At 40.1% G+C, this 72,089-nt stretch overlaps 2 protein-coding genes and 1 pseudogene across 3 annotated transcripts; 2 read left to right on the top strand and 1 right to left on the bottom strand.

Moving 5' to 3' along the window:
* The first annotated feature begins 4,218 nt into the window (after positions 1–4,218).
* Positions 4,219–11,750, top strand: LOC118938412 (annotated as a pseudogene).
* An 8,171-nt stretch (positions 11,751–19,921) lies between these two features.
* On the top strand, positions 19,922–69,280 carry LOC110513814 (zinc finger protein 721-like). Its single transcript, XM_036942547.1, has 11 exons — positions 19,922–20,397; positions 20,824–20,921; positions 21,055–21,232; positions 25,535–26,481; positions 36,087–36,306; positions 36,732–36,829; positions 36,963–37,128; positions 40,294–41,133; positions 64,508–64,638; positions 64,840–65,017; positions 67,580–69,280. The coding sequence occupies exons 1-11, from the start codon at positions 20,184–20,186 to the stop codon at positions 68,740–68,742; spliced, it is 4,233 nt and encodes a 1,410-aa protein (XP_036798442.1). The 5' UTR covers positions 19,922–20,183; the 3' UTR covers positions 68,743–69,280.
* Positions 49,568–57,448, bottom strand: LOC110512827 (piggyBac transposable element-derived protein 4). 2 transcript variants are annotated; one of them, XM_036942206.1, is made up of 3 exons: positions 56,910–57,448; positions 54,152–54,266; positions 49,568–51,694 (listed from the first exon to the last, which is right to left on the bottom strand). In XM_036942206.1, the coding sequence occupies exons 1-3, from the start codon at positions 57,145–57,147 to the stop codon at positions 49,954–49,956; spliced, it is 2,094 nt and encodes a 697-aa protein (XP_036798101.1). In that variant the 5' UTR covers positions 57,148–57,448; the 3' UTR covers positions 49,568–49,953. The 2 variants fall into 2 exon arrangements, 1 of the variants encoding a protein (XP_036798101.1); XR_005035694.1 differs by lacking the exons at positions 49,568–51,694; positions 54,152–54,266 and adding an exon at positions 55,904–55,964 and having other exon boundaries at positions 56,910–57,048.
* Positions 69,281–72,089: the final 2,809 nt, after the last annotated feature.

The following is a 72,089-nucleotide window of genomic DNA, read 5'->3' as shown; positions in this document are numbered from 1 at the left end:
AAGGTGACGATTAATATTGACTGCTATTGATGTAAAATGTTACTAGGTCTTTAAGAGTTTATTCGAAAGATAACTGCTCTATAAATATTATTTTGTGGTGCCCCGACTCTCTAGTTAATTACATTTACATGATTAGCTCAATCAGGTAATATTAATTACAGAGAAAGGATTTTATAGAATAGCATGTCATATCACTTAATCCGGCATAGCCAAATACACAACAGTTGATTTAGTTGCACTCTTACTGGCAGCAATATCCAATAAGCCCTTCTTGTGCAAAGTAATGATGACGGCACGTGTTTCCTTGCAGGTAACCATGGGTGACAGAGGAAGAACAATGATTCCAAGCACCACCCTCCTTTTGAAGCTTCCATTCTGTTATTCGAACTCAATCAGCATGACAGAGTGATCTCCAGCCTTGTCCTCGTCAACACACTGTGTTAACGAGAGAATCACTGACATGATGTCAGCTGGTCCTTTTGTGGCAGGGCTGAAATGCAGTGGAAATGGTTTTTGGGATTCAGTTCATTTGCATGGCAAAGAGGGACTTTGCAATTATTTGCAATTCATCTGAACACTCTTCTTAACATTCTGGAGTATATGCAAATAGCCATCATACAAACTGAGGCAGCAGACTTTGTGAAAATGTATATTTGTGTCATTCTCCAAACTTTTGGCCACAACTGTACAGTGTTGGTAGGCTACCTACACGATGAGATTATTATGGATAAGAGAGATATTATTTTATTTGTCAAATGACAACCAAGCATCGATCATCATGTCACCAGAATAAGACCATCAAAATGTATTGGAAAGGAGCATCAAGCTCATCACATGTAGTTTCACCACCCTGTGAAGTTCATAACTTATTTCATCTGTAGCCTAATAAACTGCATGGTTTCCCAAGTCATAGTGGGAGGACCAATCAACATTTCATCACATGACTCCAAGTTAACTTCGATATGATGGTTATTAAATAAATATTTGCGCATAAAGGAGTTTCCACCGCCATTTATCACCTATTCATTTTTACTGACACAAAAAGACCCCACCATGTAAAACAAACCAACAAATTGTCTGTCTTCATTTATAAAATTGTAAAAGCATATCCTGTTTCCATCAGCCTGGTCATTACTTTGGAAATGGTTGGATCAATATCCACCTTCATGATATGGATGAAGCCTGATTTGGAATGTCTGAGTAGTTCTATCTGATGTCATAATACACTCCTCTGATAATCAAGTGATATTTGGAATGTCTGAGCAGTTCTATCTGATGTCATAATACACACCTCTGATAGTGATACATTTGCTCTATTGTTTCCATGTCAGTTGGTTTCCCACTCTGATGATTTATATCTGACAGAGGGTCTTGAAATAAATAGTATGGTCACATTTTACAGATTGTGGCTCGGTATGTTGATGTAAACTATTTATTGATAATGTATTTTCCTATTCAGATTATACATCTGCATAGACTCAAACAGTATTTTAAAGTTGATTAAAAATATATATAAATTGTACACTTCTATTTTCACAATTTGAATTATTATGAATCAAAAACTCCTATAGCAACAATACACTGCAGCTTTGACATCAAGAAGAGAACTGGCTGATGGGTGGTGGTGCTACTCTATAGGTAAGGCTGTCCAATACGAATGTTCATAATGAGGGAGAAATAAAGGTGGGCTCTCCTGTCAACATGGGACTCCTGCTGCAGGTAGGCTAGCGGTTAATGGTGTTGGGCCAGTAACTGAAAGATCCCTGGTTTGAATCCCAGAGAGGACTAGGTGAAAAATCTGTCAATGTGCCCTTGAGGGCAGCAGGAGCCTCTCAATTAGTCTCTTCTGAGGGAATGTGTTGTGTTGTGTTGTGCAATTGAAGTCCAGAAACAAAGGGAGAAGGTGATAAGAGGAGAGCACATAGATGCAAGAAGGAATACAACGTGTCTGTAATGAAAGTGAACTGTGTTTATGCATGATCAGGGGCGTATTCATTCAGCCGATTCTGTTGACAAACGTTTCTTAAACAGAACACAACCAGGATAAACATACGTGAATTTGTCCAATAGAACCTCTATTTCAGCTAGATGCAGGCGAGAGTGTGCAAGGCGATATTGAATGTGTCACTGTCTGTCACCTCAACATTTTCTCTCGACCTGTGTGAACCTACATTCTAAACTTTCATTCATAAGCTAGGTTGCTACCTCATGATGAGTATACAGGAAATGTTAGTATCATGTTGTAGCCTAAACCTACCACTGTTACATTGAACAAGGTGAATGGAATATGAATGACAGTCATCCAACATGCTGTAGTAGAAATAAGGCCATGCCCATGAAAAACAAAATGGTCCTCCCTCATCTTAAACGGCACTGACCGCCACTGTTTGGATGGTGGACCATTCTTGGTACACATGGGAACTGTTGAGCTGAAAAACCCAGCAGCGTTGCAGTTCTTGACACAAACCGGTGCGCCTGGCACCTACTACCATACCCCGTTCAAAGTAACTTAAATATTTTGTCTTCCCCATTTACCCTCTGAATGGCACACATGCACAGTCCATGTCTCATGTCTCACGGCTTAAAAATCCTTATTTAACCTGACTCCCCCCTTCATCTACACTGACTGAGGTGGATTTAACTAGTGACATCAGTAAGGGATCATAGCTTTAGCCTGGATTCACCTAGTCTTTCTAAGTCATGGAAGGAGCAGGTGTTCTTAATGTTTTGTCTACCCAGTGTAAAGCACTACAGATAATCAAGTGCTATTTGCATGTGATGCATTTGTTCTGTTGTTTACAGGATGATTTGTATCTTATAGAGCGTGGCTTTAAGGGAATAGTATGGTCACATGTAGATAAAAACGAATGTGAAAAATGAACAGAGCAAATGTGTATTAACACACTACCTATTCATAGAAGTATTTATTAATCATCTACATATTCATATTAAGCTTCTACGTCTGTGTACAGGAACTTATTATTTGTAAGACGCAAGAGAAAATGTATCAGTTTATTGTTAAATTATTAAGACGTTCTTTCCAATACAACATGTCGTAACTAGTTTCCAAACTGCGTTACCCACTCCAGCCAGCAGATGGCGATGTGCCACTTTCAGGTGATGCTTCTTGCGTGACGTGTAATGGACTGGACGGGACGCTTCTTCAGGAACAACAAAACGGCTTCTCTTTCAACCACCTCGGTAGCCTGCTAGACAACATAAAACTGAAAGATTGATTCTTTAGACCATGTTATTGTACATTAGCCAATCTCAGTGTTTTAAACGCATTTCTGTTGACTTATCATCTGATGACCTTTAACCTAATGTTCTTGTTCAATTTGAAAACGTGTTAAAGATTGATACTGAGGTTAGCACTAGGCTAGTCGCTAATGCTAACTAGCTAGCTAACATCCCTGACCATGAGTTCACTAAACTACTCCTCCCCTGCTAAAGAAGAGGTGGTCTGCTGGACGGAAAAAGAAGATCTGGGACTGAACATTGTCGTGGAAGATGAGGCTGTTACAGTGAAAGAAGAGGAGGCTGTTATAGTGAAAGAAGAGGAGGCTGTTATAGTGAAAGAAGAGGAGGCTGTTATAGTGAAAGAAAAGGAGGCTGTTACAGTGAAAGAAGAGGAGTGTGTTACAGTGAAAGAAGAGGAGGCTGTTACAGTGAAAGAAGAGGAGGCTGTTACAGTGAAAGAAGAGGAGGCTGTTACAGTGAAAGAAGAGGAGGCTGTTACAGTGAAAGAAGAGATAGAACCTTTTAGAGAGGAAGAGGATGCTATCTCAGTAAAGGTGAAGGAGGAAGACGTTTTGGGAGTGAAAGAGGAGGAGACAGAATATCAGATTAACACTAGTGAGTACTGTCTTAAACAGGGGCACAAACTATGCCGTTGTTTAACTAATGTGGGGTTTTTAAGGGCATTCTACTGAAGTTCTACACTTTAATAAGTTTCGTACTCTATAAATTGTTAAATGTAAAATCTGCATTTGGTACATATATTTTGGGGACTTAGATTTAGATGTATTGAATTCTCCATGTGGTCTACATTAAAGTGCACCTCATCTAATGTAACAGTCTTTTAAAATTCAATATTGGTGCAAATTTTCTACTTAAAAGATCAATGGGACGCAAAAGCCAACCAATTTGTGGAACAAACCTTTTACATTTGCATCACAAACAATATTTTCGGAAATCATGATGAAAGTGGCCATTTTAGGTCCTTTTAGACATATTAATGCCTCTTGTAAGTCCCTATGATTGCAATAGAAGATCATAAGTTTACAATCGGTTTCATGTTCTCGTCCACACAGGAGAGAGACATGACTATCCTGGATCCTCTGGGGAGCCTCAACAATATCCTGATGCTGACGAGGCAGAGAAGAGTCTCTCCAGATCAGAACACCAGATGGTACAGCTTGGTCTGGTCTAGCATACAGCTTGGTTTGGTCTAGCATACAGCTTGGTCTGGTCTAGCAAACAGCTTGGTCTGGTCTAGCATACAGCTTGCTCTATCGAGGGCTGGGCTGGGTTTCTGTAAAACACTTTATGACAACAGTGATATCAGCATCCATAAAGATATGTGTCTGTGTCCCCTCTTTATGGTTACCAGGACAACGCTAGCCCCTCCTCCCTCCCGGAGTCCCAGTGTCGAGCCTCTCCCGGTAGCAACTTACTGCTGGGTATGAAGAGGTTGTCTGTGCTGCTGGTGGACTGCAGGAAAACAACGGGGCTGAGTGGAACTGTGAGAGGAGGAGAAGAGAAGAAAGGATCAGATTTGACTCACCGAAGTAAGTGCTGTAGTTTAGTTTGTACAAATATAATAGATCTGCCCACTGGTATCTGTTACCAGGACAACCAGCAGAGTTCTGTTTGTTGACAGGAAGATAGACTGGTATCTGTTACCAGGACAACCAGCAGAGTTCTGTTAGTTGACAGGAAGATAGACTGGTGGATATGGATGTTATGAATATCATAACACTAAAAAAGGATTCTGCCAATGAAAAGAGAGAAACCAATAGACCATATAAAAAGTTAGCTTTAGACGGAAAGTCTCAAGATGATCTGATGTAAGGTGCAAATTTTACAAAACTTGTCCTAACAACATTATGGATGTGACATTGCCTGTCCCAGTGAACCCCCCCCCCCCCCCCCAAGACTTTTGAAGCGGCAGACAAAACTCCAGACACTTCAATGTGTTCTGCATTGCTTCATTAACGTCTGATCTACAGAACGTGTTAAACATGCAAATGTACAGTTGTAGTCGGACGTTTAGATACACCTTAGCCAAATACATTTATACTCAGTTTCACAATTCCTGACATTTAATCATAGTAAAATTTCCCTGTTTTAGGTTAGTTCACCATTTTATTTTAAGAATGTGAAATGTCAGAATAATAGTTGAGAGATTTATTTCAGCTTTTATTTCTTTCATCACATTTCCATTGGGTCAGAAGTTTACATACACTCAATTCGTATTTGGTAGCATTGCCTTTAAATGATTTAACTTGGGTCAATCTCTAGGAGACCGAACGCGTCTCCTTCCTGAGCGGTATGACAGCTGCGTGGTCCCATGGTGTTTATACTTGCGTACTTTTGTTTGTACAGATAAACATGGTACCTTCAGGCGTTTGGAAATTGCTCCCAAGGATAAACCAGACTTGTAGAGGTCTACATTTTCTTTTCTGATGTCTTGGCTGATTTCTTTTGATTTTCCCATAATGTCAAGCAAAGAGGCACTGAGTTTGAAGGTAGGCCTTTGAAATACATCCACAGGTACACCTCCAATTGGCTCAATTGATGTCAATTAGCCTATCAGAAGCTTCTAAAGCCATAACATAATAATTTTCGGGAATTTTCCAAGCTGTTTAAAGGCACAGTCAACTTAGTGTATGTAAACTCCTGACCCACTGGAGTTGTGATACAGTGAATTATAAGTGAAATATGACATTTGTGGAGTGGTTGAAAAACTAGTTTTGATGACTTAGTTTTGTTGCTTACAGTTTAGTTTCCTCCACTGTCCCCATACTGGACTCAAACTAGTGATCATCTGCTTCTCATCACATGTGACCGCTCTCCTTGACAATGAACCGCTGGAGCGATACAAAAGGTACCAGTTGGACAGCTCCATCTGTGACGTTTCAAGCTGTGGAGTGAGTTTAAAAGGTACCAGTTGGACAGCTCCATCTGTGACGTTTCAAGCTGTGGAGTGAGTTTAAAAGGTACCAGTTGGACAGCTCCATCTGTGACGTTTCAAGCTGTGGAGTGAGTTTACGGCACGTTCTCACCTCCGTTACACATGTTCAGGTTGACTTTCCCATGGAATCGACCATATACACTACCAGTCAACTACTCATTCAAGGGTTTTTCTTTATTTTTACTATTTTCTACATTGTAGAATAATAGTGAATATATCAAATCTATGAAATAACACTTATGGAATCATAGAGTAACCTAAAAAGTGTTCAACATTAGGCCACACCTGTCAGGTAAATGGATTATCTTGGCAAAGGAGAAATTTGAACTAACAGGGATATAAACACATTTTGCACCGAATTTGAGAGAAATAAGCTTTAGTGCGTATGGAAGAATTCTGGGATATTTCAGCTCATGAAACATGGGACCAACACTTTACATATTTATAGTTTTTGTAACATCTACCCCAAATATTTCACATTCTTTTTTACTTTTCCCAAAATATCATGAAATGAATGATAGTCCAAATGTGTGAACGTCTAAATTAGAAATTGGTTTTAACAGCAATGTGTCGAACCCTTTCAACAACGGGGAGATGTTACTGATGTGCTTTGTGTCTTCCACGTAAAAACAAGTTTTGGACTTCCACTTTAAATGACTTATTATATGTTTAAGGAAGTGTGTAGGTCACATTCTGTATCATACAGCTATGAAGGTTATATATTTACAACCACCTGCTTGATAGGAATCCAGCGATGTCTGTGTCTTGAGTGTCATAGGACTGTCTAGTGCAGGGGTGTCAAAGTCAAATGGACGGAGGGCCAAATAAAAAAATCAGCTACAAGACGAGGGCCGGACTGTTCGAATGTTCATTGAAAAATTTTTAAATGACGCATATAGTCTAGTGAACCTAATTGAACCTACTGAAAACCTAACAAATATATTACAATATGATCAGATAAATAAAGCAATATTTTCTTATGGCTCTGTCAGTAATCTTTAATTTTCAACAGACACAAAAGACAAATTTCCTTTATATAAATATCCCCATAACATGAACATTAAATGAAAGAAACCGGTATTCAAGGCACCATCAGTAGACTATATTTTCTATTTTAGCAAAAGTGGGCTAAATTTACTTGAAAGAAAAAACAATAATAGCAATTTTCTATCATCCACTCAACTGAAATATTTTTAAAATATAATTGGATTGAAATACAAAAAAATAAAGTGCAAAAATCTATTAATCAAAAACAACACTTTGTTTAAGGAGAAGTAACATGCAGTGAAAACAAATATTACATTTTAACTTTTAAACTTGAACTGAGTAAAAACTCTAAATATGTGATTGCACAGTAATGTTCACTTGTTTGAGGTTGAGGGTGATACTTGGTGGTGTCCCATCTTTTCCACAAGTTCATCAATGTTCGGGGTAAGGCTCTGAGCTGAAGAAATCCTCAGAATTGAGTGGAGGTGTTCAGCAGTAAGTCGACTTCTGTGTGATGTTTTGTTCAGGTTCATCAAAGAAAACAGTTGTTCACACAGGTATGTGCTGCCAAACATAGACAACGTTTGAGCAGCCTGGATGCGCAGCTGGGGCATTGTGCCGGGGAGGAAACGGGCAAACTCCGCAGCACCCACTGCCGCATATTTTTCCCTCAGTGCATCATTGCATTGGAGGTCAATCAACTCCATTTGGAGGTTTGGTGGTGAGCTTTCCACGTCAACAGCAAATGGGTTACCGAGCAGTTCCAACCTGCTTTTTTGTGCTTCAAAGTCAGCAAATCGGCGTCGAAAGTCAGTGGTAAGCATACCTATTTTATCAGCCAACTGTGTGCTCGGGAACGCACTGGTAGAGAGCTTCTCTTTCATGGTCTGGCAGCTGGGAAAGTGGCTCAAATTTTCTTTCCGCATCTGCGTCTCCCACAGAGTCAGTTTGGTTTTAAATGCCTTCACTGTACTGTACATATCAGAGATGACACGATCCCGACCCTGCAGCTGCAAGTTTATTGCATTCAGATGACTCGTAATGTCACACAGAAAAGCCATTTCACACAGAAACATTTCGTCTCGGAGTTGTGTTGTGTCTTTCCCTTTGCTGTCCAAGAATAGACAAATCTCCTCACGAAGCTCGAAACATCTTTGAAGCACCTTTCCCTGGCTTAGCCATCGCACCTCTGTGTGATAAGGCAAATCACCATGCTCCGTTTCTAACTCCGTCAGAAATGCCTTGAACTGGCGGTGATTCAAACCTTTGGCTCTGATAAAGTTAACTGTGCGCGTGATGATGCTCATTACATGCTCCATTTTCAAGGCTTTACCGCACAACGCTTCCTGGTGTATGATACAATGATAAGCTGTCAGCTCACCTGTCGCGTTTTCCTCTTGCATCTTTTCCCGTATCTTCGCCACCAGTCCGCTCCTGTGTCCACACATCGCAGGTGCTCCGTCGGTTGTCAAACCCACGAGTTTTTCCCAAGGCAGCTCCATCTCATTTACACATCTTGACACCTCTTCATACAAATCATGCCCCGTAGTTGTGCCATGCATAGGACGTAAAGCCAAAAACTCCTCTGTCACGCTTAGGCTGGAGTCCACTCCGCGGATGAAAATTGACAACTGGGCAATGTCAGAAATGTCGGTGCTCTCATCCACAGCCAAGGAATATGCAATAAAATCTTTTCCCTTTTTCACAAGCTGCTCTTTTAGATTGATGGACAACTGGTCTACTCTCTCGGCAATGGTGTTTCTGCTCAGACTCACATTTAAAAAGAGTTGCCTTTTTTCTGGGCAAACTTCGTCACAAACTTTAATCATGCAGTTTTTGATGAAATCCCCCTCCGTAAATGGCCGGGCTGATTTAGCGATCTCTTCTGCCAAAATAAAACTGGCCTTGACAGCAGCCTGACCTTGTGATTTGGCTTTTTTGAACAGAGCCTGTCGAGATTTGAGGCCTCGTTTTAATTCCTCTGCCTTTTGTAGCCTTTGTTCCATGTCCATATTCTTGTTTTTGTCCGCGTGTTTCGTTTCATAATGTCGTCTCAGATTATACTCTTTCAGTACCGCCACACTTTCTCCACACAGAAGACACACAGGTTTTCCAGCTACCTTCGTGAACATATACTCCGACTCCCACCTTGTTTGAAACCCCCGGTTCTCAGTATCCACCTTCCGTTTTGCCATTTTTGATGGGTATCTGAAAGTTAATTTTACTGTGATGCTGACGACTGCTGTGCCAATAAATATTGAAATGAAGCAGCCTACTGCTCGGTGCGTCACCTTTGCATTGTGGGAAATGTAGTATTGGTGCGTGTAAAAGATCTGCGGGCTGCCGGCTTGCTGCGGGCCGGTTCTAATAATAAATCAAGATCATCCCAGGGGCCGTAAAAAACCTTCTTGCGGGCCGGATGTGGCCCGCGGGCCTTGACTCTGACATATGTGGTCTAGTGTTTTGTGTTATGACTCGTAAAACAGAAATACAAATAAGTCTTGTAAACAGTAATTACCAGGATGCTCTACAACATTTGTTTTAAAATCACACAAAAATGGTTTTAAATGATGAAATGTTTGAAAGCTGGCCTCAGGTTATTGAGGGATCTGATTTGGTTTAAAGTTCATAGCAAGGCAGTTTTATCATGTGGAGATTTCATTCTGCTCTGTCTTAAAAATAAACTCTGTCTTTGGCAGGAGGAAAACCAAACTTGGACGAACCAAAGACGTCCAAACCAGCAAGTCAACACCTCTGCTCCCAGATTGGAAAGAGTTTTACCAAGTCAGGAAGCCTGAAAATATATGAGGGAATACACACAGGGCAGAAGCCCTTCCTTTGCTCCCAGTGTGGGAAGAGTTTTAAGCGGTTAGACACCCTCAAAGCTCATGAGCGTATATACACACAGTGGAGAAGCATTTCCATTGCTCCCAATGTGGGAAAAGTTTTAAGCGGTTAGACACCCTCAAAGCTCATGAGCGTATACACACAGGGGAGAAGCCTTACAAATGCTCAGACTGTGGGAAGATATATTACTCATCACACTCACTTAAAAGTCATATGAGAATTCACACAGGGGAGAAGCCTTACCTCTGCTCCCTATGTGGAAAGAGTTTTAGTCACTTTGGAAACATGAAAGCTCATGAGCGAATACACACAGGGGAGAAGCCTTACCACTGCTCCCAGTGCGGAAAGAGTTTTAACTATTCAGGAAACCTAAAAGAGCACATGAGACTGCACACAGGGGAGAAGCCTTACAAATGTTCAGACTGTGGGAAGACCTATTACTCTTCACAGTCACTTAAAATTCATGTGAGAATCCACACAGGGGAGAAGCCTTACCACTGTTCCCAGTGTGGAAATAGTTTTAGTCACTTAGGAACCCTGAAAGTTCACCAGCGACTACACACAGGGGAGAAGCCTTACCACTGCACCCAGTGTGGAAAGAGTTTTGGCCAAGTAGGAACCCTGAAAGCTCATGAGCGAATACACACAGGAGAGAAGCCTTACCACTGCTCCCAGTGTGGAAAGCGTTTTAACCATTCTGGAAAGCTGAAAAAGCACGTGAGAATTCACACAGGAGAGAATAATTACTTCTCCTTGACTTCTTAAAATGCATCAGAGAACATACACAGTGCTCCCAGTGTCTTTAATTGTTGACTGAGAATGTGTTTGCTTGTTTATACCATATGAATTTAAATTGTACAATGTATACTCAAAAATATATTTGTGTGTTTTTATTAGAAAACATGAATTGAATATGGAGTACAGTGGTTCGTCCTTTAAAAGTTGCAGCGTACTGCAGCACAGCTTGCATGGTGCCACAGAATTCTATGGCATGTTATTTACGTGTCGACCACTGTCACCAATAATGCTAGTAAGTGCTAGTTTGACCACCAGAGGGCATCTTTGAGAAGCATTTGATTGCCTTCAATAGTGGCTGTACTAGAGAATTTACAACTTGTTTTTGTAAGAACAATGTAAATGGGACTGATATCAAGAAATGTTTCTTTATTAATTTGATTAACCTGAACCCAGTTTCGCTAGCGGAACCCCTCGCCAACAGCCAATAAAATTTCAGCCAAATAAAAATCAACAGAAATCCCATAAATCAAAATTCTCAAGCATAGAAGTATTAGGCACCATTTTAAAGATATAATTCTCGTTAATCCAGCCACAGTGTCTGATTTCAAAAATGCTTCACAGCGAAAGCTCCACAAACGATTATGTTAGGTCACCACCAACTCACAGAAAAACCCAGCCATTTTTCCAGCCAAAGAGAGGAGCCACAAAAAGCACAGATAGAGATAAAAATGAATCACTAACCTTTGATGATTTTCATCAGATGACAATCATAGGACTTTATGTTACACAATATATGTGTGTTTTGTTTGATAAAGTTCATTTTTATTAAAAAAAATCTCATTTTACATTGGCGCGTTACGTTCAGTAGTTCCAACATGCGGTGATTGGGCAGAGAGACACATGAATTCACAGAAATACTCATTATAAATGTTGATGAAAATACAAGTGTTATGCATGGAACTTTAGATACACTTCTTCTTAATGCAACCGCTGTGTCAGATTTCAAAAAAACTTTACGGAAAAAGCATAATCTGAGAACGGCGCTCAGAGCCCAAACCAGCCAGAGAAATATCCGCCATGTTGGGTAGTCAACATTAGTCATAAATAGCATTATAAATATTCACTTACCTTTGATGATCAGTTCCACAATAAATGCTTGTTTTGTTCGATAATGTCCATCATTTATGTCCATTTATGTCCAAATAGCTTATTTTCTTGGGGGTTTGGTAAACAAATCCAGTCGGACGAAAAGTTCAAAAAGTTATATTACAGGTCGAAGAAACTTGTCAAACTAAGTACAGAATCAATCTTTAGGATGTTTTTATCATAAATGTTCAATAATGTTCCAACCGGAGAATTCCATTGTCTGTAGAAAAGCAATGGAAAACAAGCTAACTTTGTCATGAACGCGCGTGGTCAGCTCGTGGGACTCAGGCAGACCTCTGACTCATTCCCCTCTCATTCAGCCCCACTTCACAGTAGAAGCATCAAACAAGGTTCTAGAGACGGTTGACATCTAGTGGAAGCAACATGACCAATATCCCACTGTGTATTCGATAGGGGTGAGTTCAAAAACTACACACCTCAGATTTCCCACTTCCTGTTTGGATTTTCTCTCAGGTTTTTGCCTGCCATATGAGTTCTGTTATACTCACAGACATCATTCAAACAGTTTTAGAAACTTCAGAGTGTTTTCTATCCAATACTAATAATATGCATATATTAGCATCTGGGACTGAGTAGGAGGAGGCAGTTCACTCTGGGCACTCTATTCACTCTATTCATCCAAAAATGAAAATGCTGCCCCCTATCCCAAGAAGTTCATATTATGGTGTTTATATTACAAAGAAAACTAAAAACCCTTAGGATGGAAAATATGGCCCTGTACAACGTGACGGTCTGGAGTAGGCTACAGTACTGGGCTATTTAACTAAAGAATCCCTGTGTCGTGCTGGCACACCGGAGAACGAGGTTCAATTCCCAGACGGGGAGGAAGGAGTAGGCTGTTCTTGTAAATAAGAATTTGTTCTTAACTGACTTGCCTAGTTAAATAAAGGTTACACTAAGAACATAACATTTCTACACCATAATTGTATAATTGTAGTCTAACCAATACCCAAACGGAGAAAACAATCTAATTCATTTATCAAGACCAGTCCCCATGCTTGTCTCAGAGCAGCGCGAAACAGTGCTAAAATAGTTGGAGGCTTTTGCTTCAAATCCTATTGGTTCTAATCCTATTGCTTCTAGCTTCAATATGCTCTTTAAATAAATAAGACCTACACCACTTTAAACAGCACATTACTCAACACTAGTGAGACTCATGACACCTACAGTAAATTGAAAAATATGACCTGACTCTCCGCCAATAATTACATATAGAAGATTCTAAATTAAAACCAAAAGCCGCCGCATTGGTCTCCCAGTGACGGCCGGCGCGGGTATCGAACCTGCATCAGAGAGGTGTTGGTGAAGGTATATTGTCCTGATAGTAGCACATAATGGGCTATTAAAATACTGTACGTGGTGTCCAGCTCAGGATAACCAAACATTTCTTTATTAAAGACTATCAGAAAGAATGTTGGTACTTATTTATTTTGATCCAAAGCCATGGATGAGTGAGTCACTCTGCTATATGTAGGTGCCCGGCTATATGACTGTGCCATCAACTTGATAGGATATAACGATATTTTGGAGGTTATTTCGTTTTCCAAAAACGAAAGTGAGTGATTGTAATCTGAATAAAGGCCAAAATAATATTTATAAAGGCCAAAACATGTATTTCTGTTTTTAGAGGGAGAGAAACGCTGGGCCAGTTGTGCTCCGCCCTGTGGGACTCCCAATCACAGTCAGATGTGATACATAACAATACTTTTTGCTGTATTATTTGTTTGGTCTTTTCTGGTGGATTAAACTGAAATTTCAACCAATCACGGCCGGTTGTGATACAGCCAACCTAACTAAGAAATACATTTGATGATAGAATTCTCCCCCTATCCTCCTTCTAGGCAAGTCTATTGTCCAGCTTCTTGCTAATAGCCATAATGGCGCTGTACGACATGACCGTGTGTGTTTTGAAAGAGTGTTTTCCAGTTAGCAACAATTTGTTTACCTTCATTAGACAACTTTGTTCCAATATTTATGTCATTCATTGATATTTATTGCCATAGTAGTTCGTTATGGATCCATAACTAAATAAACATCTGCATTTTGAAAGAGGATTTGTATCATTATTAAAGAAAGCATAAAGATGTTGATGAAGATATACTGTACTGCTGTTTTGAGTTAGAAATGTAACACTTAAGAGTACTTAAGCATTGCAGGTAGGGGGATGTTCACACCTACAGGAGCCGGGATATAAAGAGTCTATTGTCCTACTAATCGGGCTACAAGTGTTTGAAAACCTGTTTTGAAAATGCCACCACTACTGTAATTTTCATTTTTTATTTTACCTTTATTTAACTAGGCAAGTCAGTTAAGAACAAATTCTTATTTTCAATGACGGCCTAGGAACAGTGGGTTAACTGCCTGTTCAGGGGCAGAACGACAGATTCAGATTGTCGACCTTGTCAGCTCGGGGGTTTGAACTTGCAACCTTCCAGTTACTAGTCCAACGCTCTAACCACTAGGCTACCCTGCCGCTCCAGCATCTTGTTTACATTCTTTATTTTAACCACGTCACAAATCATTTGTATCTACCTTTCCAATTGCTTTTAGAGTTTGGGATTTACAAATGTGCACTTTTCATATCATTTTTTGTTAAATCCAGTTCGAATTTAAGTATAACTTTTGACTGAGGCCTTTAATGAGAGGTCTACTGCTTTAATATTGAATAATATCTAAGGGGCATTTTTCACACCATTATTAGTTACATTGTTTTAGTTTGAACGTGCAGACAGGCTCTAAGAACAGCGGGAGCGTTTCCCTAGTCAGCGCCATTATGAATGCAATGCCCCTTAAAGTGTTGCTCTGTGCTACCCAGTGGAGTGGGGTGGGGTGTGGTGGGGGTCCAACCCCCCTTCCTCCTTCTCCCTTTCCCATACGGTGTTACAGTGAAAGACAAGAAAGAACCTTTCAGAATGGAAGAGGTGGCTGTTATCGTGAAAGAACCTTTTAGAGAGGAAGAGGATGCTGTCTCAATAAAAGTGAAGGAGGAAGACGTTTTGGGAGTGCAAGAGGAGGATACAGAATATCAGATTAACACCAGTGAGTACTGTCTTAAACAAGGGCACAAACTGTTGTTGAACTAATGTGGGGTTTTAAAGGGGCATTCTACTGAAGTTCTACACTTGAATATGTTGTTCAGTACTGTATAAATTGTTTAATTGTCAATCTGTCGTTGGTACATACATTAGATTTTTTGGATGCCTACAAATCTGGATCCCTACAAATCAGCAGGACCAGACAATCTGGACCCTGTCTTTCTAAATATTATCTGCCGAGTGTTCCAATCCCTATTATCAGCCTGTTCAACCTCTCTTTCGTATCGTCTGAGATCCCCAAAGATTTGAAAGCTGCTGCGGTCAACCCCCTCTTCAAAGGGGGAGACACTCTAGACCCAAACTGTTATAGACCTATATCCATCCTGCCCAACATTTCTAAAATCTTCAAAAGCCAAGTTAACAAACGATCACCGACCAGTTCGAATCCCATCGTACCTTCTCCACTATGCAATCTGGTTTCCGAGCTGGTCATGGGTGCACCTCAGCCACGCTCCAGGTCCTAAACGATATAATATCCGCCATCGATAAAAGACAGTACTGTGCAGCCGTCTTCATCGACCTGGCCAAGGCTATCGACTCTGTCAATCACCGCATTTTTATCGGCAGACTCAATAGCCTTGGCTTCTCAAATGACTTCCTCGCCTGGTTCACCAACTGCTTCTCAGATAGAGTTCAGTGTGTCAAATCGGAGGGCCTGTTGTCCGGACCTTTGGCAGTCTCTATGGGGGTGCCACAGGGTTCAATTCTCGGGCCGACTCTTTTCTCTGTATATATCAATGTCGCCCTATTGCTGCTGGTGATTCTCTGATCCCCCTCTACTCTGACGACACCATTCTGTATACATCTGGCCCTTCTTTGGACACTGTGTTAACAAATCTCCAAACGAGCTTCAACGCCATACAACACTCCTTCCGTGGCCTCCAATTGCTTTTAAATGCTAGTAAAACTAAATGCATGCTCTTCAACCGATTGCTGCCCGCACCCGCCTGCCAGACTAGCATCACTACTCTGGGCGGTTCTGACCTAGTGTTTGGTTAGACTGTAAACTCTCCTTCCAGACTAACATTAAGCATCTCCAATCCAAAATTACATCTAGAATCGGCTTCCGATTTCGCAAGAAAGCCTCCTTCACTCATGCTGCCAAACATACGCTCGTAAAACTGACTATCCTACCGGTCTTTGACTTTGGCAATGTCATTTACAAAATAGCCTCCAACACCCTACTAAGCAACCTGGATGTTGTCTATCACAGTGCCATCTGTTTTGTCACCAAAGCCCCATATACTACCCTACATATTTGTCGCCAAACCCACTGGCTCCAGGTCATCTATAAGCCTTTGCTAGGTAAAGCCCAGCCTTATCTCAGCTCACTGGTCACCAAAGCAACACCCACCCATAGCACACGCTCCAGCAGGTATATTTCACTGGTCATTCCCAAAGCCAACACTTCCTTTGGCTGCCTTTCCTTCCAGTTCTCTGCTGCCAATTTGTTTATGTGTAACTCTGTGTTGTTGTTTTTGTCGCACTGCTTTGCTTTATCTTGGCCAGGTCGCAGTTGTAAATTAAAACTTGTTCTCAATTAGTTAGTTCCTGGTTAAATATAGTTAGTTAGTTCCTGGTTAAATATAGTTAGTTAGTTCCTGGTTAAAAAAAGGTTAAATAAATGCAAATAAAAAAAATACCTTCATGAGGTTCTATAGCAGCAAGGATCTGACACCTCCAGAGGGCTTGATGGCTCAATCCACCAGAGGTCTGGCTACAACATATACATTGTTTAAAGGCATCTCTGTTCAAGAGATCTGTAATGATGCATGTTGTGGTGATATACCTTCATGAGGTTCTATAGCAGCAAGGATCTGACACCTCCAGAGGGCTTGATGGCTCAATCCACCAGAGGTCTGGCTACAACATATACATTGTTTAAAGGCATCTCTGTTCAAGAGATCTGTAATGATGCATGTTGTGGTGATATACCTTCATGAGGTTCTATAGTAGCAAGGATCTGACACCTCCAGAGGGCTTGATGGCTCAATCCACCAGAGGTCTGGCTACAACATATACATTGTTTAAAGGCATCTCTGTTCAAGAGATCTGTAATGATGCATGTTGTGGTGATGAACCTTCATGAGGTTCTATAGTAGCAAGGATCTGACACCTCCAGAGGGCTTGATGGCTCAATCCACCAGAGGTCTGGCTACAACATATACATTGTTTAAAGGCATCTCTGTTCAAGAGATCTGTAATGATGCATGTTGTGGTGATGAACCTTCATGAGGTTCTATAGTAGCAAGGATCTGACACCTCCAGAGGGCTTGATGGCTCAATCCACCAGAGGTCTGGCTACAACATATACATTGTTTAAAGGTATCTCTGTTCAAGAGATCTGTAATGATGCATGTTGTGGTGATGAACCTTCATGAGGTTCTATAGCAGCAAGGATCTGACACCTCCAGAGGGCTTGATGGCTCAATCCACCAGAGGTCTGGCTACAACATATACATTGTTTAAAGGCATCTCTGTTCAAGAGATCTGTAATGAAGCATGTTGTGGTGATATACCTTCATGAGGTTCTATAGTAGCAAGGATCTGACACCTCCAGAGGGCTTGATGGCTCAATCCACCAGAGGTCTGGCTACAACATATACATTGTTTAAAGGCATCTCTGTTCAAGAGATCTGTAATGATGCATGTTGTGGTGATGAACCTTCATGAGGTTCTATAGTAGCAAGGATCTGACACCTCCAGAGTTTCATGTCCTACTATGCTAATGTCTCTGTATTAAATTGCCCATAACTTTAACACTGGCAGAGATCCTGGAACTAATATACCCTTAAAGTATATTATATTCAACAATATATATAAAAAATGGAAACATTTATATTTTCAATATTTATATTTTCTATATTAATAAATGAATGTAAGAAAAGAATGAATGAAATCAAAATACAAGTGAAATGCTTACAGTGAAATACTTACATACAAGCCCTTAATTAACCAACAATGCAGTTTTAAGAAAAATAAGTGTTATGTATAAAAATACAAATAATTAATATTAAAGAGCAGCAGGAAAATAACAGTAGAGAGGCTGTAGACAGGTATTACCAGTACAGAGTCAATGTGGAGGCTGTAGACAGGTATTACCAGTACAGAGTCAATGTGGAGGCTGTATACAAGGTATTACCAGTACAGAGTCAATGTGGAGGCTGTAGACAGGTATTACCAGTACAGAGTCAATGTGGAGGCTGTAGACAGGTATTACCAGTACAGAGTCAATGTGGAGGCTGTAGACAGGTATTACCAGTACAGAGTCAATGTGGAGGCTGTATACAAGGTATTACCAGTACAGAGTCAATGTGGAGGCTGTATACAGGTATTACCAGTACAGAGTCAATGTGGAGGCTATATACAGGTATTACCAGTACAGAGTCAATGTGGGGGCTATATACAGGTATTACCAGTACAGAGTCAATGTGGAGGCTGTATACAAGGTATTACCAGTACAGAGTCAATGTGGAGGCTGTAGACAGGTATTACCAGTACAGAGTCAATGTGGAGGCTGCATGCAGGTATTACCAGTACAGAGTCAATGTGGAGGCTGTATGCAGGTATTACCAGTACAGAGTCAATGTGGAGGCTGTATGCAGGTATTACCAGTACAGAGTCAATGTGGAGGCTGTAGACAGGTATTACCAGTACAGAGTCAATGTGGAGGATATATACAGGAGGTACCGGTACAGAGTCAATGTGGAGGCTATATACAGGAGGTACCGGAACAGAGTCAATGTGGAGGCTATATACAGGAGGTACCGGAACAGAATCGATGTGGAGGGTATATACAGGAGGTACCGGTACAGAGTCAATGTGGAGGGTATATACAGGAGGTACCGGAACAGAGTCAATGTGGAGGCTATATACAGGAGGTACCGGTACATAGTCAATGTGGAGGGTATATACAGGAGGTACCGGTACAGAGTCAATGTGGAGGCTATATACAGGAGGTACCGGAACAGAGTCAATGTGGAGGGTATATACAGGAGGTACCGGAAAAGAGTCAATGTGGAGGGTATATACAGGAGGTACCGGAACAGAGTCAATGTGCGGGGACACAGGTGAGTCGAGGAAAAATACTACTCCTATTACAGATCCAAGTGGTAAAGATTCATATGACATCCATTGTTGAAGGACTGTAGCATCTAATGATGAAACATGTAGCATCTCCACAGAGGAGCTCTGTCATGATCGTAGCAGGTTTACTAACAAGTTACTTATATTAGCTGTGTTGACTATGACGTTACTTTAGCTAATATGGTGACAACGATGTAGGCTGTGTGTAGCAGATATGAAATGGTTTGGTTTGGAAAGATTTTAACTCCTGGTCACCTACAGCTGATGTGTTGTGCATTGACGTCCACAAGCGAAGGGAAAAGGTGAGCGAATTGATGTGGGAGGAAATACAACGTGGCAGTTGTGAAAGTGAACTGTGTTTACGCATCATCAGGGGTGAATTCATTCAGACGATTCTGTTGCATGTGATGCATTTGCTCTATTGTTTACAGTATGATTTGTATCGTATAGAGCGTGGCTTTAAGGGAAAAGTATGGTCACATCTAATAAAAACGAATGTGAAAAATGAACAGAGTATTAACACAAATGTGTTTTAACACACTACCTATTCGTAGAAGTATTTATTTATTATCCACATATTCATATTAAGCTTCTACGTCTGTGTACAGGAAAGTATTATTTGTAAGACGTAAGAGAAAATATATCAGTTTATTGTTAAATTATTATGACGCTCTTTCCAACACAAAAAGTGTAGTACCTATTGTTTCCAAACTGCGTTACCCACTCCAGTCAGCAGATGGCGATGGGCGTCTTTCAGGTGATGCTTCTTGCGTGACGTATAATGGACTGGACGGGACGCTTCTTCAAGAACAACAAGGCGCCAACTCTTTCAACCACCTCCGTAGCCTGCTAGACAACATAAAACTGAAAGATTGATTCTTTAGACCATGTTATTGTACATTAGCTAATCTCAGTGTTTTAGACAAATTTCGGTTGACGTATCTACTGGTGAACTTTAACCTAATGTGCTTGTTCAATTTGCAAACTTGTTAAAGATTGATACTGAGGTTAGCACTAGGCTAGTCGCTAATGCTAGCTAGCTAGCTAGCTAGCTAACATCCCTGACCATGAGCTCACTGAACTACTCCTCCCTTGCTAATGAAGAGGTCTGTTTTACGGAGAAAGAATCTTTCAGAATGAAAAAGGAGGAAGAGGAGGCTGTTATAGTGAAAGAAGAGAAAGAACCTTTCAGAGAGGAAGAGGATGCTATCTTAATAAACGTGAAGGATGAAGACGTTTTGAGAGTGAAAAAGGAGGAGACAGAAGATCCGATTGACACCAGTGAGTACTGTCTTAAAAACAGGGACACAAACTATGCAGTTGTTGAACTAATGTGGGGTTTTTAATGGGCATTCTTACTGTAGGAATTGTTAAATGGTCGATCTGCCATTGGTTCATATACTTTTGCGACTTTTCAATTAGATGTATTGAATTCTCCATGTGGTCGACATTAAAGTTCCCCTCATCTAGTATAACAGTCTTTTAAAATTCAATATTGGTGCGTATGTTCTACTTAAAATATAAAAAAAGGCACCCATTTTGTGGAACAACCCTTTTACATTTGCATCACAAATATTTTTTTATGAAATCAAGATGAAAGTGGCCATTTTAGGCTCTTTTTAGACATATTCATGCCTCTTGTAAGACTCTGTGATTGTAATAGAATATCATAAGTTTACCATCTGTTTGATGTTCTCATTCACACAGGAGAGAGACATGACTGTGGTGGATCCTCTGCGGATCCTCAACAACATCCTGATGCTGACGAGGCAGAGAAGAGTCTCTCCAGATCAGAACACCAGATGGTACAGCTTGGTCTGGTCTAGCATACAGCTTGCTTTATCGGCTTGGGCTGGGTTTCTGTAAAACACTTTATGACAACAGTGACATCAGCATCCATAATGATGTGCATCTGTGTCCCCTCTTTATGGTTACTAGGACAACGCTAGCCCTTCCACCCTCCCGGAGTCCATGTGTCGTGCCTCTCCTGGTAGCACCTTACCGCTGGGTATGAAGAGGTTGTCTGTGCTGCTGGTGGACTGCAGGAAAACAACGGGGCTGAGTGGAACTGTGAGAGGAGGAGAAGAGATGAAAGGATCAGATTTGACTCATCAAAGTAAGTGCTGTAATTTAGTTTGAACAAATACAATAGATCTGCCCACTGGTATCTGTTACCAGGACAACCAGCAGAGTTATGTTAGTTGACAGGAAGATAGACTGGTGGATATGGATGTTATGAATATCATAACACTGAAAAAGGATTCTGCCAATGAAAAGAGAGAAACCAATAGACCATATAAAACCTTGATGAAAGTTAGCTTTAGAGAGAAAATTTCAAGATGATCCAATGTAAGGTGCTTGTTTTACAAAAACTTATCCTTAAAACATTATGGATATTACATTGACTGTTGAACAGGCAAACTAAACTCTAGACACTGTTAATTAATTAACTAATACTGAGGAAAGCTGTGATCAGGCTTATAGGGAAGGGCATTCAATAAACACAGCACTTAAAAATGACTGATTGGCTGAGAGAAATTGATGACGATAAAATTATTGTTTGGGCTGTTTTGTTAGACTTCAGTGCGGCTTTTGACATTATCGATCGTAGTCTGCTGCTGAAAAAACGTTTGGCTTTACACCCCCTGCTATATTGTGGATAAAGAGGTAATTTTTTTTTAAAGGAATCTTTATTTAACAAGGCAAGTCGGTTAAGAACAAATTCTTATTTTCAATGACAACCCACTGTTCCTAGGCCAACTGCCTTGTTCAGGGGCAGAAGGACAGAGTTTTACCTTGTCAGCTCGGGGATTCAATCCAGCAACATTTCGTTTACTGGCCTACCGCTCTAACCACTAGGTTACCTGCCACCCCAGAGCTACCTGTCTAACAGAACACAGAGAGTGTTCTTTAATGGAAGCCTGTACAACAAAATCAAGGTAGAATCAGGAATTCCCCAGGGCAGCTGTTTGGCACCTACCTTTTTCAATCTTTACCAACGACATGCCAACGACATTTGAGTAAAGCCAGTGTGTCTGTATGCGGATGACTCAACACTGTACACGTCAGCTACCACGGAAACTGAAATGACAGCAACACTTACAAAGAGCTGCAGTGAGTTTCAGAATGGGTGTCAAGGAATAAGTTAGTCCTAAATATTTCAGATTACCTTAAATTACATGGCCTACTATGCTAATTCTGTAGCGTATTGTTAGAGGGGGGTAAATAAATATTTTTGTTGGGGCGCCAGGCAGGTATTAACCCTAGTTATTAAAGTTAGTTATTACCTATTATAACATTATTATTATGAAATATTATTAAAACTGAAAGGATGAGAGTAGAATAGATAGAGTAGCGCTTCCAGACACATTCTAAACATGATAGAGTCTTAAAGGAGGACCGTAGCATCTGATGATGAAACATTATGGAGTCTTAAAGGAGGACTGTACCATCTAATGATGAAACATTATGGAGTCTTAAAGGAGGACTGTAGCATCTAATGATGAAACATTATGGAGTCTTAAAGGAGGACTGTAACATCTAATGATGAAACATTATGGAGTCTTAAATGAGGACTGTACCATCTAATGATGAAACATTATGGAGTCTTAAAGGAGGACTGTAGCATCTAATGATGAAGCATTATGGAGTCTTAAAGGAGGACTGTAGCATCTAATGATGAAACATTATGGAGTCTTAAAGGAGGACTGTAGCATCTAATGATGAAACATTATGGAGTCTTAAAGGAGGACTGTAGCATCTGATGATGAAACATTATGGAGTCTTAAAGGAGGACTGTAGCATCTAATGATGAAACATTATGGAGTCTTAAAGGAGGACTGTAGCATCTAATGATGAAACATTATGGAGTCTTAAAGGAGGACTGTAGCATCTAATGATGAAACATTATGGAGTCTTAAAGGAGGACTGTAGCACCTAATGATGAAACATTATGGAGTCTTAAAGGAGGCCTGTAACATCTAATGATGAAACATTATGGAGTCTTAAAGGAGGACTGTAGCACCTAATGATGAAACATTATGGAGTCTTAAAGGAGGCCTGTAACATCTAATGATGAAACATTATGGAGTCTTAAAGGAGGACTGTAGCATCTGATGATGAAACATTATGGAGTCTTAAAGGAGGACTGTAACATCTAATGATGAAACATTATGGATTCTTAAAGGAGGACTGTAGCATCTAATGATGAAACATTATGGAGTCTTAAAGGAGGACTGTAGCATCTAATGATGAAACATTATGGAGTCTTAAAGGAGGACTGTAGCATCTAATGATGAAACATTATGGAGTCTTAAAGGAGGACTGTAGCATCTAATGATGAAACATTATGCAGTCTTAACTTCTTATGGCTAACATTCCGCTGAAACGGCAGAGCGTGAAATTCAAAAAAAAAATTTGAAATATGTAACTTTCATGCATTCACAAGTGCAATACACCAAATTAAAGCTTAACCTGTTGTTAATCTCCCCATCGTGTCCGATTAAAAAAAAAAAAAAAAAAGCTTTACAGCGAAAGTACATCATATAATTATGTTAGATCAGAGCCTCGTCACAAAAACACACACAGCCATTTTCCAGCCAAAGAGAGGAGTCACAAAAAGCAAAAATAGAGAGAAAATTAATCACTAACCTTTGATGATCTTCATCAGATGGCACTCATAGGACTTCATGTTACACAATACATGTATGTTATGTTCCAAAAAGTTCATATTTATATCCAAAAATCTCAGGTTACATTGGTGCTTTATGGTCAGTTATGTTGTGCCTCGAAAACATCCGGCAAATTTTCAGAGAGCCACATCAATTTACAGAAATACTCATATTAACTTTAATAAAAGATACAAGTATTATGCACAGAATTATAGATACACTTCTCCTTAATGCAACCGCTGTGTCAGATTTCAAAAAAGCTTTACGGAAAAAGCAAACCATGCAATAATCTGAGTATGGCGCTCAGACACAACAACAAGCCATGCAGATACCCGCCATGTTGTGGAGTCAGAAATAGCGTTATAAATAGTCACTTACCTTTGATGATCTTCATCAGAATGCACTCCCAGGAATCCCAGTTCCACAATAAATGTTTGATTTCTTCAATAAAGTCCATAATTTATGTCCAAATACCTCCTTTTGTTAACGCGTTTGGTAAACAAATCCAAACTCACGAGGCGCGGGCAAGTCCAGGCGAAAGTTCAGATGAAAAATTCAAAAAGATATATTACAATTCGTAAAAACATGTCAAACGATGTGTAGAATCTATCTTTAGGATGTTGTGAACATAAATCTTCAACAATGTTCCAACCAGAGAATCCTTTGTCTTTAGAATTGCAATGGAACGCAGGTCGCTCTCACGTGTAAGCGCGTGATCAGCTCATGCTACTCTGGCAGACCTCTGGTTGAAACAGCTCTCATTCCCCCCTCCTTCACAGTGGAAGCCTCAAACAACGTTCTAAAGACCGTTCTAATTTTTCTCTGTGTCCACCCTATCGACAACGGGGAAATATTACTGATGTGCTTTGTGTCTCTCTCCAATGTAAAACAATATCAAAATGGACATTCCTGCAGTCAGCATGCCAATTGCACGCTCCCTCTGAGACATCTGTGGCATTGTTGTGTGACAAAACTGCACATTTTAGAGTGGCCTTTTATTTTCCCCTGCACAAGGTGCACCTGTGTAATAATCAAGCTGTTCAATCAGCTTCTTGATATGCCACACTTGTCAGGTTGATGGATTATCTTGGCAGAGAATAAATGTTAACTAACTGGGATGTGTAAAATTCTGCAGTCTTTTGTTTCAGCTCATGAAACATCCAACACTTTACATGTTGCATTTATAATTTGTTTATTGTAGTTACTATCAGTTTTAGGAACATCTTTCCAAATATTTCACCTTATTTTTTACTTTACCCAAAATATGACATCAGCGATAGTCAAAATGCTAAAAACCTGTGAACGTCTAAGTAAGAAATTGGGCCATTTAAACATTGTGTCGAACCCTTTCGACAACGGGGAGATGTTACTGATGTGCTTTGTGTCTTCGATGTAAAAACTATTACACAAAATTACTTCTTTAGTTGTTTTATGTTTAAGGAAGTGTGTAGGTCACATTCTGTATCATACAGCTATTAAAGTTATATATTTAGAACCACCTGCTCGATTGGAATCTAGCAAAGTCTGTGTCTTCAGTGTGCTAGAACTGTTTAATTTTTTGTGTTCTGACTTGTAAAACAGGATGAATAAAATAAGTAGTGTAAACATATAAGTAATTACCAGGAAGCTCTACATTTGTTTGGCCTCAGGTTGAGAGATCTGATTAGGGTTTACTCTCGTAGCACTGTTGTTTTATCATGTGGAGATTTCATTCGGGTCTCTATTTTTAAAAACACTGTCTTTGGCAGGAGAAAGACCAGACTCAGAGGAACCAGAGCCAGGGACGTCCAAACCAGCAAGACGACACCAGTGCTCCCAGTGTGGAAATAGTTTCAATGGGTCAGGGGATCTGAAAAAACGCGAGAGAATACACACAGGGGAGAAGCCTTACCACTGCTCACAATGTGGAAAGATGTTTAACCGGAAAGGACACCTGAAAGCTCATGAGAAAATACACACAGGGGAGAAGACTTACCACTGCTCCCAGTGTGGGAAGAGTTTCAACCGGTCAGGGGATCTGAAAAAACATGAGAGAATACACACAGGGGACAAGCCGTACCACTGCTCCCAGTGTGGAAAGTGTTTCTACCAGTCAGGGGAGCTGAAACAGCATGAGAGAATTCACACAGGGGAGAAGCCTTACCACTGCTCACAATGTGGGAAGAGTTTCAACTGGTCAGGGGATCTGAAAAAACACGAGAGAATACACACAGGGGAGAAGCCTTACCACTGCTCCCAGTGTGGAAAGAGTTTCAACCAGTCAGGGGATCTGAAAAAACACGAGAAAATTCACACCGGGGAGAAGCCTTACCACTGCTCACAATGTGAAAAGATGTTTAACCAGAAAGGACACCTGAAAGCTCATGAGAAAATTCACACAGGGGAGAAGCCTTACCACTGCTCACAATGTGGAAAGATGTTTAACCAGAAAGGACACCTGAAAGCCCATGAGAAAATTCACACAGGGGAGAAGCCTTACCACTGCTCCCAGTGTGGCAAGTGTTTTAGCCAGTTAGGGAGCCTGAAACAACACGAGAGAATTCACACAGGAGAGAAGCCTTACCACTGCTCCCAGTGTGGCAAGTGTTTTAGCCAGTTAGGGACCCTGAACCAGCACAAGAGAATACACACAGGGGAGATGCATTACCACTCCTCCCAGGGTGCAAACTTTTGCCAAATTAGGAAGCCTAAAAGAACATGACACAGAGGATAAAAGCTCAGATTTTGGGAAAACATATTACTCATAATAATCACTTAAACGTCATTAGAGAATCCACACAGGAGAGAGTAATTACTTCTCTTAGCGTGTATATTGATATTTCACATCTCATTGACTCACAACTCATCTGAGAACATACACAGTGCTCCCGTTGTCTTATATTGTTGACTGATAATGTGTTTACCTGTTTTTACCATATGAAATTGCTTCTTCCAATTATTGATAAACATGTACCTGTTAAGAAACTGACTGTTAGATATGTTAAGGCTCCATGGATTGATGAGGAATTTAAAAACTGTATGTTTGAAAGAGATGGGGCAAAAGGAGTGGCTAATAAGTCTGGCTGCACATCTGGCTGGCTTACATACTGCAAATTGAGAAATGATGTGACCAAACTCAACAAAAATAATCAACTTTATTATGAAGCCAAGATCAATGATATAAAGAATGATGAAAAAAAACTTGTAAAAAACATAATGATAGAAAAGCAGTGCAAGTATTGAATTTTGTGAAGTTAGTGTGGGAGAGGTGGAACAATTGTTATCGATCAATAATGACAAACCTGGCATTGACAACTTAGATAGAGTGGCTATAGAGTCCGCTACTGTCCTCAGTAGCTTTCCATCTATCTGTCATATTTTTAATATGAGCCTAGAGGAAAGTCTTTGTCCTCGGGCCTGGAGGGAAGCCGAAGTAATTCCACTACCCAAGAGTGGTAAAGCGGCCTTTACTGGTTCTAACAGCAGACCTATAAGCTGGCAGCCAGCTCTTAGCAACCTGTTGGAAAAAAAATGGTTTGAACAAATACAATGCTATATTTCTGTAAACAAATGAACAACATACTTTCAGCATGCTTATAGAGAAGGGCACTCAACATGTACTGCACTGACACAAATGACTGATGATTGGTTGAGAGAAATTGATAACAAGAAGATTGTGGGAGCTCTATTGTTAGATTTCAGTGCAGCCTTTGATATTATTGACCATAACCTGTTGTTTTAAATTGTTTGTGCTATGGCTTTTCAACCTCTGCCATAATGTGGATTCAGAGCTATCTATCTAATAGAACTCAGAGGGTTTTTAATGGAAGCTTCTCTAATGTGAAACATATGAAGTGTGATGTACCGCAGGGCAGCTCTCTAGGCCCTCTACTCTTTTCTATTTTTACCAATGGCCTGACACTGGCATTAAACAAAGCATGTGTGTCCATGTATGCTGATGATTCAACTATATAAGCACCAGCAACCACAGCTAATGAAGTCACTGAAAACCTGAACAAAGAGTTGCAGTCTGTTTTGGAATGCGTGGCCAGTAATAAACTGGTCCTGAACATCTTTAAAACTAAGATCATTGTATTTGGTACAAATCATTCCTCAAGTTCTAGACCTCAGCTGAATCTGGTAATGAATTGTGTCGCTGTTGAACAAGTTGAGGATACTAAATTACTTGGCATTACCTTAGATTGTAAACTGTCATGGTCAAAACATATAGATTCAATGGTTGTAAAGCTGGGGAGAGGTCTAGCCATAATAAAGAGATGCTCTGCTTTTTTGACACTACTCTCCACAAAGCAAGTTCTGCAGATTCTACCTCCTTCCTGAGCGGTATGACGGCTGTGTGGTCCCATGGTATTTATACTTGTGTACTATTGTTTGTACAGATGAACGTGGTACCTTCAGCCATTTGGATGAACCAGACTTGTGGAGGTCTACATTTTTTTTTCTTGAGATCTTTGCTGATTTTAAAAACAAATTCCCATGATGTGAAGTAAAGAGGCACTGAGTTTGAAGGTAGGCCTGGAAATACATCCACAGGTACACTTCCAATTGACTCAAATGATGTCAATTAGCCTATCAGAAGCTTCGAAAGCAATGACATAATTTTCTGGACTTTTCCAAGGCTGTTTTAAGGCACAGTCAAATTAGTGTATGTAAACTAGTGACCCACTGGAATTGTGATACAGTGAATTATAAGTAAAATAATCTGTCTGTAAACAATTGTTGGAAAAATGTCATGCACAAAGTAGATGTCCTAACCGACTTGCCAAAACTATAGTTTGTAAACAAGAAATTTGTGGAGTGGGTGAAAAAATTTGTTTTAATGACTCCAACCTAAGTGTTTGTAAACTTTGACTTCAACTGTATATACTGTACAGTACACTGTATCCGTCACTATATATTCCTCACTATATATTGCATCTTAGCTGCTGTGTTTCTGCTCATCCATGTTTTATACTTCTATATTTCTCATTCCTTTACTGGATTATGTGTATTAGGTTTAGTTGTGGAATTTGTTAGATATTATCTGTTTGATACTGCTGCACTGTTGGACTTAGAAGCACAAGCATTTCGCCACACTCACAATAACATCTGCTAACCATGTGTATGTGACCAATAACATCTGCTAACCATCTGTATGTGACCAATAACATCTGATAACCATGTGTATCTGACCAATAACATCTGCTAACCATGTGTATGTGACCAATAACATCTGCTAACCATGTGTATGTGACCAATAACATCTGCTAACCATGTGTATGTGACCAATAACATCTGCTAACCATGTGTATGTGACCAATAACATCTGCTAACCATGTGTATGTCACCAATAACATCTGCTAACCATGTGTATGTCACCAATAACATCTCCTAACCATGTGTATGTCACCAATAACATCTGCTAACCATGTGTATGTGACCAATAACATCTACTAACCATGTGTATGTGACCAATAACATTTATTTGATTTGATTTCAACAAAACAAATCCATGTGATGATGTTTATTCAATGTGGAAAACGGATTGGATTTATATAAGGTATTTTTTATTAATTTTCACACAACTGGCAACCTAAATCCAGTGACTGGTGATATTTTGTGTTTCACCCAACTTGCAACCAAAATCCGTTTCAAAGAAATGTAACGAGAAACTGAATGTTGAACTGAGGTCTTTGCCAAGTGGGCTGGTTTGAATAAGCGGCAGCTGTTGGTTCAATATCCACCTTAGTAGCTAAATTTCCATGTAGACAGATTTTCATGTGGATATTCTCAAATCTGCATAAAACAATATATGAATTTTCCCACCGGAAATGTTTGCATCAAACAGATTTATTGCGGATAAAAGTCTTTGCGTGATGACGTAGTGCACGGAAAAAAATGTTTTCCTGTTGAATTCCCATGAACTGAATGAAAAATGCAAGTTAAATGGGTTTCCATCGCATTTTCAACTCTACTGATGGTTTTGAAAAACCGTTGAGTTATATAGCAAAAGTCCTCTTGTCCCGTGCACTGTAGCCAACAGCTCACATATACAGTGTTGGTAGGCTACCTACATGATGAGATTATTATGGATAAGAGAGATATTATTTTATTTGTCAAATGGCAACCAAGCATCAATCATCATCATGTCACCAGAAGAAGACCATCAAAATGTATTGGAAAGGAGCATCAAGCTCAACACATGCACTTTCACCACCCTGTGAAGTTCATCATTTATTTAATCTGTAGCCTAATAAACTGCATGGTTTCCCAAGTCGTAGTGGGAGGACCACACAATATATCATCACGTGACTCCAAGTTAACTAAGACATGATCGTTATTAAGTCAATATTTGCGCATAAAGGATTAATGCCGCCACTTCTCGTTTATACATTTTTACTGACACAAAATGACCCCACCATGTCAAACGAAGTAACAAATCGTCTGTCGGCATTTAGAAAAGTGTACAGGCATATCCTGTTTCCATCAGCCCGGTCATTACTTTGGAAATGGTTGGATCAATATCCACCTTCATGATATGGATGAAGCCTGATTTGGAATGTCTGAGTAGTTCTATATGATGTCATAATACACCACTCCGATAATCAAGTGATGTTCACATGTGATGCATTTGCTCCATTGTTTACATTTAAGTTGGAGGCCCACTCTGATGATGTATGTCTTACATCGTGGTGCTTTAAAAGAATAGTATGGTGACATCTTAGTGGGGCTTGAAATAAATAGGATTATTAATCAAAAACTCCTATAGCAACAATACACTGTGGCTTTGACTTCAAGAGAATGGGTGGTGGTGCTACTCTATAGGTAAAACTGTCCAGTATGAATGTTCAATACACACAATAGGTTGATCAGTAGCCAGTTAGCTAGCTGCTACAGTCAAATATCAATGTTCAATACACACAATAGGTTGATCAGTAGGTGTAACGGATGTGAAACTGCTAGCTTAGTTAGAGGTGCGCGCTAAATAGCGTTTCAATCGGTGACGTCACTTGCTCTGAGACCTTGAAGTAGTGGAGCGATGGGTAACGATGCTTCGTGGGTGGCTGTTGTGGATGTGTGCAAAGGGTCCCGGGTTCGCGCCCGGGTATGGGCGAGGGGACGGTCTAAAGTTATACTGTTACATAGGCAGTTAGCTGCTTAGCCGCACAGCTCGCTAACACAGCTCGCTAACACCTATTCCCCCTCAGGAGACTGAAAAGGTTTGGCATGGGTCCTCAGATCACAACGCAGGGCCAGACGGATTACCAGGACGTGTACTCCATGCTGGAAAATTATGGTGGCCACACAAAATATTGACACTTTGGGCCCAATTTGGACATTTTCACTTAGGGGTGTACTCACTTTTGTTGCCAGCAGTTTAGACATTAATGGCTGAGTGTTGAGTTATTTTGAGGGGACAGCAAATTTACACTGTTATACAAGCTGTACACTCACTACTTTACATTGTAGCAAAGTGTAATTTCTTCAGTGTTGTCACATGAATAGATATACTCAAATATATACAAAAATGTGAGGGGTGTACTCACAAAATCATACAATGTGATTTTCTAGATTTTTGTTTTAGATTCCGTCTCTCACAGTTGAAGTGTACCTATGATAAAAATTACAGACCCCTACATGCTTTTCTACATGCTTTGTAAGTAGGAAAACCTGCAAAATCGACAGTGTATCATATACTTGTTCTCCCCACTGTGTATAAATATATATACAGTGGGGCAAAAAAGTATTTAGTCAGCCACCAATTGTGCAAGTTCTCCCACTTAAAAAGATGAGATAGGCCTGTAATTTTCATCATAGGTACACTTCAACTATGACAGACAACCACTAGTCATGAGTGCACACGATTTGGTTTCATTTGAAGTGATCTATTTGAAGATATTTCTGTCAGAGTTGACATTGTAGGGGATAGGCTGGCTAGCCGGGTCCTCCATATTACTTCACAGCCTGTAAAAAAAACTATTCTGACATGACTTCGGCATTCTTTGGAATTCTGATCGGTTTTATGTACTGGAAAAATAGAAAAGAGAGGTGTAACTTTGCATTGGGACTTGTGATGCTATACTAATGCAGATCCACATGTTACATGTGGTCACATTTAGTTACCTTCACTTTAAGGGAGTTGTATGGCCACATTTAGATGTGAAAAAATAACAGACAGAGAACCATTTCTATTCTAACAGTATTTGGGTCATTCTTGAGCTCTGGTAATATTTCAGTCCCACTGACTGATTTTGTATATAAATTGAATTGTCCAGTATAATGAATTGAAATAAATATAGAATTCATTTAAACTTTCTTATTACAAAATCATGTATTTTTTATATGTCCCCCAGGCGTTTCAATTCATTTTTACTTGGGAAATGAATATTAAAATGTGCACATAATTGAATGCAAACATACATTTGTGTTATTTTGTTGAGAAAGTATTTTTATCAAATAAATGCATGATTATTGATTAAAATCACACCATGTAGCTCTGTCCCTCAGTCTACATGTAACGGGTTGTAAACCTGTGACAGGGTTGAGTTATTTACTTTATTTATGAGTATTGCATCTAAACAAATTAATAATTGAATATATTATACATTATATATTGTTTATATTCACTTATAAAACATGCTGTAATGTGTTCCATGTGAACAGAATATATATTTTAAGGCAGGTAGCCTGGTGGTAGGAGAGTTGGGCAAGGCTCTTCAGTTGTTCCTTTAAGTTGCTCTGGATCCTAAATTACTCAATGATTATAGTGTATACATGTGTCTATTATAAGAATATTTGACTTAACGTTATTCCATTGAAACATCTAGGGAATGATGGCACCCACATCAGCAGCAGAACGACAAAGGCAGTGTCTAGCACGTCACAATGCTGACCCAGTAAAAAGGGAACAGTACCTTGAGAGAGAGAGAGATGGAAAAGGAATGTTGATTCAGGGGGAAAAAGAAAAGATCAGTGATTTATTAAATGAGAGAGAACAGCATCAGAAGTGTAAACAGTGGAGAACAGCATACAAAAGAAGCAAGGAGAGGAACGGAGCACTGAGGAACTTGACCATTAATTAAAATTACTAAGTCCACATCATGAACGTTGAAGAGAACGGCAGACAGGTTGGTGGCTGAGGGCCGTTATGTCAGCGATGCACAGGAGCTTTACAAAGGCCTCCATGAGACAATCACGTCAGTGAAGCTGTTCTGTGTGAATAGCTAAGGGCCGTTATGTCAGTCAGAGTCCGTCTCTCACAGTTGAAGTGTACCTACGGTGAGTAGAGTGGATGATCCTGTCTAGACTTGGCATCAGAGAGTATATGAGCTCTATGGTTGTTGACTATATCCCCAAAGTGAGAGACTAACAAGTCATTGAAATAGAACGGAACCCTGATTCTAAGATATTCACCAGGTTACCTAACAGAACCCTGATTCTATGATATTCACCAGGTTACCTAACAGAACCCTGATTCTATGATATTCACCAGGTTACCTTTCACACATGGAAGACAAACACGTACTTAGATGTGAAGATGGGAGCGACTATGTCCCTTACATAGGAAGTGGAGTCGTCTGCTATTAGCTGTTGCGTGACAGACGTTGTTTGATTGGATCTCCCTAGACTCCGCCCCTAACGAGGCTTATAATATCATAGAACAGATGTTATGTTAGGTAACCTTAAGTTACATGTCCTACTATGCTAATGTCTCTGTATTAAATTGCCCATAACTTTAACACTGGCAGAGATCCTGGAACTAATATTCCCTTAAAGTATATTATATTCAACAATATATATAAAAAATGGAAACATTTATATTTTCAATATTTATATTTTCTATATTAATAAATTAATGTAAGAAAAGAATGAATGTAAGAAATGTATGAATGAAATCAAAATACAAGTGAAATGCTTACAGTGAAATACTTACTTACAAGCCCTTAATTAACCAACAATGCAGTTTTAAGAAAAATAAGTGTTATGTATAAAAATACAAATAATTAATATTAAAGAGCAGCAGTAAAATAACAGTAGCGAGGCTGTAGACAGGTATTACCAGTACAGAGTCAATGTGGAGTCTGTAGACAGGTATTACCGGTACAGAGTCAATGTGGAGGCTGTAGACAGGTATTACCAGTACAGAGTCAATGTGGAGGCTGTAGACAGGTATTACCAGTACAGAGTCAATGTGGAGTCTGTAGACAGGTATTACCAGTACAGAGTCAATGTGGAGGCTGTAGACAGGTATTACCAGTACAGAGTCAATGTGGAGGCTGTATACAGGTATTACCAGTACAGAGTCAATGTGGAGGCTATATACAGGTATTACCAGTACAGAGTCAATGTGGAGGGTATATACAGGTATTACCAGTACAGAGTCAATGTGGAGGCTATATACAGGTATTACCAGTACAGAGTCAATGTGGAGGCCATATACAGGTATTACCGGTACAGAGTCAATGTGGAGGCTATATACAGGAGGTACCGGAACAGAGTCAATGTGGAGGGTATATACAGGAGGTACCAGTACAGAGTCAATGTGGAGGCTATATACAGGAGGTACCAGTACAGAGTCAATGTGGAGGCTGTAGACAGGTATTACCAGTACAGAGTCAATGTGGAGGCTATATACAGGAGGTACCAGTACAGAGTCAATGTGGAGGCTATATACAGGAGGTACCAGTACAGAGTCAATGTGGAGGCTATATACAGGTATTACCAGTACAGAGTCAATGTGGAGGCTATATACAGGTATTACCAGTACAGAGTCAATGTGGAGGGTATATACAGGTATTACCAGTACAGAGTCAATGTGGAGGCTATATACAGGTATTACCAGTACAGAGTCAATGTGGAGGCCATATACAGGTATTACCGGTACAGAGTCAATGTGGAGGCTATATACAGGAGGTACCGGAACAGAGTCAATGTGGAGGCTATATACAGGAGGTACCGGAACAGAGTCAATGTGGAGGGTATATACAGGAGGTACCAGTACAGAGTCAATGTGGAGGCTATATACAGGAGGTACCGGAACAGAGTCAATGTGGAGGCTATATACAGGAGGTACCGGTACAGAGTCAATGTGGAGGCTATATACAGGAGGTACCGGAACAGAGTCGATGTGGAGGGTATATACAGGAGGTACCGGAAAAGAGTCAATGTGGAGGGTATATACGGGAGGTACCGGAACAGAGTCAATGTGGAGGGTATATACAGGAGGTACCGGAACAGAGTCAATGTGCGGGGACACAGGTGAGTCGAGGAAAAATACTACTCCTATTACAGATCCAAGTGGTAAAGATTCATATGACATCCATTGTTTAAGGACTGTAGCATCTAATGATGAAACATGTAGCATCTCCACAGAGGAGCTCTGTCATGATTGTAGCAGGTTTACTAACAAGTTACTTATATTAGCTGTGTTGACTATGACATTACTTTAGCTAATATGGTGACAACGATGTAGGCTGTGTGTAGCAGATATGAAATGGTTTGGTTTGGAAAGGTTTTAACTCCTGGTCACCTACAGCTGATGTGTTGTGCATTGACGTCCACAAGCGAAGGGAAAAGGTGAGCGAATTGATGTGAGAGGAAATACAACGTGGCAGTTGTGAAAGTGAACTGTGTTTACGCATCATCAGGGGTGAATTCATTCAGACGATTCTGTTGCATGTGATGCATTTGCTCTATTGTTTACAGTATGATTTGTATCGTATAGAGCGTGGCTTTAAGGGAAAAGTATGGTCACATCTAATAAAAACGAATGTGAAAAATGAACAGAGTATTAACACAAATGTGTTTTAAAACACTACCTATTCGTAGAAGTATTTATTCATCATCCACATATTCATTTTAAGCTTCTACGTCTGTGTACAGGAAAGTATTATTTGTAAGACATAAGAGAAAATATATCTGCTTATTGTTAAATTATTATGACGTTCTTTCCATCACAAAAAGTGTAGTACCTATTGTTTCCAAACTGCGTCACCCACTCCAGCCAGCAGATGGCGATGTGCGTCTTTCAGGTGATGCTTCTTGATGACGTATAATGGACTGGACGGGACGCTTCTTCAGGAACAACAAGGCGCAAACTCTTTCAACCACCTCGGTAGCTTGCTAGACAACATAAAACTAAAAGATTGATTCTTTAGACCATGTTATTGTACATTAGCTAATCTCAGTGTTTTAAACAAATTTCGGTTGACGTATCTACTGGTTAAATTTAACCTAATGTGCTTGTTCAATTTGCAAACTTGTTAAAGATTGATACTGAGGTTAGCACTAGGCTAGTCGCTAATGCTAGCTAGCTAGCTAACATCCCTGACCATGAGCTCACTGAACTACTCCTCCCTTGCTAATGAAGCGGAGGTCTGCTTTACGGAGAAAGAATCTTTCAGAATGAAAAAGGAGGAAGAGGAGGCTGTTATAGTGAAAGAACCTTTTAGAGAGGAAGAGGATGCTATCTTAATAAACGTGAAGGAGGAAGACGTTTTGAGAGTGAAAAAGGAGGAGACAGAAGATCCGATTGACACCAGTGAGTACTGTCTTAAAAACAGGGACACAAACTATGCAGTTGTTGAACTAATGTGGGGGTTTTTAATGGGCATTCTTACTGTAGGAATTGTTAATTGGTCGATCTGCCAGTGGTTCATATACTTTTGGGACTTTTCAATTAGATGTATTGAATTCTCCACGTGGTTGACATTAAAGTTCCCCTCATCTAGTATAACAGTCTTTTAAAATTCAATATTGCTGCGTATGTTCTACTTAAAATATAAAAAAAGGCACCCATTTTGTGGAACAACCCTTTTACATTTGCATCACAAATATTTTTTTAGGAAATCATGATGAAAGTGGCCATTTTAGGCCCTTTTTAGACATTCATGCCTCTTGTAAGACTCTGTGATTGCAATAGAAGATCACAAATTTACCATCTGTATGATGTTCTCATTCACACAGGAGAGAGACATGACTATGGTGGATCCTCTGCGGAGCCTCAACAACATCCTGATGCTGACGAGGCAGAGAAGAGTCTTTCCAGATCAGAACACCAGATGGTACAGCTTGGTCTGGTCTAGCATACAGCTTGCTTTATCGGCTTGGGCTGGGTTTCTGTAAAATACTTTATGACAACAGTGACATCAGCATCCATAATGATCTGCATCTGTGTACCCTCTTTATGGTTACTAGGACAACGCTAGCCCTTCCACCCTGTGTCGTGCCTCTCTGGGTAGCACCTTACTGCTGGGTATGAAGAGGTTGTCTGTGCTGCTGGTGGACTGCAGGAAAACAACAGGGCTGAGTGGAACTGTGAGAGGAGGAGAAGAGATGAAAGGATCAGATTTGACTCATCAAAGTAAGTGCTGTAGTTTAGTTTGAACAAATACAATAGATCTGCCCACTGGTATCTGTTACCAGGACAACCAGCAGAGTTCTGTTAGTTGACAGGAAGATAGACTGGTGGATATGGATGTTATGAATATCATAACACTGAAAAAGGATTCTGCCAATGAAAAGAGAGAAACCAATAGACCATATAAAACCTTGATGAAAGTTAGCATTAGAGAGAAAATTTCAAGATGATCCAATGTAAGGTGCTTGTTTTACAAAAACTTATCCTTAAAACATTATGGATATTACATTGCCTGTCCCAGTCAACCCCCCTATCTTTACAAGACTGTTGAACAGGCAAACTAAACTCTAGACACTGTTAATTTATTAACTAATACTGAGGAAAGCTGTGATCAGGCTTATAGGGAAGGGCATTCAATAAACACAGCACTTAAAAATGACTGATTGGCTGAGAGAAATTGATGATGATAAAAATATTGTTTGGGCTGTTTTGTTAGACTTCAGTGCGGCTTTTGACATTATCGATCATAGTCTGCTGCTGAAAAAAAATGTATGGCTTTACACCCCCAGTTATGAAAACTTAGGACACTAAAGAGGCCTTTCTACTGAATCTGGAAACACCAAAAGAAAGATGCCCAGGGTCCCTGCTCAACCGTGTGAATGTGCCTTAGGCATGCTGCAAGGAGGCATGAGGACTGCAGATGTGGCCAGGGAAATAAATTGCAATGTCTGTACTGTGAGACGCCTAAGACAGCGCTACAGTGAGACAGGACGGACAGCTTATCGTCCTCGCAGTGGCAGACCACGTGTAACAACACCTGCACAGGATCGGGACATCCGACCATCACACCTGCGGAACAGGTACAGGATGGCAACAACAACTGCCCAAGTTACACCAGGAACGCACTATCCCTCCATCAGTGCTCAGACTGTCCTCAATAGGCTGAGAGAGGCTGGACTGCGGGCTTGCAGGCCTGTTGTAAGGCAGGTCCTCACCAGACATCACTGGCAACAACGTCGCCTCTGGGCACAAACCCACCGTCACAAAAAGTCACGGTTTTGTCTCCAGGGGTGATGGTCGGTTTCGCGTTTATCGTCAAAGAAATGAGCATTACACGGAGGCCTGTACTCTGGAGCGGGATCGATTTGGAGGGGCAGTCATGGTCTGGGGCGGTGTCACAGCATCATCAGACTGAGGTTGTTGTCATTGCAGGCACTCTCAACGCTGTGCGTTACAGGGAAGACATCCTCCTCCCTCGTGGTACCCTTCCAGCAGGCTCATAACAATGCCACCAGCCATACTGCTCGTTCTGTGCGTGATTTCCTGCAAGACCGGAAGGTAGCATCTCACTGCAAGTTCTGCCAAATCTGGTGCAGTCCATGAGGAGGAGATGCACTGCAGTACTTAATGCAGCTGGTGGCCACACCAGATTTTTTATTTATTTTTATTTTACCTTTATTTAACTAAACAAGTCAGTTAAGAACAAATTCTTATTTTCAATGACGGCCAGTGGGTTAACTGCCTGTTCAGGGGCAGAACAACAGATTTGTACCTTGTCAGCTCGGAGATATGAACTTGCAACCTTTCGGTTACTAGTACAACTCTCTAGCCACTAGGCTACCCTGCCGTCCCAGATACTGACTGTTACTTTTGATTTTGACCCCCCCCCCACCCCCCTTTGTTCAGGGACACGTTATTCCATTTCAGTTAGTCACATGTCTGTGGAACTTGTTCAGTTTATGTAGGTTGTTGAATCTTATGTTCCAACAAATATTTACACATCTTAAGTTTGCTGAATAACGCAGTTGACAGTGAGAGGACATTTCTTTGTTTGCTGAGTTTAGATTGGCGAGGGGGAAAAACAATTTAATCAATTTTAGAATAATGCTGAAATGTAACAAAATATGGAAAAGGTGAAGGGGTCTGAATACTTAACGAATGCACTGTGTCTGTGTGTATACTGAACCAAAATATAAACAGCAATTTCAACGATTTACAGCTCATATAAGTCAGTCATTGTAAATAAATAAATTAGGCCCTAATCTATGGACTTTACATGACTGAGGGGTGCAGCCATTGGTGGGCCCTTGAGGGCATAAGCCCACCCATTGCGGAGCCAGGCCCAGCCAATCAGAATTCGTTTTTCCCCACAAAAGGGTTTCATTACAAATATAAATACTACTCGGGTGGCTGGTCTCAGATGCTGTGGAGATCCTGGGCTGGCGTCGTTATATGTGGTCTGTAGTTGTGAGGCCAGTTTGATGTACTGCCAAATTCTCTAAAATGAAGTTGTGAGGTGGCTTCTGGTAGAGAATTGAACATTCAATTATCTGGTAACCGCTCTAGTGGATATTCCTGCAGTCAGCATGCCAATTGCATGCTCCCTCAACTTGAGACACCTGTGGCATTGTGTTGTGTGACAAAACTGCACATTTTAGTGTGGCCTTTTATTCTCCCCAGCACAAGGTGCACCTGTGTAATGATCATGCTGTTTAATCAGCTTGACATGCCACACCTGTCAGGTTGATGGATTATCTTGGCAGAGAATAAATGTTAACTAACAGGGGTGTAAACAATTCTGCAATCTTTTTTTTCTCAGCTCATTAAACATCCAACACTTCACATGTTGCGTTTTATCATTTGTTTATTGTAGTTACTAAATATTGATACCTCATCAACATCATGTCATTGTAAATAAAAGCTTTTGACACTTGAAATGCTTGTAATTACACTTCAGCATTCCATAGTAACATCTGACAAAAATATCTTAAGACACTGAAGCAGCAAACTTTGTGCAAATTAATATTTTTCATTCTCAAAACTTTTGGCCACGACTGTAGGTTGCATTCTGTATCATACAGCTATTAAAGTTATATATTTAGAACTACCTGCTCGATTGGAATCCAGTGACGTCTGTGTCTTGAGTGTCCTAGAACTGTTTAGTTTTTTGTGTTCTGACGAAAACAGAATGAATAAATAAGTAGTGTAAACATTGTCAGTAATTACCAGGAAACTCTACAACATTTGTTTTAAAATCACACTTAAGATTGTTAAAACTGGCCTTAGGTTATTGAGGGATCTGATTAGGATTTACCCTCGTAGCAAGGCTGTTTTATCATGTGGAGGTTTCATTCGGGTCTCTATTTTAAAAAACACTTTCTTTGGCAGGAGAAAAACCAGACTCAGAGGAACCAAAGCCATGGACTTCCAAACCAGCAAGAAGACACCAGTGTTCCCACTGTGGAAAGGGTTGGAACAAGTTAAGTGAGCTTAAACGACATGAGAGAATACACACAGGGGAGAAGCCTTACCACTGTTCCCAGTGTGGAAAGGGTGTTAACGATTTGGGGAAGCTGAAACGACACGAGAGAATACACACAGGGGAGAAGCCTTACCACTGCTCCCAGTGTGGAAAGGGTTTTAATGATTTGGGGAATCTGAAACGACATGAGAGAATACACAAAGGGCAGAAGCCTTACCACTGCTCCCAGTGTGGAAAGGGTTGTAAAGATTTGGGGAAGCTGAAACGACACGTGAGCATACACACAGGGGAGAAGCCTTACCACTGCTCCCAGTGTGGAAAGGGTTTTAATGATTTGGGGAATCTGAAAAGACACGAGAGAATGCACACAGGGGAGAAGCCTTACCACTGCTCCCAGTGTGGAAAGTGTTTCACCTGGGCATGGAATCTGAAACAGCACGAGAGAATACACACAGGGGAAAAGCCTTACCAATGCTCCCAGTGTGGAAAGTTTTTCGTCTCGGCAAGGTATCTGAAACAGCACGAGAGAATACACACAGGGGAGAAGCCTTACCACTGCTCCCAGTGTGGCAAGTGTTTCAACGGGGCAGGGGATCTTAAAAAACACGAAAGAATACATACAGGAGAGAAGCCTTACCACTGCTCCCACTGTGGCAAGTGTTTTAACCAGTTAGGGGCTGTGAAACAGCACGAGAGAATACACACAGGGGAGAAGCCTGCTCCCAGTGTGGCAAGTGTTTTAACCAGTTAGGGACCCTGAAACAACACAAGATAATACACACAGGGGAGATGCATTACCACTCCTCCCAGGATGCAAAGCTTTTGCCCATTTAGGAAGCCTGAAAGAGCATGACACAGAGGAGAAAGCTTTACAGAAGATTAGATTTTGGGAAAACATATTACTCATAACAATCACTTAAACATCATTAGAGAATCTACACAGGAGAGAGAAATTACTTCTCTTTGCATGTATATTGATATTTCACTTTTTTTTCACATCTCATTTTTCTTACAATTCATCAGATAACATACACAGTGCTCCCGTTGTCTTATATTGTTGCCTTATAATGTGTTGATCCGTTTTTACCAGATGAAATTGCTTCTTCCAATTATTGATTAACATGTTGTACCTGTTAAGAAACTGACTGTTAGAACTGTTAAGGCTCCATGGATTGATGAGGAATTTAAAAACTGTATGTTTGAAAGAGTTGGGGCTAAAGGAGCGGCTAATAAGTCTGGCTGGCTTACATACTGCAAATTGAGAAATGATGTGACCAAACTCAACAAAAATAATCAACTTTATTATGAAGCCAAATCAATGATATAAAGAATGATGGGGTAAAAAAAACATCATGAAATGAAAGCAGAGCAAGTTTAGTTTAAATACAATGCTATATTTCTTTAAACAAATGAACAACAGACTTTCAGCATGCTTATAGAGAAGGGCACTCAACATGTACTGCACTGACACAAATGACTGATGATTGGTTGAGAGAAATTGATAACGAGAAGATTGTGGGAGCTCTATTGTTAGATGTCAGTGCAGCCTTTGATATTATTGACCATAACCTGTTGTTTAAGAATGTTTGTGCTATGGCTTTTCAACCTCTGCCATAATGTGGATTCAGAGCTATCTATCTAATAGAACTCAGAGGGTTTTTAATGGAAGCTTCTCTAATGTCAAACATATGAAGTGTGATGTACCACAGGGCAGCTCTCTAGGCCCTCTACTCTTTTCTATTTTTACCAATGGCCTGCCACTGGCATTAAAAAAAGCATGTGTGTCCATGTATGCTGATGATTCAACTATATAAGCACCAGCAACCACAGCTAATGAAGTCACTGAAAACCTGAACAAAGAGTTGCAGTCTGTTTTGGAATGCGTGGCCAGTAATAAACTGGCCCTGAACATCTCTAAAACTAAGAGCATTGTATTTGGTACAAATCATTCCTCAAGTTCTAGACCTCAGCTGAATCTGGTAATGAATTGTGTGGCTGTTGAACAAGTTGAGGATACTAAATTACTTGGCATTACCTTAGATTGTAAACTGTCATGGTCAAAACATATAGATTCAATGGTTGTAAAGCTGGGGAGAGGTCTAGCCATAATAAAGAGATGCTCTGCTTTTTTGACACTACTCTCCACAAAGCAAGTTCTGCAGGCTCTAGTTTTGTCTAATCTTGATTATTGTCCAGTCGTGTGGTCCAGTGCTGCACGGAAAGACCTAGTAAAGCTGCAGCTGGCCCAGAACAGAGCGTCTGTCACGCCTTGGCCATAGAGAAGCTTTTATTCTCTATTTTGGTTAGGCCAGGGTGTGACTCGGGTGGGCATTCTATGTTCCTTTTTCTGTGTTTTTGTATTTCTTTGTTTTGGCCGGGTATGGTTCTCAATCAGGGACAGCTGTCTATCGTTGTCTCTAATTGTGAATCATACTTAGGCAGCCTTTTTCCTTCCCTTTTTTTTTTACTTCCCACGCTGCGCTTTGGTCCATGCCCACCGACGAGAGACATGACAATTGTGTCATGTTTTGTGTTGACCGTAGGAGGGGTAGCTGCTGCTTTTGCAACAGCTAATGGGGATCCTAGTAAAATACCAAATACCAAACTCTGTTGTTCTCTCTGAGCTCAGAAATAAAGAATCTTGGTTTGACTTGGACTCCAGCAGATCCTTACATTATAATATCCACTACAACTCACCCACAGATTGCTGTTTCATGATTGTCTCAATAAAGAGTTCCTCATTCCACTTTCCTGTGGGCTTTTACAAGCCTCCCACTGGTTGAATAAACGTTGTTTCCACGTCAAATTAAAAAACATCCTTAATATTGATGAACCTTCACTATCTTCATCCCTAAACTAGCAACATTAACTATTGTCTATAGTTATTCTCAATGACCTTCCTGGCCTTATGAAATCCTAGCTAAATACAATGTTCCCACCCGTTTTCATGTCTTTGGTTATGCAAACATTTGTTTATTACATTATATTTCTCATTAAGATGAATATAGTTTTAATTCTGCATGGGTCACGCATTGCTTTGGTCATGTGGTCCCTTATGGGTCAATGATTTTAATTAGAATATAGCAATTATGCTCTCTCCTCAATCACTTACAGTTTCTTTGGAAAGTATTCAGACCCCCTGACTTGTAGGTTTAGGTCATCAGTAAAGGGGACATCTTAAATATTACAATGACCCTTTCAAAGACAGACCTCCCCCTATAACTATTTTTAAAAGGGTAAAATGATCTGTTTTCTATAGCATTAAGGTCAGGGCGTGGTGATGCCCACTCCAATACCTGGACTTTGTTGTCCTTAAGCCATTTTGCCACAACTTTGGAAGTATGCTTGGCGTCATTGTCCATTAAGAAGACCCATTTTCGACCAAGCTTCAACTTCCTGACTGATGTCTTGAGATGTTGCTTCAATATATTCACGTACTTTTCCTCTCCCATGATGCCATTTATTTTGTGAAGTGCCCCAATCCTTCCTGCAGCGAAGCACCCCCACAACGTGATGCTGCCACCTGTGTGCTTCACGGTGGGGATGGTGTTCTTCGGCTTGCAAGCATCCCCCTTTTTCCTCCAAACATAACGATGGTCATTATGTCCAAACAGTTCTATTTTTGTTTCATCAGACCAGAGGACGCCTTCAGGCGTTTGGAAATCACTCCCAAGGATGAACCAGACTTGTGGAGGTCTACCATTTTTTTCTGAGATCTTGGCAGATTTGTATTTATTTTCCCATGATATCAAGTAAAGAGGCACTGAGTTTCAAGGTAGGTCTTGAAATACATACACAGGTGCTCTTCCAATTGACTCAAATGATGTCAATTAGCCTATCAGAAGCTACGAAAGCTATGACATAATTTTCTGGAATTTTCCAAGGCTGTTTAAAGGCACAGTCAATTTAGTGTATGTAAACTTCTGACCCACTGGGATTGTGTAATAATCTGTCTGTAAACAATTGTTGGAAAAATGACTTGTATAATTAACACAGATGTCCTAACCGACTTGCCAAAACTATAGTTTGTTAACAAGAAATGTGTGGAGTGGTTGAAAATGAGTTTTAATGACTCCAACCTAAGTGTATGTAATCTTTAGCTTCAACTGTAAATAATGTATCCTTCACTATCTATTCTTCACTATATATTGCATCTTAGCTGCTGTGTTTCTGCTCATCCATGTTTTATACTTCTATATTTCCCATTCCTTTACTGGATTATGTGTATTAGGTTTAGTTGTGGTATTTGTTAGATATTATCTGTTTGATACTGCTGTACTGTTGGACTTAGAAACATAAGCATTTCACTACACTCACAATAACATCTGCTAACCATGTGTATGTGACCAATAACATCTGCTAACCATGTGTATGTGACCAATAACATCTGCTAACCATGTGTATGTGACCAATAACATCTGCTAACCATGTGTATGTGACCAATAACATCTGCTAACCATGTGTATGTGACCAATAACATCTGCTAACCATGTGTATGTGACCAATAACATCTGCTAACCATGTGTATGTGACCAATAACATCTGCTAACCATGTGTATGTGACCAATAACATCTGCTAACCATGTGCATGTGACCAATAACATCTGCTAACCATGTGTATGTGACCAATAACATCTGCTAACCATGTGTATGTGACCAATAACATCTGCTAACCATGTGTATGTGACCAATAACATTTGATTTGATTTGAACAAAACAAATCCATGTGATGTTTGATCAATGTGGAAAACGGATTTGTAAAAATCCATCTACATAAGGTATTTTTTTATTAATTTTCAAACAACTGGTAACCAGTTACTGGTGACATTTAGTGTTTCACCCAACTGGCAACCTAAATCCAGTGACTGGTGATATTTTGTGTTTCACCCAACTGGCAACCTAAATCCAGTGACTGGTGATATTTTGTGTTTCACACAACTTGCAACCTAAATCCAATGACGGTGGACATTTTGTGTTGATTTCATGTTGAATTCACTTTAGTTGAGGACTCAAAGAAATGTAAATAGAAACTAGATGTTGAACTGATGTCTGTGCCCAGTGGGACGCGTGACTCCAAGTTAACTAAGATATGATCGTTATTAAATCAATATTTGCGCCATTTCTCGTTTATACATTTTTACTGACACAAAAAGACCCCACCATGTCAAACGAAGTAACAAATCGTCTGTCGGTATTTAGAAAAGTATACAGGCATATCCTGTTTCCATCAGCCCGGTCATTACTTTGGAAATGGTTGGATCAATATCCACCTTCATGATATGGATGAAGCCTGATTTGGAATGTCTGAGTAGTTCTATATGATGTCATAATACACCCCTCTGATAATCAAGTGATGTTCACATGTGATGCATTTGCTCCATTGTTTACATTTAAATTGGAGGCCCACTCTGATGATGTATATCTTAAATGAAAAGTATGGTGACATCTTAGTGTGGCTTGAAATGAATAGGATTATTAATCATAAACTCCTATAGCAACAATACACTGTGGCTTTGACTTCAAGAAGAGAATGGGCTGATGGGTGGTGGTGCTACTCTATAGGTAAGGCTGTTCAATATGAATGTTCAATACACACAATAGGTTGATCGGTAGCTAGTTAGCTAGCTGTCCAGTCTAATACAAATGTTCAATACACACAATAGGTTGATCAGTAGCCAGCTAGCTGCTACGTCTTTAGCCGGACAGCTAGCTAACACGGCTAGCTAACACAGCTAGCTAACACAGCTCGCTATCAACAAAGTCAAAATGGACTCCAGGCCTGGTGGTGGCAACAGTGCACAACAACCACTGTTTACCGGAGCTTCCTGAGTGAAAAATAATTTGGCTATATAAAGAGGGCACGACAAACCCTATTCCCCCTCGGGAGACTGAAAAGGTTTGGCATGGGTCCTCAGATCACAACGCAGGCAAAGATGAACAGAGAAAAGTACAGAGAGATCCTTGATGAAAACCTGCTTCAGAGATCTCAGGACCTCAAACTGGGGCAAAGGTTCACCTTCCAACAGGACAACGACCCTAAGCACACAGCCAAGATAACACAGGAGTGACTTCAGAACAAGTCTCTGAATGTCCTTGAGTGGCCCAGCCAGAGCCCGGACTTAAACCTGACCGAACATCTCTGGAGAGACCTGAAAATAGCTGTGCAGCAACATTCCCAATCCAACCTGACAGAGTTTGAGAGGATCTGCAGATAAGAATGGGAGAAGCTACCCAAATACAGGTGTGCCAAGCTTGTGTTGTCATACCCAAGAAGGCTTGAGGCTGTAATCACTGCCAAAGGTGCTTCAACAAAGTACAGAGTAAAGGTTCTGAATACTTATGTAAATGTAGTATTTCAGTTCAAATTCCTAAAAACATGTTTTTGCTTTGTCATTATGGGTTATTGTGATGTCATTATGGGGTATAGTGATGTCATTATGGGTTATTGTGATGTCATTATGGGTTATTGTGATGTCATTATGGGTTATTGTGATGTCATTATGGGGTATAGTGATGTCATTATGGGTTATTGTGATGTCATTATGGGTTATTGTTATGTCATTATGGGGTATAGTGATGTCATTATGGGTTATTGTGATGACGGAAAAACTTAATTGAATCCATTTTAGAATAAGGCTGTAACGTAACAAAATCTGGATTTCCGAATGCTGTCCTCTCCAAATGTAGCTGTATTTTATTGGTTGGAATTGTTTTAAGAGGGCCATACTGTGGATTATTTAGCTGTTTGATGTTTAATTCTAGGACCCCTTTAGGTATAAATATATATATATATATATATATATATATATATATATATATATATATATATATATATATATATATGTAATACCAGTCAAAAGTTTGGACACTTCAAAACCTTAGTCCTTAAAAAAAAGAAAAATCCAGTTATAAACGTGTTTTCAATGCATTTCTATGGGCAATATTAGTAAAGCCCAAATTCAATATTTAATTTATTTATTTATATGTATATACAGTACCAGTCAAAAGTTTGGACACACCTACTCATTCCAGAGATTTTCATTATTTTTTTACTTTTTTCTGCTTTGTAGAATAATAGTGAAGACATCAAAACTATGAAATAACATATATAGAATCATGTAGAAAACAAAAAAGTGTTAAACAAATCTAAATATATTGTATGTTTGAGTCTTCAAAGTAGCCACCCTTTGCCTTGATGACAGCTTTGCACTCTTGGTAATGTAGAGAAAAGTTAAAATAAAGAAAAACCCTACAATGAGTTGGTGTGTCCAAACTTCTGACTGGTACTGAATATATATTTATATAGATATATTTAAATCAAATATTGAATTTGGGCTTTACTAATATTGCCCATAGAAATGCATTGAAAAACACATTTAATAACTGGAAAAAAATACATATATTTGTTTTAAGTAATACGGTTTTGAAGTGTCTGTCCTATATCTAGGCAATATAAGAAAGCTCAGGTAATATTTTATATTGTTTTACATATATTTAACCCCTTATTTTGGGGGCACAAAACTACCTCCGTACTTCCATGTGTGTGTATAGGTTACCTTCAAATGAGCTCCGATGATCAACATAGAGAACACACTTTCACAACCCTCCCAAACCTCTCTACAACATCCCCAACAAACACCTTCACAACCCTCCCAAACCTCTCTACAACATCCCCAACAAACACCTTCACAACCCTCCCAAACCTCTCTACAACATCCACAAACACCTTCACAACCCTCCCAAACCTCTCTACAACATCCCCAACAAACACCTTCACAACCCTCCCAAACCTCTCTACAACATCCCCAAACACCTCCACAACCCTCACAAACCTCACAACATCCCCAAACACCTCCACAACCCTCACAAACCTCACAACATCCCCAAACACCTCCACAACCCTCACAAACGTCTCTACAACATCCTGACATCTGGAGATATCAGTGGTCACTCTTCATCAAGAGCAGGTATGATGAATCTCTCATCTCAGACATTACAACTAATGTGCTGTGAAATTAAATGCTGTAATGCTGGAGAAAATCAATTGCAACTATTTATGCAATGGACAAATCTTTCTCTCTCTAGATTGTCCTCCATTAGACTCTCCTGGTGCAGGACAGAGTCAGAGTGCTGGTAATTTTCATGTCTATTGATTTCAATGGTGTCAGAAGTCTCAGAAGTGATGCGTAGCACCAGATTTAGCCAACAGCTCATTTACATCTGTCCAAGAGAAGATTTGAGGCCATCTAGATGTGTCTCTCTGAGGCCCACCGGAAGTGATGCAACATTTGAGGTTTTCTAGAGAGCTGCTGCTGACACCATGTCCTCTGTTGCTATGGTTACTCTGATCACTTTCTTACTCAGTCTTTCCTTTACCACACATTATTATGTATATTCTCTGTCTGTCAGCTGACAGACCCTACCAACCAGCTGACAGACCCTACCAACCAACTGACAGACCCTACCAACCAACTGACCGACCCTACCAACCAACTGACCGACCCTACCAACCAACTGACAGACAGACCCTACCAACCAACTGACAGACAGACAGACCCTACCAACCAGCTGACAGACCCTACCAACCAACTGACAGACCCTACCAACCAACCAGCTGACAGACCCTACCAACCAACCAGCTGACAGACCCTACCAACCAACCAGCTGACAGACCCTACCAACCAACTGACAGACCCTACCAACCAACTGACAGACCCTACCAACCAACTGACAGACCCTACCAACCAACTGACAGACCCTACCAACCAACTGACCGACCCTACCAACCAACTGACCGACCCTACCAACCAACTGACAGACCCTACCAACCAACTGACCGACCCTACCAACCAACTGACCGACCCTACCAACCAACTGACAGACCCTACCAACCAACTGACAGACCCTACCAACCAACTGACCAACCTTTCAACCTACCTTACCTTATTAAAAACCTCTTCGGGTTACTTTGTGCAATTTCCACCTGAAGACATACCCTAATCTAACTGCCTGTAGCTCTGGCCCAGAAGCAAGGATATGCATATTCTTGGTACCATTTGAAAGAAAACACTCTGAAGTTTGTGTAAATGTGAATTGAATGCAGGAGAATATAACACCATAGATCTGGTAGAAGAAAATACAAGGAAATAAACATACGTTTTCTGTTTTTATTGTTGCTGCATCATCTTTCAACTGAAACAAGAACATCCAAACACACAGATAGGATGCTGGGGGTGGTTTGAATGGAGAACATAAGATGGCAACAGTATTTGAAAAAAGTTTCAGAAAGATATCTTCAGGAATGAGTGAGCTACATGACATTGAGTATATAGTCACCTAGGTGTCCCACACAAGTTGCCCAAATGTACCCAAGTGGCCGAATTGGTACAGTGATACATTTTGAAGTAAATTACTATATACAAAACACTTGAATGCCATTCTAACATACCACCCCCCCCCCCCCCCAAAAAAAAATATGAACATTTGAAAAAAATTTAAAATAACAAGGGTAACTATTTACGCACATTCAATGTATAATGTACAATATTGTGAAGACCCTCAGTCCTCTACACAATATTGTTCTTCTGATGCCATGCCCAATAGCAGTCTCTTTCTGCTGTAAAGCAGAGGGTTACTGAACAGCTGGTGCAGGTGATGGGGCATTTCCTGTGACACAGAACACAACGACGTCTCCCTACTGTGCCCTTTTTGCCCCGAGGCACATTCATGTCTGCAGAGATGAATCTGGGCAGGTGAACACAACTAGTTGGAGCAGAGGGGACAGACGTAGAGGGGACAGAAGGTGCTACAGTGGACTTGCTGTAGCTAGCAAGCTCCTGGATGAGCTGCTCCCTGAATGCTAGCTGTGAGATGGGGGGCTGTCCACAGCTCTTAGCCATTTCCTTCTGGAGGATGAAGGCATTCACCACAGCAATGTCAATGAAATGATAGAAAAATGTCTTATACCATTTCATTGTCTTGTGGAGAACATTGTAGTATCCTATCAGCGCATCTGACAGGTCCACACCTCCCATGCTCTTGTTGTAGTCCTTGATGGCTGCAGGAATGGGGACATTTTTGGTGGTCCATGCCCCTGTAGCGTCCTTCACACGCCTGACGACGTGATCACCACTGAAGGACTTGTGGATAGTGGAGCACATCGCCACCTCTCTGGTGTCCATCCACTTCACAAACAGCAGGCCATCTTCACGGATCCATCTCATGGTACCCCGCTCAGCCCGCTTAGGCATGTCGTTCACCTTTGTTTTCGGGAAACCCACTCTGTTGGTCCGAATGGTGCCACAAGCCCACACATCCCGCTTCCTCAGGTCTGTGAACAGGGTACGGCTTGTGTAGAAGTTATCCACAAACAGTTTGTAGCCCTTCCCTAGCAGCTGAAAATCTAATAACTGCATAACGGAGTCATAGCTTAGTCTCTTACCGGTCGCATTCTTACCCTCATAGACAAAAAAATTGCACGTGTATGCACACGCAGAATCGGCCAAAACAAACAGTTTGTAACCCCATTTAGTCGGTTTGTTACGCATGTAGAGTTTTAGGCCATTTCTGGCCTTTGAGGCTACCATCCTCTCATCTATGGAAAGGTTCTGGGCAGGCTGAAAATAGGCTTTGCAAGCCTCAACGATGCTGGTGTAGAGAGGTTTTATTTTGCACAGCCTATCAAACCTTGCTGTGCCTCTCATCTTCTCATTGTCCTCATCAACTTCTGGGTCACTGATATGAAGCGCCCCTGAGATTGTCAGAAACCTTTTGCATGATATGACAGTGGATGGGAAAGGCAGTTGATAGAGGGGAGCAGATTTCCAGTAGTCCTTCAGGGTTTTTAGCTTCACAACACCCATGTAAATGACCATAGAAAAGTAACAAAAAAGATCTGACCTGGAAATGGGCTTCCATGTCTCTTTCTTGCCTTCCTGCTTCTTAGCTCCGTACTTATTAGTGTTCAACACCAGGGAATCAACAACTGCCGAGGTGAAAAACAGCTGAAAAAGTTGCATGGGGCTGTACTTAGAGGTCATGTCCAGCTGAGGTCCTGATGGCCTCTTCGGTCTGAATACTGGAGGTGTAGGCAACACATCCTCCTCCAGCACAGAGTGCCAACGACCCTCCTCCTCTCTGATTGCAGGTTTAGCTCTTCCCCACCTCCGCTTCTTTGTCACAGACTTCCCACCTGGCAGGGCGGGGGTAGGTGTGGAGCCGGAGACAGCAGGGGTCCAGCTAGATGATCCAGCTCCTGTCGGGGATGGGCACCTTGGCAGTGGGGGCTCCCAATCAGAATCGGAGGGACTGTGAAATAAAGACACAGAAACACAGATTATATTAGAGTAGGGAACGTAAATCACTCAGGTGAGGTTCTGTTCCGTTCCATGTTTAGATTTAGTTTTAAATACATATCATGTTTACAGACACACACCCAAAGGGAAAGCCATGTGGCACCTCAACAAACATTCCTGAATATATATATATATATACACACATGTCAAATATTTCAAACAACGGCATGTCAATCCAATCGAGATCCTCACCATACAGAAACACGTCCTCAAAATGACTGTCCAAACTTGACACACAATCCGATAGATCTTCTTGAACTTCCGTGTCACTTTCTCTTTCAATCTCGTCAATAATATCATGTAGATCTGTATACCTGGACTTTGCCTTTGCTTTCCCAGATTTACTTGCCATAATTCCTTCAATAAAATAGCGAATAAAATGATCTTGACTCAATACTGCTTCGCGCAAAGAAAATGTCTCCTTCTGGTGGAAATTCCAATGGCGAATGGCTGCGTTACGCTCGACTTTCATTCAAGAGCTGGTCTTCCCGGATATAAACAATAGATAATTCCATTTACCTCAGCCCATTGGCTGTCTACCAAGCGAGATTTCAAGAGGATCAGTGGTGATTATTTCTGCCCACAGTCATTCAAAGAAGCACTGGTGATATCATTGGCCACAATGAGGTCATTGTTTGCTGTGTTCAAATCAGTACGCTTGTAAAAAGAACCATCAAGTATGGTTGTGTTACTAACAAACAGAGCATTTCAATGAAACCAACCATGACTAGATAAACGCCAATGCTGTGACTAATTGCATCGAATGTATCGTTGAATGTTGAAGGATACGGAATTCATGACACAAGCCTTTTACAAAATGGATTTAATTGAACAAAACCATTTATTGTGAAGATTGGACCTTTTGTATTGCCAAAAGAAGAAGATCTTCAAAGGTAATTGATTATTTTAGTGCTATTTCTGGCTTTTTGTGGCGCTAATGCTTGGTTGGAAAATGCTAGTAATACTTGTGTGTGTGGCGCGCTGTCGTCAGATTATCGTAAGATTGCTTTCGCCGAAAGCATTTTAAAAATCTGACACTGTGGTTGGATTAAGAGGAAGTAAAGATTTTAGATGTTAGATACATGTATTTACAAGAACGTTTAATATTACGAATTGTGCATTTGGTATCTTTGCACTATGCTATTTCACCAGATGTTAGCCTATGCGGGACGCTAACGTCCCACATAGCCTAAAGAGGTTTTAACCTCTTAACTTCTTCGATATAGGGGGTGCTCTTATAATTTTTGGATGAAAAACGCACCCCAGAGCTCTTCCAGATCTACCAGCCACACAGACTGAGGCCACAGAAAATGCACAAAAAGAGGGTGAAGGAGAGAGAATGCTCACAGAGCCAAAAGCGCACCCAGAAAGGGATGTGAAGCCACCAGTGGCTGAAAGACTATGTTACGTGGAGAAAACATACTGCTGGGGAACATACCCAGCAAAAAAGAGACTGTACCTAAGTTAATGTTCATACTGTGTGATTGAATGCTTTCATACGGTTTCAGGATGGGAATTAGCATGTTAGAGAATAATACTGGTTTCCAAATTGCATTTCAGTTATGCTTCAGTGGTTATGCATGTTGAGTTCTTGTTCATGGGAGAGGGGAAGATGTAGTAGGATGTCCCTTGGGGGTATCCGTACCTATGTAGGACATGCGAGGGTTAGGTTAATAAACAGGCTGGAGCTAGAACCTCGTTGTCGCGCATCCTTATTTTAGATCATACTACAGTTTGACATGTTTCTACAAACTTTTATTGTACTTTTAAAAAACCTTGTCTGGACTTTGTGCCCGCACCTTGTGCATTCGGATTACTGGACTAAACGTGCGAACAAAAAGGAGGTTTTTGGTCATAAAGAGGGACATTATCGAACAAAACAAACATTTATTGTTTAACATGGAGACCTGGGAGTGACACCAGATGATCAGAGGTAAGTGATTAATTTTAATCGCTATTTCTGACTTTTGTGACACCTCTCCTTGGTTGGAAAATGGCTGTATGGTTCTGTGGCTAAGGGCTGACCTAACAATTATTTGGTGTGCTTTCGCCGTAAAGCCTATTTGAAACAGGACAATATGGCTGGATTTACAACAAGTTTATCTTTAAAATGGTTTATAATACTTGTATGTTTGAGGAATTTTAATTATGGGATTTCTGTTGTTTTTAATCTGGCGCCCTGCAATTTCACTGGCTGTTGTCGAGGTGGGACGCCCTTGTACCAGAGAGGTTAACAAGAAATTTGTGGAGTGGTTGAAAAACGAGTTTTAAGGACTCCAAACTAAGTGTATGTAAACTTTGACTGTGTGTGTGTGTGTGTGTGTGTGTGTGTGTGTATGTATATATAAATAAATATGCAACCATTTAAACAACTGCATTAGCATGAGAAGTAAAAACTTGTTTTACTTACTGATCAAAAAGTGGATCTTCTCCTTCCAAAAACATTTCTTCCACGCTGGAATCAAAACTCTGGTCACTCACAGAGTCCTCATCCATTCCTTCTGTGTCACTCTCCTGGTCAATTTCTGCAATAATATCATCAAAATGATTATACTTGGACTGAGATTTAGCTTTTCCACTCTTAGTAACCATGTTTAACTTTTTCAGACTTGAGAAGTCTGTAGAAGAGAACGTACTGCTGTGAAACGTAAACTACCGTGCATCTGGTTTCCTTTCACCAGAGAATGAACTCTGTTGTGCACAGCTCTAGCATGATGGCTGTTTGTCCTACAAACGGCGTTCACATACTGCTGGAAATCCCAGCTCATTGGCTATCTAGCTAGGTTTCAAAACGATAGGTGGTCATTGGTCCAAGACCCTTCATGGGCTAATTCAGGTCTTGTATAGCCAATACGTAATGTAGAATCATGAAATATGTTTGGTTGCCTTCTAGAGTGTCTGAGGATTGCACAGAAACCGAACTTGACCGTGTTAAGCTATGTTTGATTGCTAACAAAATTTGATTTAAAAAATTGTTTTGTTGCAAGTTGAAAGAGTCGGAATTCATGCAGAATGCTGTTTACAACACGGATCGTGTTAGGATATACATGTCCTTTTGTCAATTAAAATAACATTACATTTATCATAAATACAGTGTAGACATTGCTAATGTTGTAGCGGAAAATGGCTGATTATCTACATAGAGGCCCATTATGATCTATACAGAGGCCCATTATTATCTATACAGAGGCCCATTATTATCTATACAGAGGCCCATTATTATTTACACAGAGGCCCATTATTATCTACAGAGGCCCATTATTATCTACAGAGGCCCATTATTATCTACATAGAGGTCCATTATTATCAACCATCAGTCCTGTGTTCCAATGGCACGTTGTGTTAGCTAATCCAAGTTTTATCATTTTAAAATGCGAATCGAACATTAGAAAACGCTTTTGGAATTATGTTAGCACAGCTGAAAACTGTTGTTCTGATTAAAGAAGCAATAAAACTGGCCTCCTGTAGACTAGTTGAGTATCTGGAGCATCAGCATTTGTGGCTTTGATTGTCGATGTTATTTTAATGGACCAAAAAAATGATTTTCTTTCAAAAACAAGGACATTTCTAAGTGACCCCAAACTTTTCAACGGTAGTGTATATATAGAAATACATGTTTAAAATTTGCACCAATTGATTGGTGAAAAGAACAGGTGGCTAAAGTCAAACAAGATTTTAATTAGTCGGGGACAGCCCCACTGGTAAAAGATACTAGTCCATCTTCATGTCAACTAACAGAACTCTGCTGGTTGTCCTGGTAACAGATACCAGTGGGAAGATCTATTATTTTTGTTCAAACTAAACTACAGCACTTACTTTGATGAGTCAAATCTGATCCTTTCTTCTCTTCTCCTCCTCTCACAGTTCCACTCAGCCCCGTTGTTTTCCTGCAGTCCACCAGCAGCACAGACAACCTCTTCCTACCCAGCAGTAAGGTGCTACCGGAAGAGGTACGAAACGGGGACTCCGGGAGGGAGGAGGGGCTAGCGTTGTCCTGGTAACCATAAAGAGGGGACACAGACGCATATCATTATGGATGCTGATGTCACTGTTGAAAAAGTGCTTTACAGAAGCCCAGACCAGACCCTGAGAGCAAGCTGTATGCTAGACAAAACCAAGCTGTACCATCTGGTGTTCTGATCTGGAGAGACTCTTCTCTACTTTGTCAGCATCAGGATGTTGTTGAGGCTCCCCAGAGGATCCACAATAGTCATGTCTGTCTCCTGTGTGAATGAGAACATCAAAAATATGGTAAACTTATCAACTTCTATTGCAATCACAGAGTCTTACAGGAGGAATGAATACATATCTAAAAGGGGACTAAATTAGCCACTTTAATTGTGTTTTTTATATTGTTTGTGATCAGTGGTGTAAAGTACTTAAGTAAAAAATACTTTAAAGTACTATTTAAGTAGCTTTCCGGGGAATCTGTACTTTACTATTTTTGACTAATTGTACTTTTACTTCACTACATATATAAAGAAAATGTACTTTTTACTCCATACATTTCCCTGACACCCAAAAGTACTCATTATTTTTCGAAGGCTTAGCAGGTCAGGAAAACGGTCCAATTCACTCACTAATCAAGAGAACATCCCTGGTAATCATTACTGGCTCTGATCTGGCGGACTCACTAAACACACGTTTCAATTGTAGATTGTCAGAGAGTTGGAGTGTGTCCCTGGCTATCCGTCAATAAAATAAAAACAAACAAGAAAATGGCACCATCTGGTTTGCTTAATATAAGGAATTAGAAATGATTTATATACTTTTGATACTTCAGTATATTTTAACTTTTACTCAAGTAGTATTTTACTGGGTGACTCACTTTTACTTGGGTACTTTTCCCACCACTGTGATGCAAATGTGAAAGGGCCGTTCCACAAAATGGGTGCATTTTGCGTCCACTTGATATTTTAAGTAGAAATGCAGTGTATACTATATTTTAAAACCCGGCTATACTAGAATAAGTGCACTTTAATATAGACCACATAGAGAATTCAATAAATCAATTTTTGAAGTTCCAAAAATATATGTACCGATGGCAGATTGCCCCTTAATAAACAATTCCTACAGTACTGAACAACATATTCAAGTGTAGAACTTCAGTATAATGCCCCTTTAAAAACAACTGCATAGTTTGTGCCCGTTTTTAAGACAGTACTCACTGGTGGTAATCGGATCTTCAGTCTCATTTTTCACTCCCAAAACGTCTTCCTCTTTTATTGAGATATCCTCCTCTTTTACTCCAAAAGGGTCTTCCTCCTCTTTCAATTTTACGGCATCTTCCTCCTTTTTGATTCTGAAAGCTTCTACCTCTTTTTCCACTTTGACAACCTCGTTCCCATATTCCTCTTTCACTGTAATATCATCCTCTTGTTTCAATGTGATAGCCTCCTTATTCATTCTTCAAGCTTCTTTGCCTCCTTTCACCAGTTTCTTTCTCCGTCTAGATTAGTGAGTTTATGCTCCGGGAGATTAGCCTAGTGCAGTATCAATGTAACACATTTGATAATTTAACAAGCAAATTACGTTTAAATGAACCAGTAGATATGTAAACAGAATTATGTTGAAAACACTAAGAGTAATATACACAAGATTGGTCTAAAGAGCTCCAATGTTTCGGTTTTTAGGTTTGCTAGCAAGGCACAGCGTGGTTAAATCAGAAGCCTTTTGTCGCTGTTGAAGAAGCCTCATGTCCCGTCCACTAGATTATACGTCACGCAAGAAGCATCACCTGAAAAATTCATATCGCCATCTGCTGACTGGAGTGGGTAACGCAAATTGGAAAATATGAATTCAATGTTCAGTCTGGCAAGCAATGTCATAAGAAGTAATTTAAAAATAACCAGATGTTATGTTCTTACTTCTTACAGCCAATACTTCCCTTCCAGGATTGGCCTGCCTATTAGGCAGGATTAGGTATGTATATAGACTCTCTTTTTTTTCTACTGTTTTATTGACTTGTTAATTGTTTACTCCATGTGTAACTCTGTGTTGTCTGTTCACACTGCTATGCTTTATCTTGGCCAGGTCGCAGTTGTAAATGAGAACTTGTTCTCAACTAGCCTACCTGGTTAAATAAAGGTGAATTTAAAAAAATAAAAAATTAAGGGTGACAGATAGAATAGTGTGGCATACTCTGAGCTAAATTGACAAAGGCTCATCGCGAACAACACATAACACTTCCTATGGTGGCATATGGGCTATTTAGGCAAGTGTTGGTGTCTCCCATCTTCACAGAGGAACTCTATATCTCTGTCAGAGTGACAAGCAGGTTCTTGGTAACCTCCCAGACCAAGGCCCTTCTCCCCTGATTGCGCAGTTTGGCCAGGCGGCCAGCTCTAGGAAGAGCCTTGGTGGTTCCAAACTTTTCCTTTTAAGAACGATGGTAGCCACTGTGTTCTTTGGGAACTTCAATGCGGCATTTTTTTGTTGTTGTCTCCCTTCCCCATATCTGTGCCGGCGCTCTACGGACAATTCCTTCCACTTCATGGCTTGGTTTTTGCTCTGACTTGCGCTGTAAACGATGGGACCTTATATAGACAGGTGTGTGCCTTTCCAAATCATGTCCAATCAACTGAATTTACCACAGGTGGACTCCAATGAAGTTCTAGAAACATCTCAAGGATGATCAATGGAATCAAGATGCACCTGAGCTCAATTTTGATTCTCATAGCAAAGGGTCTGAATACTTATGTAAATAAGTTATTTCTGTTTAAAAATACATATACATTTGTAATACTTTCTAAAGGCACTGTATGTATAAACATATATTTTCCTTTGTTTTCCACTAACCCTATCACCCCTTCCCTAATTGGAGGAAACGAATGCACAACAACTTTCAGGCTTCTATGTCCAGCTTATACGTACCATGTACATTTTACAGACAATGTGTTATACAATAGTTATATTTAGTTTGTTTTTAATCCTATCCTCAGTTACCCTAAACCTCTCCCATCTATCTCTGAAGACCATCCAGTCCTATCCTTCAGTTACCCTAAACCTCTCCCATCTATCTCTGAAGACCATCCAGTCCTATCCTTCAGTTACCCTAAACCTCTCCCATCTATCTCTGAAGACCACCCAGTCCTATCCTTCAGTTACCCTAAACCTCTCCCATCTATCTCTGAAGACCATCCAGTCCTATCCTTCAGTTACCCTAAACCTCTCCCATCTATCTCTGAAGACCATCCAGTCCTATCCTTCAGTTACCCTAAACTTCTCCCATCTATCTCTGAAGACCACCCCGTTTGATTTCTATTTGCCATATATTTTTAACTGTGCTGTTTCACAAAAGTTCTTGACCTTTATATTCTCATAGTTGCTAGTAAATTAAAAATAAACATGTTTGCTAAAAGTATTATTATATTATTGATCAATTGACTATGACTTTTCAAATCCCCCAGTAGTGCTGTCTGCAGAGTTAGCTCCAGGTAAATGTTGCCATTCCTTCACCTGCGACCAAAAACAAGCTACATATGGACAGTACCAAAACAAATTATCTAAAATGATCAAATGATTCTGTCTCTTCGTAGCTAGATCTGCAGAGGTTCATAATTTTCTTTAACCAATTTTGGTCTTTAATTATTATTAATTTTTTTCACCTTTATTTAACAAGGTAGGCAAGTTCTCATTTACAATTGCGACCTGTCCAAAATAAAGCAAAGCAGTTCCACACATACAACAACACAGAGTTACACATGGAGTAAAACAAACATACAGTCAATAATACAGTAGAAGACCAAGTCTATATACAATGTGAGCAAATGAGGTGAGATAAGGAAGGTAAAGGCAAAAAAGGCCATGGTGGCGAAGTAAATACAATATAGCAAGTAAACCATTGGAATGGTAGATTTGCAGTGGAATAATGTGCAAAGTAGAAATAGAAATAATGGGGGTTTTATTATTATTTCTTTTTTTATCAATTAGTAACCAGAATGTTCTGTCTTTTCTGGTGGATTAAACTGAAATTGCAACCATCTTCCTATGGCTTTCATTGTGCATCTGTAAAACTGTGTGAGGGTTTTAGGTGACAAGCCTGATGTTGAAGAGGCTCTGTTGCACCTTCTTCACCACAGTGTGTTCTTGGGGTCATTTCATTGTGCATCTGTAAAACTGTGTGAGGGTTTTAGGTGCCTCCTGATGTTGAAGAGGCTCTGTTGCACCTTCTTCACCACAGTGTGTTCTTGGGGTCCTTTAATGCTGCAGAAGTGTTTTGGTACCCTTCCCAAGATTTGTGCCTCAACGTAATCCTGTCTCGAAGTTCTACGGACAATTCCTTCGACCTCATGGCTTGGTTTTTGCTCTGACAGTCTCATAGCAAGGGGTCTGAATAATTACTGTTATGTAAATAAGGTATTTCTGTTTCTATTTCTGCCAAAGACACAACAGTTGATTTAGTTGCAATCTTACTGGCAGCAATATCCTTGCCTGTGAAGCCCTTTTTGTGCAAAGTAATGATGACGGCACGTGTTTCCTTGCAGGTAACCATGTTTGACAGAAGAAGAACAATGATTCCATGCACCACCCTCCTTTTGAAGCTTCCAGTCTGTTATTCGAACTCAATCAGCATGACAGAGTGATCTCCAGCCTTGTCCTCGTCAACACTCACACCTGTGTTAACGAGAGAATCACTGACATGATGTCAGCTGGTCCTTTTGTGGCAGGGCTGAAATGCAGTGGAAATGTTTTTTGGGGATTCAGTTCATTGCATGGCAAAGAGGGACTTTGCAATTATTTGCAACTCATCTGATCACTCTTCATAACATTCTGGAGTATATGCAAATTGCCATCATACAAACTGAGGCAGCAGACTTTGTGAAAATGTATATTTGTGTCATTCTCCAAACTTTTGGCCACAACTGTACAGTGTTGGTAGGCTACCTACATGATGAGATTATTATGGATAAGAGAGATATTATTTTATTTGTCAAATGACAACCAAGCATCGATCATCATGTCACCAGAATAAGACCCTCAAAATGTATTGGAAAGGAGCATCAAGCTCATCACATGCACTTTCACCACCCTGTGAAGTTCATAACTTATTTCATCTGTAGCCTAATAAACTGCATGGTTTCCCAAGTCATAGTGGGAGGACCAATCAACATTTCATCACGTGGCTCCACGTTTAACTAAGATGTGATGGTTATTATATAAATATTTGTACGTAAAGGAGTTTCCACCGCCATTTCTCACTTATTCATTTTTACTGACACAAAAAGACCCCACCATGTAAAACAAACCAACAAATTGTCTATCTGCATTTATAAAAGTGTACAGGCATATCCTGTTTCCATCAGCCCGGTCATTACTTTTGAAATGGTTGGATCAATATCCACCTTCATGATATGGATGAAGCCTGATTTGGAATGTCTGAGTAGTTCTATATGATGTCATAATTCACCCCTCTGATAATCAAGTGATATTTGGAATGTCTGAGTAGTTCTATATGATGTCATAATACACCCCTCTGATAGTGATACATTTGCTCTATTGTTTCCATGTCAGTTGGTTTCCCACTCTGATGATTTATATCTGACAGAGGGGCTTTAAATGAATAGTATGGTCACATTTTACAGATTGTGGCTCGGTATGTTGATGTAAACTATTTATTGATAATGTATTTTCCTATTCAGATTATACATCTGCATAGACTCAAACAGTATTTTAAAGTTGATTTAAAAAATATATATAAATTGTACACTTCTATTTTCACAATTTGAATTATTATTAATCAAACACTCCTATAGCAACAATACACTGCAGCTTTGACATCAAGAAGAGAACGGGCTGATGGGTGGTGGTGCTACTCTATAGGTAAGGCTGTTCAATATGAATGTTCAATACACACAATAGGTTGATCAGTAGCCAGTTAGCTAGCTGCTACAGTCCAATATCAATGTTCAATACACACAATAGGTTGATCAGTAGCCAGTTAGCTAGCTGCTACAGTCCAATATCAATGTTCAATACACACAATAGGTTGATCAGTAGCCAGTTAGCTAGCTGCTACAGTCCAATATCAATGTTCAATACACACAATAGGTTGATCAGTAGCTAGTTAGCTAGCTGTCCAGTCTAATACAAATGTTCAATACACACAATAGGTTGATCAGTAGCCAGTCAGTTAGCTGCTACAGTCCAATATCAATGTTCAATACACACAATAGGTTGATCAGTAGCCAGTTAGCTAGCTGCTACAGTCCAATATCAATGTTCAATACACACAGTAGGACTGTTGACCAATATGAATGTTCATAATGAGGGAGAAATAAAGGTGGGCTCTCCTGTCAACATGGGACTCCTGCTGCAGGTAGCCTAGCAGTTAATGGTGTTGGGCCAGTAACTGAAAGATCCCTGGTTTGAATCCCAGAGAGGACTAGGTGAAAAATCTGTCAATGTGCCCTTGAGGGCAGCAGGAGCCTCTCAATTAGTCTCTTCTGAGGGAATGTGTTGTGTTGTGTTGTGCAATTGAAGTCCAGAAACAAAGGGAGAAGGTGATAAGAGGAGAGCACATAGATGCAAGAAGGAATAGAACGTGTCTGTAATGAAAGTGAACTGTGTTTATGCATGATCAGGGGCGTATTCATTCAGCCGATTCTGTTGACAAACGTTTCTTAAACAGAACACAACCAGGATAAACATACGTGAATTTGTCCAATAGAACCTCTATTTCAGCTAGATGCAGGCGAGAGTGTGCAAGGCGATATTGAATGTGTCACTGTCTGTCACCTCAAAATTTTCTCTCGACCTGTGTGAACCTACATTCTAAACTTTCATTCATAAGCTAGGTTGCTAGGTGTAGGCATAGGCTAGGTAGTATCATGTTGTAGCCTAAACCTACCACTGTTACATTGAACAGGGTGAACGGAATATGAATGACAGTCGTCCAACATGCTGTAGTAGAAATAAGGCCATGCCCATGAAAAAACAAATCGTCCTCCCTCATCTTAAACGGCACTGACCACCACTGTTTGGATGGTGGACCATTCTTGGTACACATGGGAACTGTTGAGCTGAAAAACCCAGCAGCGTTGCAGTTCTTGACACAAACCGAGGCGCCTGGCACCTACTACCATACCCCGTTCAAAGTAACTTAAATATTTTGTCTTCCCCATTTACCCTCTGAATGGCACACATGCACAGTCCATGTCTCATGTCTCACGGCTTAAAAATCCTTATTTAACCTGACTCCCCCCTTCATCTACACTGACTGAGGTGGATTTAAGTAGTGACATCAATAAGGGATCATAGCTTTAGCCTGGATTCACCTAGTCTTTCTAAGTCATGGAAGGAGCAGGTGTTCTTAATGTTTTGTCTACCCAGTGTAAAGCACTACAGATAATCAAGTGCTATTTGCATGTGATGCATTTGTTCTTTTGTTTACAGGACGATTTGTATCTTATAGAGCGTGGCTTTAAGGGAAAAGTATGGTCACATCTAATAAAAACGAATGTGAAAAATGAACAGAGAAAATGTATATTAACACACTACCTATTCATAGAAGTATTTATTCATCATCCACATATTCATATTAAGATCTACGTCTGTGTACAGGAACGTATCATTTGTAAGAAGCAAGAGAAAATGTATCAGTTTATTGTTAAATTACGTTCTTTCTAATACAACGTGTCGTAACTATTGTTTCCAAACTGCATTACCCACTCCAATCAGCAGATGGCGATGGACGTCTTTCAGGTGATGCTTCTTGTGTGACGTATAATGGACTGGACGGGACACTTCTTCAGGAACAACAAAACGGCTTCTCTTTCAACCACCTCGGTAGCTTGCTAGCCAATATAAAACCGATATATTGCCGCTTTACACCGTGTTTGTGTACATTAGCTAATCTCAGTGTTTTAAACGCATTTCTGTTGACTTATCATCTGATGACTTTTAACCTAATGTTCTTGTTAAATTTGAAAACGTGTTAAAGATTGATACTGAGGTTAGCACTAGGCTAGTCGCTAATGCTAACTAGCTAACATCCCTGACCATGAGTTCACTAAACTACTCCTCCCCTGCTAATGTAGAGGTGGTCTGCTGGACGGAAAAAGAAGCTCTGGGACTGAACATTGTCGTGGAAGATGAGGGTGTTACAGTGAAAGAAGAGGAGTGTGTTACAGTAAAAGAAGAGGAGGCTGTTACAGTGAAAGAAGAGGAGTGTGTTACAGTAAAAGAAGAGGAGGCTGTTACAGTGAAAGAAGAGGAGGCTGTTACAGTGAAAGAAGAGATAGCATCCTCTTCCTCTCTAAAAGGTTCTATCTCAGTAAAGGTGAAGGAGGAAGACGTTTTGGGAGTGAAAGAGGAGGAGACAGAATATCAGATTAACACTAGTGAGTACTGTCTTAAACAGGGGCACAAACTATGCCGTTGTTTAACTAATGTGGGGTTTTTAAGGGCATTCTACTGAAGTTCTACACTTTAATAAGTTTCGTACTCTATAAATTGTTAAATGTAAAATCTGCATTTGGTACATATATTTTGGGGACTTAGATTTAGATGTATTGAATTCTCCATGTGGTCTACATTAAAGTGCACCTCATCTAATGTAACAGTCTTTTAAAATTCAATATTGGTGCAAATTTTCTACTTAAAAGATCAATGGGACGCAAAAGCCAACCAATTTGTGGAACAAACCTTTTACATTTGCATCACAAACAATATTTTCGGAAATCATGATGAAAGTGGCCATTTTAGGTCCTTTTAGACATATTAATGCCTCTTGTAAGACCCTATGATTGCAATAGAAGATCATAAGTTTACAATCGGTTTCATGTTCTCGTCCACACAGGAGAGAGACATGACTATCCTGGATCCTCTGGGGAGCCTCAACAATATCCTGATGCTGACGAGGCAGAGAAGAGTCTCTCCAGATCAGAACACCAGATGGTACAGCTTGGTCTGGTCTAGCATACAGCTTGGTTTGGTCTAGCATACAGCTTGGTCTGGTCTAGCAAACAGCTTGGTCTGGTCTAGCATACAGCTTGCTCTATCGAGGGCTGGGCTGGGTTTCTGTAAAACACTTTATGACAACAGTGATATCAGCATCCATAAAGATATGTGTCTGTGTCCCCTCTTTATGGTTACCAGGACAACGCTAGCCCCTCCTCCCTCCCGGAGTCCCAGTGTCGAGCCTCTCCCGGTAGCAACTTACTGCTGGGTATGAAGAGGTTGTCTGTGCTGCTGGTGGACTGCAGGAAAACAACGGGGCTGAGTGGAACTGTGAGAGGAGGAGAAGAGAAGAAAGGATCAGATTTGACTCACCGAAGTAAGTGCTGTAGTTTAGTTTGTACAAATATAATAGATCTGCCCACTGGTATCTGTTACCAGGACAACCAGCAGAGTTCTGTTTGTTGACAGGAAGATAGACTGGTATCTGTTACCAGGACAACCAGCAGAGTTCTGTTAGTTGACAGGAAGATAGACTGGTGGATATGGATGTTATGAATATCATAACACTGAAAAAGGATTCTGCCAATGAAAAGAGAGAAACCAATAGACCATATAAAAAGTTAGCTTTAGACGGAAAGTCTCAAGATGATCTGATGTAAGGTGCAAATTTTACAAAACTTGTCCTAACAACATTATGGATGTGACATTGCCTGTCCCAGTGAACCCCCCCCCCCCCCCCAAGACTTTTGAAGCGGCAGACAAAACTCCAGACACTTCAATTTGTTCTGCATTGCTTCATTAACGTCTGATCTACAGAACGTGTTAAACATGCAAATGTACAGTTGTAGTCAGACGTTTACATACACCTTAGCCAAATACATTTATACTCAGTTTCACAATTCCTGACATTTAATCATAGTAAAATTTCCCTGTTTTAGGTTAGTTCACCATTTTATTTTAAGAATGTGAAATGTCAGAATAATAGTTGAGAGATTTATTTCAGCTTTTATTTCTTTCATCACATTTCCAGTGGGTCAGAAGTTTACATACACTCAATTCGTATTTGGTAGCATTGCCTTTAAATGATTTAACTTGGGTCAAACGTTTCATCTCTAGGAGACCGAACGCGTCTCCTTCCTGAGCGGTATGACAGCTGCGTGGTCCCATGGTGTTTATACTTGCGTACTATTGTTTGTACAGATAAACATGGTACCTTCAGGCGTTTGGAAATTGCTCCCAAGGATAAACCAGACTTGTAGAGGTCTACATTTTCTTTTCTGATGTCTTGGCTGATTTCTTTTGATTTTCCCATAATGTCAAGCAAAGAGGCACTGAGTTTGAAGGTAGGCCTTTGAAATACATCCACAGGTACACCTCCAATTGGCTCAATTGATGTCAATTAGCCTATCAGAAGCTTCTAAAGCCATAACATAATAATTTTCGGGAATTTTCCAAGCTGTTTAAAGGCACAGTCAACTTAGTGTATGTAAACTCCTGACCCACTGGAGTTGTGATACAGTGAATTATAAGTGAAATATGACATTTGTGGAGTGGTTGAAAAACTAGTTTTGATGACTTAGTTTTGTTGCTTACAGTTTAGTTTCCTCCACTGTCCCCATACTGGACTCAAACTAGTGATCATCTGCTTCTCATCACATGTGACCGCTCTCCTTGACAATGAACCGCTGGAGCGATACAAAAGGTACCAGTTGGACAGCTCCATCTGTGATGTTTCAAGCTGTGGAGTGAGTTTAAAAGGTACCAGTTGGACAGCTCCATCTGTGACGTTTCAAGCTGTGGAGTGAGTTTAAAATATACCAGTTGGACAGCTCCATCTGTGACGTTTCAAGCTGTGGAGTGAGTTTAAAATATACCAGTTGGACAGCTCCATCTGTGACGTTTCAAGCTGTGGAGTGAGTTTAAAATATACCAGTTGGACAGCTCCATCTGTGACGTTTCAAGCTGTGGAGTGAGTTTACGGCACGTTCTCACCTCCGTTACACATGTTCAGGTTGACTTTCCCATGGAATCGACCATATACACTACCAGTCAACTACTCATTCAAGGGTTTTTCTTTATTTTTACTATTTTCTACATTGTAGAATAATAGTGAATATATCAAATCTATGAAATAACACTTATGGAATCATAGAGTAACCTAAAAAGTGTTCAACATTAGGCCACACCTGTCAGGTAAATGGATTATCTTGGCAAAGGAGAAATTTGAACTAACAGGGATATAAACACATTTTGCACCGAATTTGAGAGAAATAAGCTTTAGTGCGTATGGAAGAATTCTGGGATATTTCAGCTCATGAAACATGGGACCAACACTTTACATATTTATAGTTTTTGTAACATCTACCCCAAATATTTCACATTCTTTTTTACTTTTCCCAAAATATCATGAAATGAATGATAGTCCAAATGTGTGAACGTCTAAATTAGAAATTGGTTTTAACAGCAATGTGTCGAACCCTTTCCACAACGGGGAGATGTTACTGATGTGCTTTGTGTCTTCCACGTAAAAACAAGTTTTGGACTTCCACTTTAAATGACTATAAATGACTACTAAATGTTTAAGGAAGTGTGTAGGTCACATTCTGTATCATACAGCTATGACGGTTATATATTTACAACCACCTGCTTGATAGGAATCCAGCGATGTCTGTGTCTTGAGTGTCATAGGACTGTCTAGTGTTTTGTGTTCTGACTAGTAAAACAGAAATACAAATAAGTCTTGTAAACAGTAATTACCAGGATGCTCTACAACATTTGTTTTAAAATCACACAAAAATGGTTTTAAATGATGAAATGTTTGAAAGCTGGCCTCAGGTTATTGAGGGATCTGATTTGGTTTAAAGTTCATAGCAAGGCAGTTTTATCATGTGGAGATTTCATTCTGCTCTGTCTTAAAAATAAACTCTGTCTTTGGCAGGAGGAAAACCAAACTTGGACGAACCAAAGACGTCCAAACCAGCAAGACAACACCTCTGCTCCCAGATTGGAAAGAGTTTTACCAAGTCAGTAAGCCTGAAAATACATGAGGGAATACACACAGGGCAGGAGCCCTTCCTTTGCTCCCAGTGTGGGAAGAGTTTTAAGCGGTTAGACACCCTCAAAGCTCATGAGCGTATACACACAGGGGAGAAGCCTTACAAATGCTCAGACTGTGGGATGGCATTTTACTCATCACACTCACTTAAAAGTCACGTGAGAATTCACACAGGGGAGAAGCCTTTCCATTGCTCTCAGTGTGAGAAGAGTTTTAAGCGGTTAGACACCCTCAAAGCTCATGAGCGTATACACACAGTGGAGAAGCCTTTCCATTGCTCCCAATGTGGGAAAAGTTTTAAGCGGTTCCTCACCCTCAAAGCTCATGAGCGTATACACACAGGGGAGAAGCCTTTCCATTGCTCCCAGTGTGGGAAGAGTTTTAAGCGGTTAGACACCCTCAAAGCTCATGAGCGTATACACACAGGGGAGAAGCCTTACAAATGCTCAGACTGTGGGAAGATATATTACTCATCACACTCACTTAAAAGTCATATGAGAATTCACACAGGGGAGAAGCCTTACCTCTGCTCCCTATGTGGAAAGAGTTTTAGTCACTTTGGAAACATGAAAGCTCATGAGCGAATACACACAGGGGAGAAGCCTTACCACTGCTCCCAGTGTGGAAAGAGTTTTAACTATTCAGGAAACCTAAAAGAGCACATGAGACTGCACACAGGGGAGAAGCCTTACAAATGCTCAGACTGTGGGAAGACCTATTACTCTTCACAGTCACTTAAAATTCATGTGAGAATCCACACTGGGGAGAAGCCTTACCTCTGCTCCCAGTGTGGAAATAGTTTTAGTCACTTAGGAACCCTGAAAGTTCACCAGCGACTACACACAGGGGAGAAGCCTTACCACTGCTCCCAGTGTGGAAAGAGTTTTGGCCAAGTAGGAACCCTGAAAGCTCATGAGCGAATACACACAGGAGAGAAGCCTTACCACTGCTCCCAGTGTGGAAAGCGTTTTAACCATTCTGGAAAGCTGAAAAAGCACGTGAGAATTCACACAGGAGAGAATAATTACTTCTCCTTGACTTCTTAAAATGCATCAGAGAACATACACAGTGCTCCCAGTGTCTTTAATTGTTGACTGAGAATGTGTTTGCTTGTTTATACCATATGAATTTAAATTGTACAATGTATACTCAAAAATATATTTGTGTGTTTTTATTAGAAAACATGAATTGAATATGGAGTACAGTGGTTCGTCCTTTAAAAGTTGCAGCGTACTGCAGCACAGCTTGCATGGTGCCACAGAATTCTATGGCATGTTATTTACGTGTCGACCACTGTCACCAATAATGCTAGTAAGTGCTAGTTTGACCACCAGAGGGCATCTTTGAGAAGCATTTGATTGCCTTCAATAGTGGCTGTACTAGAGAATTTACAACTTGTTTTTGTAAGAACAATGTAAATGGGACTGATATCAAGAAATGTTTCTTTATTAATTTGATTAACCTGAACCCAGTTTCGCTAGCGGAACCCCTCGCCAACAGCCAATGAAATTTCAGCCAAATAAAAATCAACAGAAATCTCATAAATCAAATTTCTCAAACATACAAGTGTAAGATATAATTCTCGTTAATCCAGCCACAGTGTCTGATTTCAAAAATGCTTTACAGCGAAAGCTCCACAAATGATTATGTTAGGTCACCACCAACTAACAGAAAAACCCAGCCATTTTTCCAGCCAAAGAGAGGAGCCACAAAAAGCACAAATAGAGATAAAAATGAATCACTAACCTTTGATGATTTTCATCAGATGACAATCATAGGACTTTATGTTACACAATATATGTATGTTTTGATTGATAAAGTTCATATTTATTAAAAAAATCTCATTTTACATTGGCGCGTTACGTTCAGTAGTTCCAACATGCGGTGATTGTGCAGAGAGACACATGAATTCACAGAAATACTCATTATAAATGTTGATGAAAATACAAGTGTTATGCATGGAACTTTAGATACACTTCTTAATGCAACCGCTGTGTCAGATTTCAAAAAAACTTACGGAAAAAGCATAATCTGAGAACGGCGCTCAGAGCCCAAACCAGCCAGAGAAATATCTGCCATGTTGGGTAGTCAACATTAGTCATAAATAGCATTATAAATATTCACTTACCTTTGATGATCAGTTCCACAATAAATGCTTGTTTTGTTTGTTAATGTCCATCATTTATGTCCATTTATGACCAAATAGCTTCTTTTCTTGGTGACGAAAAGTTCAAAAAGTTATATTACAGGTCAAAGAAACTTGTCAAACTAAGTACAGAATCAATCGTTAGGATGTTTTTAACATAAATGTTCAATAATGTTCCAACCGGAGAATTCCATTGTCTGTAGAAATGCAATGGAAAACAAGCTAACTTTGTCATGAACGCGCGTGGTCAGCTCGTGGGACTCAGGCAGACCTCTGACTCATTCCCCTCTCATTCAGCCCCACTTCACAGTAGAAGCATCAAACAAGGTTTTAGAGACGGTTGACATCTAGTGGAAGCAACATGACCAATATCCCACTGTGTATTCGATAGGGGTGAGTTCAAAAACTACACACCTCAGATTTCCCACTTCCTGTTTGGATTTTCTCTCAGGTTTTTGCCTGCCATATGAGTTCTGTTATACTCACCGACATCATTCAAACAGTTTTAGAAACTTCAGAGTGTTTTCTATCCAATACTAATAATAATATGCATATATTAGCATCTGGGACTGAGTAGGAGGCAGTTCACTCTGGGCACTCTATTCACTCTATTAATCCAAAAATGAAAATGCTGCCCCCTATCCCAAGAAGTTCATATTATGGTGTTTAAATTACAAAGAAAACTAAAAACCCTCTGGGTTTCCGTAAGGATGGAAAATATGGCCCTGTACAACGTGACGGTCTGGAGTAGGCTACAGTACTGGGCTATTTAGCTAAAGAATCCCCGTGTCGTGCTGGCACACCGGAGAACGAGGTTCAATTCCCAGACGTGGAGGAAGGAGTAGGCTGTTCTTGTAAATAAGAATTTGTTCTTAACTGACTTGCCTAGTTAAATAAAGGTTACACTAAGAGCATAACATTTCTACACCATAATTGTATAATGGTAGTCTAACCAATACCCAAACGGAGAAAACAATCTAATTCATTTATCAAGACCAGTCCCCATGCTTGTCTCAGAGCAGCGCGAAACAGTGCTAAAATAGTTGGAGGCTTTTGCTTCAAATCCTATTGGTTCTAATCCTATTGCTTCTAGCTTCAATATGCTCTTTAAATAAATAAGACCTACACCACTTTAAACAGCATATTACTCAACACTAGTGAGACTCATGACACCTACAGTAAATTGAAAAATATGACCTGACTCTCCGCCAATAATTACATATAGAAGATTCTAAATTAAAACCAAAAGCCGCCGCATTGGTCTCCCAGTGACGGCCGGCGCGGGTATCGAACCTGCATCAGAGAGGTGTTGGTAAAGGTATATTGTCCTGATAATAGCACATAATGGGCTATTAAAATACTGTACGTGGTGTCCAGGTCAGGATAACCAAAATATTTCTTTATTAAAGACTATCAGAAAGAATGTTGATACTTATTTATTTTGATCCAAAGCCATGGATGAGTGAGTCACTCAGCTATATGTAGGTGGCGGCTATATGACTGTGCCATCAACTTGATAGGATATAACAATATTTTGGAGGTTATTTTGTTTTCAAAAAACGAAAGTGAGTGATTGTAATCTGAATAAAGGCCAAAATAATATTTATAAAGGCCAAAACATGTATTTCTGTTTTTAGAGGGAGAGAAACGCTGGGCCAGTTGTGCTCCGCCCTGTGGGACTCCCAATCACAGTCAGATGTGATACATAACAATACTTTTTGCTGTATTATTTGTTTGGTCTTTTCTGGTGGATTAAACTGAAATTTCAACCAATCACGGCCGGTTGTGATACAGCCAACCTAACTAAGAAATACATTTGATGATAGAAGTCTCCCCCTATCCTCCTTCTAGGCAAGTCTATTGTCCAGCTTCTTGCTAATAGTCATAATGGCGCTGTACGACATGACCGTGTGTGTTTTGAAAGAGTGTTTTCCAGTTAGCAACCATTTGTTTACCTTCATTAGACAACTTTGTTCCAATATTTATGTCATTCATTGATATTTATTGCCATAGTAGTTCGTTATGGATCCATAACTAAATAAACATCTGCATTTTGAAAGAGGATTTGTATCATTATTAAAGAAAGCATAAAGATGTTGATGAAGATATACTGTACTGCTGTTTTGAGTTAGAAATGTAACACTTAAGAGTACTTAAGCATTGCAGGGAGGGGGATGTTCACACCTACAGTAGCCGGGATATAAAGAGTCTATTGTCCTGCTAATCGGGCTACAAGTGTTTGAAAAC

Source organism: Oncorhynchus mykiss, chromosome 13 (genome assembly GCF_013265735.2).
Source record: "Oncorhynchus mykiss isolate Arlee chromosome 13, USDA_OmykA_1.1, whole genome shotgun sequence".
NCBI classification, from domain to species: domain Eukaryota; kingdom Metazoa; phylum Chordata; class Actinopteri; order Salmoniformes; family Salmonidae; genus Oncorhynchus; species Oncorhynchus mykiss.
This window is presented reverse-complemented; position numbering and strand designations above follow the sequence as displayed.

Bases quoted from the DNA above. Each gene is read 5' to 3' on its own strand.
- LOC110513814 (XM_036942547.1), top strand. From the start codon at position 20,184: ATGAGCTCACTGAACTACTCCTCCCTTGCTAATGAAGAGGTCTGTTTT. The intron at 20,398-20,823 runs GTGAGTACTGTC...TCATTCACACAG, and splicing joins AGAAGATCCGATTGACACCA to GAGAGAGACATGACTGTGGT. The intron at 36,307-36,731 runs GTGAGTACTGTC...TCATTCACACAG, and splicing joins AGAAGATCCGATTGACACCA to GAGAGAGACATGACTATGGT.
- LOC110512827 (XM_036942206.1), bottom strand. From the start codon at position 57,147: ATGAATAAGGAGGCTATCACATTGAAACAAGAGGATGATATTACAGTG. The intron at 54,267-56,909 runs GTGAGTACTGTC...ATATTATTGCAG, and splicing joins TGAAGATCCGATTACCACCA to AAATTGACCAGGAGAGTGAC. The intron at 51,695-54,151 runs GTAAGTAAAACA...TTTATTTCACAG, and splicing joins GAAGATCCACTTTTTGATCA to TCCCTCCGATTCTGATTGGG.